At 38.3% G+C, this 72,089-nt stretch overlaps 1 protein-coding gene across 1 annotated transcript; it reads right to left on the reverse strand.

Moving 5' to 3' along the window:
* Window positions 1-33,166: 33,166 nt before the first annotated feature.
* Window positions 33,167-53,964, reverse strand: LOC107818247 (uncharacterized). The gene is given in 16 exon segments (XM_075248120.1): window positions 33,167-33,600; window positions 33,726-33,876; window positions 34,190-34,427; window positions 34,569-34,779; window positions 34,929-35,056; window positions 35,159-35,281; window positions 41,171-41,905; window positions 41,908-42,022; window positions 42,322-42,377; window positions 43,668-44,019; window positions 44,373-44,523; window positions 46,304-46,541; window positions 46,671-46,881; window positions 46,993-47,120; window positions 47,223-47,354; window positions 52,848-53,964. Coding segments are annotated over 16 exon segments (4,140 nt in total). The 5' UTR covers window positions 53,695-53,964; the 3' UTR covers window positions 33,167-33,276.
* Window positions 53,965-72,089: the final 18,125 nt, after the last annotated feature.

Consider the following 72,089-nt stretch of genomic DNA (forward strand, 5'->3'; position numbering starts at 1 on the left):
TTAACTAATTGTCATAGCCACAGGTATGGTTCCCGTGACGTGGTTGTGACACTTAATTTCTAAAAAAACCGGGGGTACATTTATGTGACCCGGCCACAATTTAATCTTGTTAATAAATAAACACGTTGTGGATCGTGGGTACGGTTCCCGTGACACGATTCGCAATGTGTAACCAAATAATTAGTTGTATAACAATCGGATTATTAAAAGCGGTTTAAAAGGGATAAAAATGCAAATAGGTTTTAAAGATATTTTAAAATAAAATAAATATGCCAATAATAACAGTTGAGCGACCGTGCTAAAACCATGGAACCCGGGAATGCCTAACACCTTCTCCCGGGTTAACAGAATTCCTTACCCAGATTTTTGTGCTTCGCGAACTGTAAAACAGAGTCAATCCTTCCTTAATTCGGGATTTAAACCGGTGACTTGGGACACCATAAATTATCCCAAGTGGCAACTCTGAATTTAATAAAATAATCTTGTTTCGATTGTCACTTAAATTGGAAAAAACTCCCTTATATCCCTTTCGGGGTAGGAAGAAGGAGGCATGACAACAACATCTGTAAGACCTCAAGCAAGGCATGAACTAAACTTGTACCAAGTGACAATATCTGTAAGACCTCAAGCAAGGCATGAACAATACTTGTACCAAGTATCCAAAACTGTAAGACCTCAAAGACATGTAAAACTTGTAAGGACTTACTAAACGCATAAACCCGATCTCAAAGTTTCAACTATATATCGAACTTGTAAGACCCCTAAAAAGGCTTACCCTCAATATAGATGCCGAAACTATCTCACTTGGGACTCAAAGTTTCCGGCCAAATACAAATAACTCCGGTCACAAGGTTGTACTAGCCAAACTAACGCGACTCCAGGACGCCCAACCGTCGCTACAAAATCGCATGCCTTCAATTACTTCGTACCTACTTCGGAAAGAACCGGTTAAACAGGATGCCCTCGATACAGGCAAAAGAGCTTCGACCACGTCAGCTCCTAAACATCGGTTTCGAGATACTCAGCCTCCGAGCCAAACCTCCCGAGGTGCCCGATCATCGCCATATAACAACATACAATCAGGGTTTTTTATTAAGTTGTCGAAGAGTCAGGAAAACACTATTTTAAAAATCCTTATCGAGGGAAAATAAAGCCCACAAGGTCGTATCGACCAAACGCGTAAGAGCCATCGTCGCTAGCCTAATGAGCCTTAGGGCCATACACATAAAAGGTCGCTTCAACCCAAAGCGTAAGAGACAATGTTGCTAGCTCACACAAAACTTGAGGGTCAAAATGAGCTCGAGTCGTAACCCCATTAGGAGACTGGACCCAAAACAGTTAACCAAATATGCCTAAGAGCAAGGCATAAGAGCCATCGTCGCCAGCCCATACTAAAAAGGCCGCATCGGCCCAAGGCATAAGAGCCATTTTCATCAGCCCACATAAAAGGTCACATTTTCCAAGCGCGTAAGAGCCTACGGGAAAGCCCAACTAGCCCCAGGGCCATATCACGACTCAAAGGATTCCTACCAACTCAAAGACCAGTCCACCTAGCCAAATTCAAAACAGGAAGGGATACAAAAGAAACAAATCTGCGAAGTTCTCTTTTATACACATATACGAAAGAACAATTTCCATCTACAAACATGCTGTGAAAATGCTACATACAGATGGAAGATTTTGTGCCCCCACCCCCCGAGGGCTATGGCCTGCAGGCCTCATCTTCACTTTCTCCAGCATCGGGCAAAAGTGACCGAGCATCACGCTCGTCCGCCCTCGCTCACACCGACTCCTCCGAAAGGGCGAAACCCCTAGCACGAATCTCTTCGAGGGTCTTTCTCCGAGATTTGCAGCGAGCGTATTCTTCAATCCGCTCTTCACGGTCGAGGATCCTTCTTATATCAGCTTGAGCATTGGAAACATCCTTTGAATAAATTGACATCTCTTGGTCAGCCTTAGTTCGGCTCATTGCAGCTTCTGCCCGGTATCAACGATCTCAACCCTGACTTTCGAAAGCTCGGACTCGAGCTTCACAATCATATCTGCTTGAACTGAAGCGTTATCATGAACTAAGTGAAGTTGAGCCTCAAAAGCGGTAATTTTAGCCAGAGCATTCTTCCCCTCTAAGGCCTAAGCCTCCGCCTGAGCCTTTAGCTGGTCATGCGCACGGCTGGCCCTATCAACTTCGCCCCGAAGATGCTCCAGGACCTCCGTCTTTTTCTACAACTAAAATAAACGAAGTGTTAGCCTCGAAAACTAGGAGGCGGAATGCACGCTCACTCGAAACAGAAAATTACCTGCTCATTCAAGTATCTCTCATAATTGAAGATCCGACCCACCTCATACCGCAAGTATACCAACTCGACCTCCTTTTCATCGCAAAGGAGCCTAAGGGACCTCTCCCAATCCAGAGCTTTCCATAGCCTATCTTTATAACGAAGCAGCCCGGACTTAAGCTTGTCGAAGGCCTGAAAAAGAAAACCCAATAAGGAAGGCAAGGCACGAAGCTCGAAAGGCCTGTGAGAAAACTCACCACAAAGTAAAGCCGCCGGGATTCCTCGAAGGTCAAGCGCACACCTGCCTATCCAATTCCTTCAGCCCTAAAAAAGTCAACTCCGGTCAAAGCAGTCACTCGGTTATGCGACCCCGAGTTTCTAGTATCTCCCGGAGTATTGTCGACGGAAAAGGAAGGCGACAGCAACGGAGAAACCCTCTTTGCAGAACTAGGAATCACGGACGCGGCAGGCTCGGACGATGTGTCCGCTCCGAAGCCCCGGTCCCATTTTGCCTTGCTTTGAGCAACATCGCCCTGCAAAAGCATCTCTCACTTATGGTTGTCGTTCTTTAGCCCCGGGGCTGGCAACCCTTCCCCCTCTTCAGAGGAGCGCGACATAGCCTCGGAAAGATGCCTATTGTCGCGCCCCCTTCCTCCCTTTTGATGGGGAAGTCTGGGTTTCGACATTCATGGGGGTAATAACTCATTTCCTTTTGGGAATTGGGTATTTGAAGAGTCGCCACCTAACAGATTACGATGCGTTAGGGCACCTAGAGTGATTAACTCTTGAGTTAGTCTGCATTATCAGAGATTAGGGTAAGGGCTCGAAGTAACCTTGAGGAGAAGGTGTTAGGCACCCCTGTTGGTCCACAACTGTGGGTCCCGGTCGAACTTATATTCACAAATTAGTCCATTACAAGTAAACAATTGAATCAAATTGGTTGCAAGTAAAGCATGTTGGATAACTCAAGTAATAAAGATTTGGACAAGTTGTAAAAGGTTTAAATAATAAAGGAATTTTAGTAAAGGAGGGGTCCTAGGTTGGTTATCCTATAGGATCAACCCACACAATATCCGGTAAACACTCCTCAATGAGGGTCTACACGTGACATTATTGCGTAGTCATCATATCCCATATCTACCCTTCCCACCCGTTAGTGGTCATGCAAAGCGAGTGTTTGGTCAACGATTTCTATTGTGTGCTTCTACCCGTCCCTTCTTAATGGTCCTGGAGGGAGTTAGGACCTCTACCTATAGGTGGTTATAGACGGACCCCTAAAGTTTAAAAGGTGAAAATTCTAAGGCGACAAACAAAACACTTAGGACTTTCAGCACATAAAAAAGGGAGCAAATAGAGGTTCAAGGTTTCCTCCTCAAACAAGCACACAAACAACACGACTCAAGCAAAATTAAGGGCTTATATTAGATAGTATCTTAAGGCACGATGTCTAGGTGAATATGCAGAAGACAGACAATTTCTTTTTAGACTCAGAAGTGATAACCCTAGCAGTTGCCTATCGATTTCAAAAAGCCTGTTAGGATCAGAAAACATTAAGCAATAGGAATAGTTTCAGAGATACAGTTTTGGAAACGCCCTAAAGTCTTGCCTATATGCGGAGTACTAATAACTACATTGTATAGTAAGACAGGGAAGATTTTAAAATAGACTTTTGAAAATCCTATGGGCGTGATGTCTAATAACAGATTTAGGCGGTTTTAAAAGACTTGTTTCAGAAATGTAAACTACTTAATTGAACCAATTCAAAAGTGAACTAGGCGTGGATCATGTTGAATCATTTAGACTAGTTTAGATTGACAGGCAGAATTTCGAATATGGTTCCCTATAGGCATGATATCTAACTTCGTTAATCTGATTTTAATACATGCAGACATGAAAACATACATAAACACTTGCCATAACGGAATCTAGTTTAGGTCCTATAGGCAACATCTATTAGTTAAGCCAATTTCAATACATTGAAGGCATACATGAACACTCATCATAACAGAATCTGGATTAAGTCCTATAGGCATGGCATCTATTAATTAATCTGATTTTAAGACATTGAAGGCATGATTATTTGGAACCTATAGGCATGGTTTCTAAAAATGTAAAGCCTTATAAGCATGATTTCTACTTGATAAAACAATCAGATTAAGTGTAAAGTCCTATGAACATGATTTCTACCCGTATTACCCCATAAAACATGTATACCCACCCATTTCACTAAATTCCCCAATATTTGTTTACAAGTTATTACAGACCAATGATTGAATTACATAAGTAAATAAGAAAATAAGAAGTTATTCTATAGGGAGCCTTCGATTAGGCCGAGATGTCCAAAGCCTCCAATGGCCTCAAATGCCTTAATTCCATAGACAATGTCAAAGTCTAGGTGCATCAAAGTTCCCTAAGGATCTCAAGGATCTCGGGCAGTGCTTACACCTAGACTTAGTAACCAAAGACTAAACAAGTGTAGTGTGGAAAGACCAGCCTCAGTATGCCAGAGTTCAGAGGGTTCTCAAGAGGATCCCAAGGCAGTACACACACTGGAGGGGGCAAAAATTATTGACTAAGAGTGGAGTGAAAGTGATTTTAGTGAAAAAACTGTATAAGAGGAAACCTGTTTATAAGTAATTTAGTGAAACATAGAGACTATTTGCAAAAGAGATTGGAGTAGTTAACAAAGTCCAAACACAACACCTTGAGACAGGTTCATACACAGCCAGTAGTCACAGAACCAAAGCAAGTTCAATAGCCACAAACAAGGGTCAAGGGGTTTGGGGATACATAGGACACATAATTAAGCAAATACCTAGGAATTGGTATAGTAATGCTCAGCGGCAGCTGACCAGACATAGTCACAAAATCAGACATAAAGAACAAATTCACATGCAAGGGTGATAGGGATTTGGGGATTCATGGTGGTAAACACGTAACAAGTAAGATATGATTGGTGTAGACATGCTCGTAAACAAAAAGAGGGGTAATATACTGATTTTTAAGGGAGGGGAGTACATAATATGCAAACATCAACTACAAATTTCACAACAAAACCATAAATAGAAGTAAACTAGAAACAGGATGAACTGAAACAATAAGAGAATCATATTGTTGTTGGAACTTGAATTGAAACTAGAACATACCAGTAACGAGGACAGTAAGCCAAATGAAAGAACATGAGAACACAATGGTTAGCCTTGGCTTACAGCCGGCTAACTTAGAGCAGTAGAAAATAGCACAAAAGAGAGCAGAAAGTTTTTAAGTGTGAGAGATAATTTTTGAACCAAGAGTTTTCGTGTGTTGTGCTAATGAAAGACTAGGGTATTTATAGTCTGAAAGCAAGTAGTAAATAAGGTAAAAATCAAAGTCCATTAGTAATTAAGGAACTCAGAATAAATCAGTCAGGATATCAAGGTAAGTACTCCCTTTAATTGGGGAGTTAGCTTCAAACGGTAATAGACATATAACAAATAAGGAAGGAAATCGTATAAGGCTAAACATGCCAATTAAGGAAATATTTTCTGCATAGTACAAGTACACAATATGTAATAGAGGCCAGGTTCAGCACACTTCAATCAAGGAAAGACTTGAGCAATCAATTAATAACATAATTGACCATAGAATAAGGTCAGAAAACATTCTTCAAGGTAAAAAATCAGCAGAAATAACACGCAGAATCAGTGAAAGATCAATCACAAAGATTCAAGGGTGCAACAATAGGAGATAGCATTGATATAGCACCACTCTATAAGATCCAGCACACGGTAAGCAAAAATCATAAACCTAAAAGGTCGAGTAGGAAAAGAATCACATATAAAATTAGGGATTCCTGTAGAGCATAGTCTGAATTAGTAGGCTAAGCATGATACATGTAAGAGAAGCGAATAATCAGAAACATTTGTGAACACAATAGGCAAGGATAACCATAATTAGGAACCCCAACAAGCAAACATAGGACGAAAATCACAGAATCATAGAAACATACAGATTAACTGAACATATTATCAAACGACACTAAGAAACCCAAGGTTGGGACTAAGAAATTAGGGTTTTCAACATAGTCGAGTTGAAAAAGGAGTAAAATCATAGAATCAGTTGAAATATGCAAGAGATAGAAGTTTTAAACATGAAGAATCAGTTTAATGAAGAGTAGAAGAAGTTCCGAAAACCCCAACTTTAAAAGAAAGTAAAAATAACTTGAAATTGATGATTCTTGCAAAAGAGGTTCGAGAACAGTGTAAAACATAAAAGGAACAGGCTCAAATCGTTTAAAAATAGCACAAATCTAAGTGATGCAAGCAAAATTAGGGTTTCAAAAGAAACCCAAATAGAAATGGAAGAACCCGTTTAGAACTTCAAAGATCGTAACAAATATAGTGTGATTTTGCTCGAAATCACACCGGAGTAGCCATAAAAAGCCAGAATAGCAAACCCTAGATACAAGTCGACGTGGCCCAGGACCCTTGAAGACCTCAGAGAAGATGAGCAAGGCAATGGAGGAGCCATTGGAGGCTTGGGGTTGAAAGGTGGTTACCGGAGAAGACCAGAGAAGGGAGGTGGTTGAAAGGAGGCTAGGGTTAGGTTGAGAGAAGAGAGGAGACGAGAGGATACAGAGGCGGTGCCCTTTTGGAAATGAGGCTAGGGTTAGGGCCTTAGGAATTAAAAAAGGAAAGAAGTAACACGGGTCGTTGATCTGGGAGATCAACGGCCGGGATTTAATGGATTCCGGGTAGGGTAAGTGTATATAGGGTCTAGGTAGGGTATTTTAATAAGAAATTGGGTTGGGGTTGGGTCCAATTTAGGTTGTAATTGAAATGCCAATCTGGCTATAATTTAAATGGCCATGTTTCCACTATTTAATTTATAATACATAATAAACAATTTATGGAAAATAAATTTATGTACCAAAATGATTTAAAATATATATTTACATTTTAAAATATAGGGACCAATTTTACGTATATAAACTATTATTATACCTTAAATGGGCTAATATTGCAATTATATGCAATTTAGCTTAAAAATACTAAATGCAATTATAAAAATGCATAAAAATATTTTAATCATATTTTGGCATAAATATAGAAATTGAATAACTAAATCATCACAACAATAATTTGATGAGATAATTACTGGGGATTTTATGAATAAAAGGGGAGGAAATAAATCAATTTAAATTCCTAAAATTATGGAAAAAATATAAAACCCTTGTGCATGCTTATATTTTCATATATATGCTATTTTAAAGTTATTTATACATATGTAAAAATATATAGGAAAAAATTGGGTATCAACAGCTGCCCCTCTTTACCCGGAAAGGATGAAAGAGTTTTCAGGTAAAGAAATGATGGTCAATTTTGACCGAATGGGATGTTTTGAAAGATAGAGGCCGGACTCCAGTCTTTGAGTTGCCTACATATCCCTGATTTTACAGGAATTAGGCCATAGTTCCGGATTCATTGGCGGAATATTTCGATGAAGCTATTACAAGAACATATACGAGATGCAAGAGCGGTTATGATAAAGGGTTAAGTTTGAGATAGTTGGAGTGAACCGGAGCAAGATTGCTCCCGCTAGGATAGTGGTTACTAGCTAGTTACCTACATATAAAAGATGCTACAAACATATTTGCGAAAATTTAAACATGATGCAAATTCCCTTCGGACCATGAGGGTTGTCTTTGGATGGTTAAAGATGTCGTCCTTAGACCATGATGTCCTGGGCCATGAGTTTTTAGTGAGGGATTCACAGGCCATGAAATGGTGTTCTTGGGCCATGGAAATGGTTCCTCCAAACCATGATGCCTTTTTGAATAGTGATATGCAAGTTCGATAAATCCCTAGGCCATGGCATGGTGTTTACCGGCTATGAGGATGATGCCTTTAGACTATGACGCCTTTGGATAGATCGGTGATATTTCAGCCCATGATATGCAATAATATGATATCAACAAGACAAGGCTTATTTTTATGAAATAGAAGGCAGAGCTTAGCCCAATTGAAAAGCAAATAGATAGTAAAATAGAGTAATATTTGTGCAAAGTGGGACAATGCCTAGTCTCATGCAAATGTGGAGGCAGGGATTAGCCTTATGCAGATAGGGAGGCAAGGATTAGCCTCATGCAAATAGGGAGGCAAGGATTAGCCTCATGCAAATATGGGGAGGCAAGGATTAGCCTTATGGAGTTAAGGATTAGACTCATGCAAATAGGGAGGCAGGGATTAACCTCATGCAAGTATGGAGTCAAGGATTAGCCTCATGCAGGTATGGAGCCAAGGATTAGACTCATGCAAATATGGAGGCAAGGATTAGCCTCATGCAAATATGGAGGCAAGGATTAGCCTCATGCAAGTGAGGAGGTAGGGATTAGCCTCATGCAAATATGGATTCAGGGATTAGACTCATGCAAATATGGAGGCAAGGATTAGCCTCATGGAGTCAAGGATTAGACTCATGCAAGTACGGGGACATGGATTAGTCCCATGCAAAGAGCAAATAGTAGGTAAGAGTAGTGTATTTCTTAGTTGGAGATGTATTCGATGTTTGATGGTCTGACAGATAGTGAAATATCTTTGTGTACACATGTTTTGCGAATGCTATCATTACGTCAAATGTGCCTGCATTCAAAGAAAAATTGTAAGTTTTGTGAGGGGAGGTTGGTTCTTGCTTCGTCTGTCGGCCTTGCTCTACTTCGTTCTGAAAGCCCCTTTGAGTCCCCCTAGGAAGCACCTGACTGTAACGGAAATGGAATTTTCGAAAAATATGCAATTATGATAAAAATAGAGTTATTTTAGAAACGTATTGATACATCAAGTATTTTTGATGAACTAGTGACTGTGACACATCTCAAAGACGTTGCAGCTCTCTTATGGAATTTTGAGGGTCCTCCTCAAAATTTTGCCCCAGTTTGGTAGATGATCTTTAACTGTTTGCGATGAAGGACCCTGCTGAATCTTCTTCAGAATTTTGAGAACCTTCTCAAAATTTTGCCCAGCTCTTGACTAATTACTGACTTCCTGGCATGTGATGGAGTTGGCTGGATTTGCTCCATAATTTTAAGGGCCCTCCTCAAAATTCTGCCCTAATTTCTGATTTTGGGGGAAATAAAAATTTATTATGATATGACCGAACCCATAAGGCTGCCTACGTATCCCCTCTTAAACGAGAATCAGGTAAAGCGTAGTTCAATTACATCAAAAATAAAATGTAAAGTATCTAAGCATAGTATCTCTTGACTGCGTCTAAATTGATCGATTTTGGCCAGACTTCTTTGTCCATTTCTGCAAGTATGAGTGCTCCTCCTGTTAGTACTCCGTGAACCATGTATGGACCTTGCCATTAGGAGAGAATTTCCCTTTGGCTTCATCTTGATGTAGGAAGATTTTCTTCAACACCAGTTGCCTTGGTGCGAACTGTCTTGGTTTGACCCTTTTGTTGAAAGCTTTGGACATTCTGTTCTGATAAAGTTGGCCGTGACATACTGCGTTCATCCTCTTTCCATCGACAAGGGCTAATTGTTCATATCGGCTCCTTATCCATTCTACATCGCTGAGTTCAGCTTCCTGTATAATTCTTAAAGAAGGGATTTCCACCTCAGCTGGGATGACAGCTTCGGTACCATAAACCAGCATATAGGGAGTTGCCCTGGTTGATGTGCGAACCGTGGTGTGGTACCCCAACAGAGAAAAGGGTAACTTCTCGTGCCACTGTTTGTCGTTTTCTACCATTTTCCTTAGTATTTTCTTAATTTTTCTGTTGGCAACTACTACAACTCCTTTCATCTCAGGTCTGTAGGCTGTGGAATTCTTGTGCTTGATTTTGAAAGCTTCACATATAGATTTCATTAGACCACTGTTGAGATTGGTGGCGTTGTCAGTAATAATGGACTCGGGAACTCCGAATCGGCAGACAATACTATCCTTGACAAAATCTGCGACAGTTTTCTGGGTTATAGCTTTGTAAGATGCAGCTTCTACCTATTTTATGAAGTAATCAATGGCTACAAAAATAAATCTGTGTCCGTTTGAAGCAGTGGGCTCAATCAGACCAATAACATCCATTCCCCAGGCGACGAATGGCTAAGGTAAGCTTGTTGCATGAGATCATTTGGCGGCACTTTTATCATATTGGCATGCACTTGACATTGAAAGCATTTGCGGACATACTGAATGCAATCCGTCTCCATGGTAATCCAAAAATAATCGGCTCTGAGTATCTTCTTAGCCAAGACGAAACCATTCATGTGTCGACCACGGGTCCCAGCATGCACATCCTCAAGTATGTTAGAAGCTTCCTTTGCGTCGATACATCTTAGTAAACCCAAATCAGGGGTTCTTCTATACAAGTTCCCTCCGCTGTGGAAGAAGTGGTTTGACAATCTCCGGAGTGTGCGTTTCTGGATATGATTTGCATGTTTCGGGTATTCTCCTTTCGATAAGTATTCCTTGATATCGTGGAACCAAGGCTTTCCATCCGCTTCTTCCTCGACATGAGCACAATATGCCGGCTGATTATGGATCCTCACCAGAATGGAATCAATGTAGTTCTTATCTGGATGTTGTATCATGGATGACAAAGTGGCCAATGCGTCAGCAAACTCATTCTGAATTCTAGGCACATATCGGGATTCTATCTTGGCGAACCTCTTTCTTAATTCCTGCACGTGGTGCAGATATAGAAATATCTTGGAATTCTTGGTGGCCAACTCTCCTTGTACCTGGTGCACAAGCAAATCTGAATCACCGATTACCAATAGCTCCTAAATGTTCATGTTGACTGCCATGTTGAGCCCTAGTATGCAGGCTTCATATTCTGCCATGTTTTTAGTGCAAGGAAATATGAGTTTGGCAGATATCGGATAATGTTGACCCATTTATAATACTAAAACTGCTCCGATGCCTATTCCTTTGAAATTTGCGGCCCCATCAAAAAACATCCTCCAACCGTCATATGCTTCAGTAATGTCTTCTCCTATGAATGGTACCTCTTCATCAGGAAAATACGTTTTCAAGGGTTCATATTCTCCTGCCATCGGGTTTTCAGCAAGGTGATCTGCCAATGATTGTCCTTTGACCGCCTTTTGAGTTACATAGATGATATCGAACTCACTTAGTAGTATTTGCCACTTAGCCAACTTCCCAGTCGGCATGGGTTTTTGGAATATATACTTCAGAGGATCCATCCTGGATATGAGGTATGTAGTATAGGCACAGAAGTAATGCCTCAATTTTTGGGTTGTCCAGGTCAAAGCATATCAAGTGCGTTCAAGCAGAGAATACCGTGCTTCATAAGGTGTGAACTTTTTACTCAAGTAGTATATGGCTGCTCCTTTCTTCCTATCTCATCATGTTGTCCCAGAACACATCCGAAGGCTCTATCCAATACAGATAGATAAAGCAGCAAGGGTCATCCTGGTCTGGAGGGACCAGAATTGGTGGTGTGGACAGGTATTCCTTGATCTTCTCAAAAGCTTTCTGACAATCCTCGGTCCAGCTTGTCTCGGCATCCTTTCTTAGCATCTTGAAGATGGGTTCACATATGACCGTAGACTGTGCTATGAAGCGACTGATATAGTTGAGACATCCTAAGAAACTCATCACATCATTTTTTCTCTTAGGTGGTGGTAACTCCTGAATAGCTTTGACTTTAGTCGGATCCAGTTTGATCCCTCGACGACTGACGATGAATCCCAATAACTTTCCTACGGGAACCCCGAATGCACACTTTGCGGGGTTCAATTTCAGATTGTGTCTCCTGATCCTGTCAAAGAACTTTCTCAAGTCTGCTATGTGATCTGCGGCCTTCTTGGATTTGATAATGACATCGTCCACATACACTATATTTCTTTGTGTATCATATCATTGAAGATGATTGTCATGGCTCTCATGTAAGTGGCTCCAGCATTCTTCAAACCGAATGGAATCATCTTGTAACAATATACACCCCATGGTGTAATAAAAGTTGTCTTCTCTGCATTTTCTTCTTCCATCCAAATCTAATGATAACCCGCGAAGCAATCTACAAAAGATTGGAGTTCATGCTTGGCGCAGTTATCGATCAGGATAAGTGGAAAACCATCCTTGGGACTTGCTCTATTTAAATCCCGATAATCAACACATACCCTGACCTTCCCGTCTTTCTTCGGAACTGGCACAATGTTACCTAACCAGGTTGGGTACTCAACCAACCTGAGAACTTTGGCTTTGATCTGCTTGGTAACTTCCTCCTTGATTTTCAAACTCATGTCTGGTTTGAATTTTCTGAGTTTCTGCTTGACTGGCGGACACATGGGATTGGTAGGCAACTTGTGAGCCACTATAGATGTGTTCAAACAGGTCATATCGTCATACAACCATGCAAAGATGTACTCATATTCCTTTAGAAAATGGATGTATTCTTCCTTCTCTGTTGGTGACAAATAAATGTTGATGCGAGTCTCCTTGACGGTCTTAGCGTCTCCCAAATTTACTGCTTCGGTTTTGTCCAGATTGGACTTAGGCTTGTTCTCAAAATTCTCAACCTCCCTGACAATTTCCTCGGGTATCTCATCTTCCTCCTCTGAATCACTATTCTCATGTTGTGTTGCCTCATTGCATGTCACAGTCACTAGTTCATCAGGAAAAGTAATAAAAGCACTGTAGAAAGGAAAAGTATAAAAAATAGTAATGAATAATGATAAAGGAAAATGCATTTGATTAAAACTGAGAAAATTGTTCAAACAAAGATTGGCTCGATGAATCGAGCATTTATTTTGAAACGAAGAAATCTTAAAACAAAAAATTGCCGAAAATTTTAAATGCCTAGGACGACTATAAATTCTTGCCAAGCCACCTAGGGACTCGACGGGCTCGGGATGGTGTGGCGGTCCAGTTTCTGAGAACAACTCCCTTTTCCATAGTCTGAATAGTGAGGCCTTCTTCCTTCTCCTCCTCCTCAATGATGGCACAACAATCCATGTCCTCGTCTTCCAAGAACAGATCCTTCAGCCAAGCTAGTGCTTTTTCTTATGCAGTTCCCCATATTGTGTTGGCCTAGTGAAAAGCTTGTTCCAAACATGGCAATGGCTTCTCAAGAGGGTAGTACGGCCTGCGCCATGGAGGAGACCAATCATTGTACTCTTACCATATATACTGGTATCTGATCCCAAAGGTGGTACCACGATTTTTCAACCGTATTGGTTTGGTGATACCTTGGAGGTTCTTTCCCAACCCTTTACCGGGTTCGTATCCAGACCATGCTAGTATGCTTTCTATTTTATTACTCTATCACTTATCCTTCTCGATGGCATTGACCCGTTCCATGTGATGATAGGTTTCCCCTTCTAGCCTTCTTCTATGTCCAATGGTAGGGATGGTTTGACTAGTGTATATGGGGTTACTCCCATCTCCATGGATGATGGTGGTTCCATTCTAACTTCACGGCTTGACGTGTGTGGAGGGCACGACTCCAGCAGCATTGATCCATGGGTGGCCCAACAAAAGATTATATGAGGCGGGTATGTGAAGCACTTGGAATTCAACGTCGAACCAAGTTGGCCCCATCTGCAAGCAAAAGTTGATTTCCCCGATCGTGGCCCTCTAGGACCCATCAAAAGCCTTCACATTCACGTTTCCTATCCGTATTTCATGGAAACCTTTGTCCAACCTTTTCAGGGTATCCAATGGACAAATATTTAAGCTCGAACCTCCATCAACCAGGACCCTGGCAATGAACTTGTCTTCAAATTGTACCGTAATATGCAATGCTCGATTGTGATTCAGACCTTCAGGCGGCAGCTCATTTTCGTGGAAGATAATCTTATCGCTCTCCAGCACTTGACCAACCATATTGGCCATTTCTCCACCAGTGATATTATTGGGTACATAAGCTTCGCTCAGTACTTTCATCAAGGCGTTATTGTGTGCCTCTGAATTCTGTAATAGTGACAGGATGGATATCTGAGCAGGGACTTTGTTTAGATGGTCAACAACATAGTATTCCTTTTCCTGCACCTTCCTCCACAGGTCATCTGGCCCAATCTCAATGAGAGGCTGCCTAGTAGTGGCCTCCTTACTCGAGCCTCTCAGGTGTTCAGGTGTATATACTCTTCCAGTTCTAGTCATCCCTTGTGCAGCGTCAGATTCCTTTATCTTAGTATTCCCTTTTCACTGAGCCTCGGCAATATAATCCAGGGTATTGCTTTTGAGTTGAATGGGGATGTGGTTGATACCATCACAGTAAAAGGTGTGACCACCTCTACTTCAAATAGAGCGGAGGTGGCTGCGAGTGGAGCCACTTCTAATTCGAATGGAACTGATGTAGTTACCTCAACATCGATTGGTGCCTGAGTTTGAACCACAATAGGAGTAAGTGTGACTGCAACCTTAAAGTCATCGCCTTCTCGAATAAGCCTGATCGACCCCTCAGGGTCCCATTCTTCATTTGTCTCTATCACATGTACACCATCACCTCTGTGATCAGGGAGGGGATTGTTGCGGACATTAGGTGCGGCTTCCTTTGCTTGTATGACCTTGTTGTCAATGAGTGTCTGGATCTTATCCTTCAATGTTTGGCACTCAACAGTGGCGTGCCCTTTCATACCGGAATGGTATGCACAAGTTTTATTCGGATTGACCCATTGGGATGGATTTTCTAGTGCCACAGTGGGAACAGGAGTGACGTAACCTGTGACTTTCAACCTTTCATACAGTTGGTAGATGGGATCAGCAATGGCGGTGTATTGTTTGGGTGGCTTGCGGTCGAAGTTGGGTCTTGTTTTTGGATAATTTTGGCAAGCTGGTGGTGATTGGAAGTAGGTTGGTTGGAAGTTATAGGTGTGATGGACAGTGGCTGGTTGGGAATATCTAGGAGATGAAGGTTGATATGTAGGAGGTGATGCTTGATATGTGGGTGGAGGTATTTGATAAGTGAGTGGAGATTTTGGGCCCTGGGCCACCATTACCGCCCCAACATCCTTCTTCTTTGATATGCCGCCTGACTGTAACACCTTATTTGTGGCATGCAGTGCCTCAAAATTTGTTGTCATCCCACTCTTCATTCCTTCTTCGGTTCTTTCTCCATGTTTAATGATGTTAGAGAATTTGTGATTTTCGATAACCATCAACCTTTCATAATATTGCGGATCCTATGCTCTGATGAAAAATTTGTTCATCTGTTCTTCGTCCAAAGATGGCCTGAACTTGGACACTTCCGACCTCCAACGAGTAGCGTATTCACGGAAAGTCTCAGTAGGTTTCTTCTTAAGATTCTGAATGTAGAAAACATCCGGTGCGTTCTCTGTTTTGAACCTGAACCGGTCCATGAAATCCGACGCCATGCTTACCCAATTGGACCATTTCTTGGGATTTTGGCTGATATACCAAGACAAAGCATCCCCATAAAGACTCCTCATAAAAAGTTTCATCTGGATGTTTTCATCTTTCCCGACCCCGACAAGCTTTGTCATAATATGTCCTTAGATGAACCCTAGGATCACCTGTGCCATCGAACATTTCGAACATGGGAGGTTTGTACCTCTCTGGCAGTTCGACATCCGGCTGTATGCATAGATCTTCATAGTTCAAACCTTCTATTCCTCTGTCGCCTTCAACACCTTGAACTTGTCTTGTTAACTTCTTGAGTTCTTCAGCCATGTTTTTAATGAGCAGGTCCTTATCGTAGGATTCCGGTGTATAGGAAATTTGTTGGGTAGAGTGAGGTACAGTTTCCACATATATAGGGTTGCTTTGATGGGTGCCAGGGACTTGAGTGTAATGATGGTCATTGGTGGAGTTTAGGTATCGGGAATGGGTTATGGTGTGTTTTGGGAGTCTGGTAAGTGGTGGTTGGTAGGTACTGAATTGGTTGATGATGATGATGATGATGATTTGGCAGAGTTGGTATCGGCACCGAATTGATATTTTGGGGTGGAGTTGCGTATTGATTTGGTGCGGTAGGATTTTGTGGCTGTTGGTTTTGTGTGTTCAGAGGAGGTGCTGGGTTCTTTGTGTTTTGTTGGTGGATATTAGGGACATTGAGAGTGAATGATAAGTTTGCCAAGTTGCGGACCTACTCAAGTTCTCCTTGCAATTCTAGTATCTTTTGTTCCAGTCTCAAGACTAGATCATTTGGGACCAGAGTACTACGGCCATCTGAAGTCTCTGCGTTCTCAACATTTTCCTTTAGGATTCCACTTAAGTCATCCATCTTTGTCTTTCCTTTTACCTTTGTGTTGCTTGGAGGAGGATGAGGTGGATGGCCTCTAGATCTGGTGTGATACGCTGATGAGGCCAGTATGAGTGAATTAACCTAAGGGGATGAGAATAATCAAAAAAATAAAGAAAAACAAAAGGTAACAAGTTAGTGAGGATTCTGAAATGTTTGTAATATTTAAACATATATTGCGCAAAGGTAAATTTGTGTCATAATTTGGGAGCCTCGTTGTGCCCGAGGTAGGCCTAGCGACAAATGAATTTGGAGAACTTTTAATGCCAATAAATACTTCATTTCATAATATAAAAAATAGACGAATCCCAAAACGATACTAATATAATAATAAGTCACTACTAGCACTTGGCCTTATTACTTTTTTAGAAAAAGCAAGTAAATCTAATCTATTTGGTCCCAGAAGAACCTTCCTCAGATTCGATCTTCCGAACTCCATTATACATATCTCCCAACTTGCGCTGTCCTAGTAGCAAGTAGGCTCTGGCCAGATGTCCTCCCTTAACTCCTTCAACATTCTTGCAATTTTCAATCCTCCTTATGACTTTTCCCGCCAGCTCCACTATTCCTCGCTCCAGATATTCCAGTTTCCTGTTGGAAGTGATTGTCATCTCTTTCCACTCCTTGATCAACCTCACATTCCTCGCATGTATTTTCCGGTGCTCATTCTCAGAGTCGTGGACCCTCTTGCGCAGCCTGTTGTACTTGATTTGTGCTTCAGCCTCCTCGTCTATGATTCTGTTCCCTCGACCAGTACCTGGTGTCACCATTCCTTTCAAATTGTCCTCCAACCATGCCGGGTAGAGAGGCTCGCACCCTGCGTGATACCTATCTGGCGCAATGGTGCTTTTCTCCATAATGATTTTGTAGTGCCACATGTGCTGAGCTTGGCACTTGTAAGGGACGTCGTTATCTTGGAAGTCTGCCCTAAAATGACTCATCTTGACAACCCTTGGTACGACTTGTTTCCTTCCTGATTGCCTCATAACTCGCATAGGGACATATGGATATATCCATCTCAACCCGATCAACACCAAGTGCAGAGCATCCCTGGACCTGATAATAAACTCGTCTGTTGGGAACCATTCAACCATCTACTGCACCTGTTCCTCGGTCAGATTGTCAAAGAACTCTACCCATTCTCTGGCACTTTCTGGCTGAGCAAATCTGTCTGGAATGTAAGTCATCTGCTTAGGGTAATGGAAGGCAATGTGGTCGTTCCAAGCCCTTCGCGGAAATTCTTGACGATAGTGACCCTTTTGGAGATGCTCCAGCAACCATAACTGTAGAAACAAATTACAACCTTCGAAATACTTGACCCCTCTTTGACAGCGCTTTAGGGCCCTGTAGATGTCGGCTATGATCATGGGGACTATGGTACATGTCTATTAATTAATGCATTCCATCAGAGTCTTAGCGACCATGGCCAACCTAGTGTGGATTCTTCCCTTTTTCATTGGGAACACTATCAGGTCTAGAAAGCACACAATGAAGACAAACACTCTGCGGTGGATGTGACCCAGTGAAGTGAGGGAGATCTCATCATGGTAAGTGCGGAAAGACTTTCTATGGCCATACCTCTCGTACAAATATTCAAAAGGTATGTAGGAATCCTTCAAGCACACTAGGTTGACATTCTTTTTCAGCCCCATCATCTTCAAAAATCCCCTGCCCGTACGGTTTTGTAGTACCAAAAGCCCGGGACTGTCCCAAGTCAACCCCGCAAGTCCTCCTATTTCCTCTAAAAGCGATGTCATCGCTATGTCACCAAAACGGAACACAACTCATTCATTATCCCAGAATAAGGTGGCAGCCTCGATCAATTTGTTGTTTGGTTCAATATCTAGCAATGAAGGTAAGTTACCCAGGTACTTTTTTAGATGCTTCTTGTCACTTGAGGAAAGGTCCTCCCACCAATCTAGCAGCAATGGTGGGATGTTTCTAACCATACCGAATCTGGGGACCTCATGCCTCATTTTCTGTAAAATAAAAGGGTTAGACCTTACCCCCACCATACTCGACTATTTTTACTTTTATGATCAACATATCAGCATTTAATTCTCCAAATTAATGCACAGAACGTGGTTGTGTCCATTGGGATTATGGAAAACCCGATGGACTTTGGATAAGGCTTATCTTAAAGGATCATTATGTGGACAACATAACTGATCCGACTAGGTCTGACCATGATGCATGCACAATTTTAAATAGAGTAAGGTTTCTATGAGGGTTTTAGACTGGTACCCTCAAGCGGACAACTCGAGGGGGAAGGCACGGAACCGTCGACAACACCGTTGATCGACTGGTTTTACCACAAAAACGTCTTTCCGAATTTAAGGGTAGTAAATAAGAAGAGCGCAACCAGTCATTAAAGTGTTGCTATGGGATTTGATACGCACGAGTGGAATATGATGCGGCGCATGATTTATGCAGCAATTAATAACATGTAGTCAAGTATTTTCACGTAGGAAAAATAAATACAGTATTTAAATAATTGAAAAACCATTACAGGAAAAGGAAAACAAAGAGACAAGTCAGTTTCGGGGGAATACAGAAATCATAAATGCTTGAAAAAATAGACAGTTAAATTCAAATAAGGGTACGGGATAAAGTATGCTTGTACTAATTTGTAAAAGATAAGTTCGTGATGGTAAGAGCCAAAAAATATCCCCAGCAGAGTCACCATGTTGGCACACCCCCTTTTTCCCTTTTGACGGGGAAGTCCGGGTTTCGACATTCATGGGGGTAATAACTCATTTCCTTTTGGGAATTGGGTATTTGAAGAGTCGCCACCTAATAGATTACGGTGCGTTAAGGCACCTAAAGTGATTAACTCTTGGGTTAGTCTGCATTATCAGAGATTAGGGTAAGGGATCGAAGTAACCTTGAGAGGAAGGTGTTAGGCACCCCTCTTGGTCCACAACTGTGGGTCTCGACCGAACTTATATTCACAAATTAGTCCATTACAAGTAAACAATTGAATCAAATTGGTTGCAAGTAAAGCACGTTGGATAACTAAAGTAATAAAGATTTGGACAAGTTGTAAAAGGTTTAAATAATAAAGGAATTTTAGTAAAGGAGGGGTCCTAGGTTGGTTATCCTATAGGATCAACCCACACAATGTCTGATAAACACTCCTCAATGAGGGGCTACACGTGACATTAGTGCGTAGTCATCATATCCCATATCTACCCTTCCCACCCCTTAGTGGTCATGCAAAGCGAGTGTTTGGTCAACGATTTCTATTGTGTGCTTCTACCCGTCCCTTATTAATGGTCCTGGAGGGAGTTAGGACCTCTACCTATAGGTGGTTATAGACGGACCCCTAAAGTTTAAAAGGTGAAAATTCTAAGGCGACAAACAAAACACTTAGGACTTTCAGCACATAAAAAAGGGAGCAAATAGAGGTTCAAGGTTTCCTCCTCAAACAAGCACACAAACAACACGACTCAAGCAAAATTAAGGGCTTATATTAGATAGTATCTTAAGGCACGATGTCTAGGTGAATATGCAGAAGACGAACAATTTCTTTTAGACTCAGAAGTGATAACCCTAGCAGTTGCCTATCGATTTCAAAAAGCCTGTTAGGATCAGAAAACATTAAGCAATAGGAATAGTTTCAGAGATACAGTTTTGGAAACGCCCTAAAGTCTTGCCTATATGCGGAGTACTAATAACTGCATTGTATAGTAAGACAGGGAAGATTTTAAAATAGACTTTTGAAAATCCTATGGGCGTGATGTCTAATAACAGATTTAGGCGGTTTTAAAAGACTTGTTTCATAAATGTAAACTACTTAATTGAACCAATTCAAAAGTGAACTAGGCGTGGATCATGTTGAATCATTTAGACTAGTTTAGATTGACAGGCAGAATTTCGAATATGGTTCCCTATAGGCATGATATCTAACTTTGTTAATCTGATTTTAATACATGCAGACATGAAAACATACATAAACACTTGCCATAACGGAATCTAGATTAGGTCCTATAGGCAAGACATTAGTTAAGCCGATTTTAAGACATTGAAGGCACACATGAACACCCATCATAACAGAATCTGGATTAAGTCCAATAGGCATGGCATCTATTAGTTAATCTAATTTTAAGACATTGAGGCATGATTATTTGGAACCTATAGGCATGGTTTCTAAAAATATAAAGCCCTATAAGCATGATTTCTACTTGATAAAGCAATCAGATTAAATGTAAAGTCCTATGAATATGATTTCTACTCGTATTACCCCATAAAACATGTATCTACCCACCCATTTCACTAAATACCCCAATATTTGTTTACACGTTATTACAAACCAATGATTGAATTACATAAGTAAATAAGAAAATAAGAAGTTTTTCTATAGGGAGCCTTCGATTAGGCCGAGATGTCCAATGGCCTCAAATGCCTGAATTCCATAGACAATGTCAGAGTCTAGGTACATCAAAGTTCCCTAAGGATCTCAAGGATCTCGAGTAGTGCTTACGCCTAGACTTAGTAACCAAAGACTGAACAAGTGTAGTGTGGAAAGACCAGCCTCAGTATGCCAGAGTTCAGAGGGTTCTCAAGAGGATCCCAAGGTTGTACACATACTGGAGGGGGCAGAAATTATTGACTAAGAGTGGAGTGAAAGTGATTTTAGTGAAAAAACTGTATAAGAGGAAATATGTTTAAAAGTAATTTAGTGAAACATAGAGACTATTTGCAAAAGAGATTGGAGTAGTTAACAAAGTCCAAACACAACACCTTGAGACAGGTTCATACATAGCCAGTAGTCACAGAACCAAAGCAAGTTCAATAGCCACAAACAAGGGTCAAGGGGTTTGGGGATACATAGGACACATAATTAAGCAAAGACCTAGGAATTGGTATAGTAATGCTCAGCAACAGCTGACCAGACATAGTCACAAAATCAGACATAAAGAACAAACTCACATGCAAGGGTGATAGGGATTTGGGGATTCATGGTGGTAAACACATAACAAGTAAGAGATGATTGGTGTAGACATGCTCAGAAACAAACAGAGGGGTAATACACTGATTTTTAAGGGAGGGGAGTACATAATATGTAAACATCAACTACAAATTTCATAACAAAATAATAAATAGAAGCAAACTAGAAACAGGATGAACTGAAATAATAAGAGAACCATATTGTTGATGGAACTTTGAATTGAAACTAGAACATACCAGTAAAGAGGACAGTAAGCAAAATGAAAGAACAGGAGAATACAATGGTTAGCCTTGGCTTGCAGCCGGTTAACTTAGAGCAGTAGCAAGTAGCACAAATGAAAGCAGAAAGTTTTTAAGTATGAGAGATAGTTTTTGAACCAAGAGTGTTCATGTGTTGTGCTAATGAAAGACTAGGGTATTTATAGTCTGAAAGCAGGTAGTAAATAAGGTAAAAATCAAAGTCTATTAGTAATTAAGGAACTCATAATCAATTAGTCAGGAAATCAAGGTAAGTACTCCATTTAATTGAGGAGTTAGCTTCAAACGGTAATAGACATTGTCACACCTCCTTTTTCGCCCGCACTGCCTCAAAGGGGCGCGGAAGGGAGTTTTTTCCAATTAAAGGACAATCGAAACAGGATTTATTTATTTATTTCAGAGTCGCCACTTGGGAGATTTATGGTGTCCCAAGTCACCAGTTGAATCCCGAATCGAGGAAAAGAATGACTCTGTTTAACAGTCTGCACACCAGAAATTCGGATAAGGAATTCTGTTAACCCGGGAGAAGGTATTAGGCATTCCCGAGTTCCATGGTTCTAGCACGGTCGCTCAACTGTCATATTCGGCTTGATTATCTAATTTTATACAATTATGAACTTATGTGCAAACTTTAAACTCTTTACTGCTTTTATTATTATTATTATTTTAACAAAGAATTACAACATTGTGAAAAACGTATCTCGAACCACGTCACATCAATGTACCCGTGGTTATTGACACATTTCAACTCCGTTGAGATTTGGATTCGGGTCACATAAATGTTCACCCAAATTTAAGAGTATAACATTATTAAATACGCGCCTAAAGCGACTAGCGTATCATTATTTTGGGTAGGGCCATGAAATTGGCTAAACGGCCCGTCCCTAAGTCTAAGTATTTTAACACAAATAATTATTGAGGGCCCCGCAATTTTGTATTTATTTTGGCGAAGCACGCATCATTTATTTTAAGGATATCCTAAAGTGACTACATTTCTATTAAATTCGTCTCTAAAATAGAAGAGAAAAAAATCCTAATTAATTACATGCTTAAAAAAAGCGTAACATATTAAATGCTAGATTAAGACAAATGTTAATGAAAAGGAATATTACTAAAATTGAAATTATAAATAAAATACGGAATCGACAAATAATATATTCGAAAAAAACTAATTATCCTATAGCTAGATTAAACTCGCATTGTTAGATGACTTGAACCGTTGAAATTAACTATTTACAACTATTTGAAACTAGAATCAATCTTAATTGCTAACGCATATTCGAAAGTTTATTAAACTTAAACGTTAACTCGTCTTGTTTGAACTCAAATCATGCCATAATGCCTAATTACGAAATTAATTTAAATTCATGCTTTAACTAAATTTAGCTACATGTTCACGTTTAACCTACTGTTGACAATATTAAAACCTCCATAGCTAGTGAACTAATTAGTTTTGCCAAGCCGATTCACTAAAGACCAACTTATGTTATTTTCCTCTTATTCCAATTATTGAACAGTTTGACAGTAATGAGCATGCTTAAATATATACTACCTAATAATCAAACTAAAGTAGAGTATTATTTAATACATCACTACAAGATGCCTAGTTATGCAAAGCGACAGAAATTTACAGAATAATAATACATGAAATAGCCTAAATAAAATCAGTAAAAGAAACAAAGAAAAAGCTAAATTAAAACTTCAAAGTTCCATTCTTCATATGCATTCATGCTTTCACATTTCAACTTACAATATCGACAGGGTTACAACCATGTACCTGGTATTGGAAGTAAAAGAAGAGGAAGACCAGCAGAAATGCAGTAGCATATAACAACAACAACACCCCGCAACCAGCAACGAGAAACCAGTGACAGATTTTAAAATCAAAAATAAAAATCCAGCAATAACCAGTGAAGTAGTAGCAAATAACCAACCAAACTCAAGGAACAAACCACATGAAAATCCAGAAACACCAACAATAATCAACGGGCAAAAACAAAATGAACCCTTTGTTAGATTGAAAGACCAGTTAATGTTTAACCCTTAATTCTCTCTTAATGTTCAGAAAATTCTTTCTTTCAAACTCTCTTCAAATTCGAATCCCCCCTTTCAATATTTCCGAAATTCTTTTTTTAATATTCAGAAAACCTTTTTCTTATTCCCCCATCCCCTTATTTGTGTCCATCTCCCCTTTATTTATAGCCAAACTTCAAACACTTAAATTAAATCCCACCATCTTCTACCCATCTCCCTTTAACTTCCCACTACTTAATGTTTTGTCCCCCACTATATTAAACAAATATATTAGTCCCACTAACACATATCTTTTCTTTATTTAATTCCATTATTCCTCACTACCGCATGCTTTGTCCCCCACTATATTAAACAAATATATTAATTCCCACCATTATGTCTTGTCTCCCGCTACGTATTAAAAAAATATATTAATTTAATATTATTGGTACCTAGTGGACGGAGCACTCAAATTAATCATTTTTAAGACTCATTTAAAATACCGAAAATGCCCCTGAAACTATTGAAATTACCATTCTACCCCTGAAAATACTGCAATTTACCATTCTACCCCCATCAGCTATAACCAATTCACCTAATCATTTTGACCAAAATACAGCAGCTATAACCAATTCCTAATCAAATTTAATCAACAAATTTAAGCTAGAAACTCAGATTATGTCAAATATCATCACAACAAAGACTAAGGATTCAGGGAACCAAACCATATGATGAACAATAAAGAAACAACTGCAATCATTTTGACTGAACAACATTTTTAACAACAAACATACTTTCAGATTCAATAACAGTAACAAATTGAACATAACAAACAAGTAGATTCACATTACTAAACTCAAAAATCAATTGAACTTTAAATTAAATCTAACAACATTATAACCAACACATTTCTATATTAACTAAACAAGAACAAATGAATAAAAACAAACTGAAGAAATAATCAAGAAATGAATCAAACATATACTGATTTCAAATCCGAGAATATCAAACAAGATACGGACAGAAATAAAACTTAAACCAACTAACCGGAAATGAACAAAGACGAACTCGAACGGAAACAAATCTGCCCGGAAACTTTGAAACCAAAATAACTCGAATATGCCCGGAAATTTTTTGTATGTTTTCCAGTTGATTTCAGGCGATGAAGCTGGACGACGAAGACGAAGAAGGAGCAATAGCGTTTGGTGTTATGGTTGTTTGGACGTGAGGCTGTGTGTATGTGTGTGTGTGTGTGTTGAGGTGAAGCAGCAGCAGTGGCTGCTGGAGCTCGACGGGAGGGCAGCAGCGATGGTGGTTTGGGTGGTGTTCATGGATGTTGGACGAAGAAGAAGAAGCAGCAAGGATGGTCGACGAGTGTTAGACTGTTAGTCGTCATGGTGGTTCGTCGACTTGGGTGGTCGACTGAAGGAGCTGCTGGTCGTCAATGGAGGCGACGTTCATGGATGAAGCAGCAGCAGTGGCTGACGAAGAAGAAGAAGCAGCAGCATGTGGACTGGCTTTGACGAAAAAGACGAAGACGAAGAAACAACAGGTGAAGTTGGGGGTCGACACAACTCGTCAATGGCGGACGGAGGGGGGGTCGACTGGTTTTTTTCCGGTGATTGGAGGCGACGGACTGTTTGGTTGATGGTGGAGCAGCTGGTCGTGAGGATGGAGGTGACGGGGCATCCATTGGAGGTGGAGCTTGGGGAAGGGGGGTGGTTTGGGGAAAAAGACGATTGAGCATGGGGGGGTGTTTTTTCTTTTTAGGGTTTTGGGGTTGGGAAAAATGAAAAATGAAGATGGGGGGTTGGGATTAGTTTGGGTTATGTGGCGGACTGAGTCGGGTCGACCCGGTGGGGTTATTTGGTTTGGGCCATGGTTGATTTAAATTAAAATGTGGCCCAATCCGATTTTCTTCTTCTTTTATTGCTTCTTTTTTTCTTCTTTTTTTTTCTTAAACTAAACTAAATTCTAAAAATCCTAAATTATCCTATAGAACTAAATTAATTTATAAAAGTGCAAATTAACTCTCAATAACAATTAACACACAATTAAATAGCAATTACGCTAAAATCACACAATTTGGATATTAAATGCTAAAAATGCAACGTACATTATTTTTATAATTTTTTGTTCTTGTAAAAACAAACTTAATTGCTCCTAATTGTAGAATTAAAGCCTAAATGCAAATGCGACATATTTTTGTATTTTTTATTAATTTAACAAATAAACATGCATGGACAAATATAAATAATTATTGAAAATGCCACGAAAATTCTCAAAATTGCACACAAAGGAAAATTGTTTTATTTTGAATTTTTTTTGGGAGTAATTCTCTCATAGGGCAAAAATCACGTGCTTACAGACATATAACAAATAAGGAAGGAAATCGTATAAGGCTGAACATGCCAATTAAGAAAATATTTTCTGCATAGTACAAGTACAAAATATGTAATAGAGGCTAGGTCCAGCACACTTCAATCAAGGAAAGACTTGAGCAATCGATTAAGCATAATTGACCATAGAATAAGGTTAGAAAACATTCTTCAAGGTAAAAAAATCAGCAGAAATAACACACGGAATTAGTGAAAGATCAATCACAAAGATTCAATGGTGCAAGAATAGGAGATAGCATTGATTTAGCACCACTCTATAAGAACCAGCACATGGTAAGCAAAAATCAGAACCCTAAGAGGTCAAGTAGGACAAGAATCACATATAAAATTAGGGATTCATGTAGAGCATAGTCTGAATTAGTAGGCTAAGCATGATACAGGTAGGAGAAGCGAAGAATCAGAAATATTTGTGAACACAATAGGCAAGGATAACCATAATTAGGAACCCTAACAAGCAAACATAGGACAAAAATCACAGAATCATAGAAATATACAGATTAACTGAACATATTATCAAACGACACTAAGAAACCCAAGGTTGGGACTAAGAAATTAGGGTTTTCAACATAATCGAGTTGAAAAAGGAGTAAAATCATAGAATCAGTTGAAATATGCAAGAGACAGAAGTTTTAAACATGAAGAATCGGTTTAACGAAGTGTAGAAGAAGTTCTAAAAACCCCAACTTTAAAGGAAAGTAAAAATAACTTGAAATTGATTATTCTTGCAAAAGAGGTTCGAGAACAATATAAAACATAAAAGGAACAGGCTCGAACCGTTTAAAAATAGCACAGATCTAAGTGATGCAAACAAAAATTAGGGTTTCAAAAGAAACCCAAATAGAAATGGAAGAACCTGTTTAGAACTTCAAAGATCGTAACAAATACAGTGTGATTTTGCTCGAGATCACACCGGCGTAGCCATGAACAGCCAAAACAGCAAATCCTAGATACAAGTCGGCGTGGCCCAGGGCCCTTGAAGGCCTCAGAGAAGATGAGCAAGGCAAAGGAGGAGTCATTGGAGGCTTGGGGTTGAAAGGTGGTCACCGGAGAAGACCGGAAAAAGGAGGCGATTGAAAGTAGGCTAGGGTTAGGTTGAGATAAGAGAGGAGACGAGAGGATATAGAGGCATCGCCCTTTTGGAAATGAGGCTAGGGTTAGGGTCTTAGGAATTAAAAAAGGAAAGAAGTAACACGGGTCATTGATCTAGGAGATCAACGGTCGGTCAGGTAGATGGGTTCCGGGTTTGGGTAAGTGTATATAGGGTCTGGGTCGGGTATTTTAATAAGAAATTGGGTTGGGGTTGGGTCCAATTTAGGCTGTAATTGAAATGCCAATCTGGCTATAATTTAAATAGCCACTTTTTCCCTATTTAATTTATAATACATAATAAACAGTTTCTGGAAAACAAATTTATGTACCAAAATGATTTAAAATATATATCTACCATTTTAAAAATATAGGGAACAATTTTATGCATATAAAATGTAATTATACATTATATGCAATTTAGCTTAAAAATACCAAATGCAATTATAAAAATGCATAAAAAATATACTATCCATATTTTGGCATAAATATAGAAATTGAATGACTAAATCATTACAACAATAATTTGGGAGATACTTATTGGGGATTTTATGAATAAAAGGGGAGGAAATAAATCAATTTAAATTCCTAAAATTATGGAAAAAAATGTAAAACCCTTGTGCATGCTTATATATACATATATATGTTATTTTGAAGTTATTTATGCACATATAAAAATATATCTGGAAAAATTGGGTATCAACACCTACAACAACGAGTTTAATGCGCATAAAGGGAAGATGTTTCTCCAAATAAAGGAAGGGAGAGGAAAGAATAGTATAGTACTCACCATGATGTTTTGCTTCCCATCTGCCCCAGGACAAAGTTCGCCACTTGCACTCATCACATGTCGAGTGGGTCGCCAATGTTCGGTCCCAATCCGGTAAATCAGGAACGTCGCCTGGCGCCCATAAAACCGCTGCAGAAAAAGAAAAGAGGGTACGATTACGAAACTAGTTTTCACCATAGGTAAAATTGAGAAGGCACGAAATGCACCACTTACGTGTATAGATCCATTCCTCAGGGAACGGCATAAGCTCAACGGGGATAATGTCAGCGGTTCGCACTCAGATGGAGCGACTCATCCACTACTGGTCTCCATCTTCCTCATCATCAACAACGAAGGACGTGGTCGATCGGCATCGCAAGTTTAGCATACCTAGATGGTGAAAGGGCCGATACAGCCTGATAAGATGACTAAGAGTAAATTCAAGCCCCGCCTTCTCCGCGAAAAATCTCATCATCAACATTGTTCGCCAAAATGACAGATGGATCTGCGCCAAGGTAACCCGATACTTTAAGTAGAAGTCGAGCACGACCTTATCAAGGGGCCCCAATGTGAAAGGATATGTGTACACATTTAGGAATCCATCGGTACTATCTGTGATGCCCTTGCTCGGGGAAGTATCTGTAACACTACCTTTCCCCCCATCCACAGTCTTTTCTCACTAACCCAAGATGTTCTCCTCTTATCAAAGAGGTAATATTCAAAGTATACTCTCGTTAGTCCTTAATGTCGGAGGCGGAACCCTCCCCTTTCTGCCGAACAGATCCCGATGTAGCGGTCATGGCTATGGCGAGATTGGAGAACTAAAGCAGGAATCTGTGCAAGTACGTTGGTACTGAAGTAATGAAAGACTTGACGCAAAAAAAAGAAGGGTAACTACTTAAAATGGTGGGATATCCAAAAGAGCAGAAACAATCCTATTTATACATGAAAAAAAATGGCAACAATCCGTCTACCTCGAAGCCGATTAGAAACACTGATCGATGGAATCATCGCCAGTCCCGAGGTGGTACCCGACCTCGAGGACCTCCATCAAAAGAAAGGATAGGCTCCAGGAAGCCAATAACGCCTTTGCTAGTCCCGAGGTGGTACCCGACCTCGAGGACCTCCGTCGAAAAGAAGTTAGGCTCTGAAAGGCCAACAACATTATCGCCAATCCCGAGGTGGTACCCGACCTCAAGGACCTCCATCAAAGGGAAGGTTAGGCTCCAGGAAGCCAATGAATTCATTATGAGACTCGAGGTGGTATCCAACCTCGGGGGCTTTTGTCAAAAAGGAATCAGGCTCTAAGGAAATAAGCATTTAAACTCCACCCGTATGGGTTTGGCCCCGGGCACCATCTGAGCTCGGATAAACACTCTTCCCGGATCTATATACAGCGCCCTAAGGCTATCTGTACTAAGTTCAAAGCAAGTTTCCAGGTGGTCCGGATTTGAACGAACCTCCACTCAGGGACTGCCCTCGAAAGTTCAAAGGCAGTCCCTGTCCGCGGGCCTCCGAGCAAATTTCTCCTCAAAGGTTACCACGGAGACTAAGTGACAAATCACGATTTCAAGGCTCGAAGCGTTACTTTCATTCGACTCGAAGTAAGGGGCCTGATGACCCGAGTTATCAGTCTAATCCAGGCTTGATCCAAGGGACGACGAAGGGTTCCGTGGAAGGTCGTATTAGTCAATCAAAAATCAGGAAGAAACACTCACATCTGGGTTCGATATTGGCACCAACCGGTAGAGTCATGTGTTCAGAGTCTCCACAAATGTAAAAGAATATAGCAAGCATCAAATACAAAAGTTGAGGAAACATCTTTGTATTCGTAAACATCCAATTACAAAAGCCCACGAGTACACAAACAAAGAAACGAAAGGGTACACATGTAGTAAAAGCCTAGAACCTAGTCTACTCTCGAAGGTTCATCTCCGGTAGCAGCATCTCCGAGCACTACCTCCTCGAACTTGCATCCTCAACGTTGATAACTTCGACCGCCACCTCCTCTAGGTTCCCATCTCGATCCCACGGAATAATATCTCCAAGGGAGAAGATGAAAAAGAGGAAACGGGGAAGACAAAGAAGATGAAGGTGATGCAGAAGAGGCAGAAAAAAGAAACATAGCCCACTGAAGCCAAAGGTTGAAGATTCGGCGGGAATCAACCCTACTTGCACGGCCGCTCCGAGTCCACATTCCAGGACATCGTGCCATGCAAGTTCAGCGACCGGTTGTACCATTTTATCCCTTGGAAAAAAAACCCAAGGGATGAAGTGCCACACCAGGCCAGGGTAGGAGAGTGAGCCGCAGTGTATAGTCCGAACACTCTCCCGAGCAGCAGTGTAGAGTCCAAACGTCCTTCTAAATCAGAAGAAGTCGCCCCACCCCCTGTATCATCACCTCGAGCCAATAACGACAACAGTAGTAGTCGTAACAACAACAACAACAACAACAACAACAACAACAACAACAACAGCGACAAGACAGTATAATCTCATTCGGCAAGGGAAAGCTCAGGCAAAAGGCCATCACGCAGCCGATGAAAATGCTTCCATGCAACCCTAAGGCCATGAACCCCGATCATGGTGGTTAACAGTGAGGAGAAAAGGATGGATAGATGTTAAAAGGCACTTGGGTAAGAAGATAGCATCGGAAGGCCCCCATTTATAGGGGAGATAGTATGGCTAGCAATGCCATCAATACCTTTGAAAGACGGATCGGCAAGCGCAATCAATGCGTTATTAAAAACCGAATCGACGGCGGTACTGTCGCTCTGAAGAATGGGAATCGGCAGCGCATTGAATGACGCTGAAAAGACAAGTCAATGAGACACCTCGGTTATCGCAAAGGCTTACGTCACAAGTTGATACCATCGGTATGACGCCATCATAGGAATCCCGAAGAGTCAGATGTCAAAATCGTTTCTTGTCGCTCCTCTCTAAGAAACCTGAGGACTATCTGTATATGGCGAAATCGGAGAGGCCAATTTCTCGTTGTTAAGGCATCTCGAAAAATCACCTCGAAGGCTCGAGACCACGGACCGAATACCATCTCTCGAGGGTTGTCGACACTCGAACTAAGGATAACGACGACCTCGGCGGTGATAGGAATGGGAAGCTCCCTAGGCGTACGACTAGGACTGACAAAGCTTAGTGGACTAGTCTAAGACCCGAACCAGGGTATCATCTAGTTCTCACATCTCCGTATCTTTGTAATTAATGCTTATTGTACTATGATGGGATTCCCTTCCTATATAAAGGGGATCCTTGTCACCTTGTAAGGGGTTGTTGTTGCTCCAGTTGCTCCACACGAAATATACAAGAACATTCTCTTTCACTCTCTAACATATTCTCTTGACATTATTGCTCTCATTTATTATCTTCATTATTGTTCATCATTTATTGCTTATCATTGGCAATAAAGAGCCTCCGTTAATTCTATTATAACTGTTAGTTGTATTCTAACCTCCCTCGATAGCTCCCTGCCAAGCTCCGGAATCGACCTCGAGGCCCCGAATCGACAGGCTCGAGGCCCCGATAATTGGCCCAACGGTTTAATTATCGTCCTATCCTTAACTCTTATTTCATTTCTAAGTCTCACATACGTAGCATCAACTGCTTAACAACTAACATAAAAATAGATCACGTATTTTTAGAGTTCCATAAACAAATTTAATTGTTATTGTCATTTTTACGGTAAACAGTTATGTCGAAAATTGGAGTGCGATCGTCAAGAATATGATATTCTTGCTGCCAAACTGCGTTTTTGAGGTTCACCATCCAACGCCAATCCAAACAACTCATATCACAACAAACAATATTCCCACATTGATCCCATAACCAATTACACAAAAACCATACACAGAAACAAATGAATTGAGATAAAAACCATACCTAGAAACAGTGCTAATAGTAACATGTTTACTTAATCCATGAGGATACTACGTCAAATAGACAAGTTATTTCTCATTTTGAGGAGATAATTCTATCCATGGTCATTGAATTTTTGGGTTTGTTATTCAAAAGTTATTTTTCTTTTTTTTGTTACGTAAAAATCATTCAACTTTGTATTCATTACACAAAAGTCACTTTTCTTTCTTTTGTTACAGAAAATCATTTTACTTTGCTCTAGTTATCACAAAAGTCACATCTTTACTTAAAAAGTCTATTATGCCCTTAATATTATATAAACTTTCATATTTATGTAATAACTTCTATATTATATACTATATAATATATTTTTAACTATTTATTTTACTTATAAATAAAATGACTTAATATTATTTTCTTCATTAATTTTATAATATATTCATATATTTAATTTTTTCTTAACTTTAATTTTCAAGATATATTAGTAGCGTTATAAAACAACTTTTTTTAGTAATTCTTTTTTTTTTTTAAATTTAATTGACCGACCAACTTTGGTCGGTATACCCTTCCGACCTTCAAAATAACAATCACACGTTAATGGTCATGTTTTGGACAGTTATTGGCCAGTACCGGCCAACTTTGATTGATTTTTTTGGACGATTTTTTTCGAATTTCTAGTATGTAATTTCCCAAACAACCAATTGTCCAGGTAAATTCCCAAGAAAATATCCTCAGCTAAATTCACATGTAGTACCTAGGGATTTTCCTTCAGATTAACATATGAATTTTTCCTCATTTTCTTTGTTTGTTTATCTGCGAATTTTCTCACGGAAATGTACTTGCCGATTTATTTTTCTACATATATATATATTAAAGTTACTGATAAATTTAATAACACTACTAATATATTTTGAAAATTAACTTTAAAAAAATTAAATATACGAATATATTATAAAAATAATAAATAAAATAATATTAAGTTAGTTTATTTATAAATAAAATACATCGTTAAAAATATATTATATAGTATATAATATAGAAGGTATTGCATAATTAATATGAAGGTTTAAACAATGTCAAGGGCATAAAAGACTTTTCAAGTAAAAATATGACTTTTGTGATAACTAGAGCAAAGTAAAATGATTTGAGTGTAACAAAAGAAAGAAAAGTGACTTTTGTGTAATGAACACAAAGTTAAATAATTTTTATGTAACAAAAAAAAATGACTTTTGGGTAACAAACACAAAAGTTCAATGACCATGCATAAAATTATCTCCATTTTCAGCGTAGGCACTAGCGCTAGACTAGGAGGGGGAAAGGGGGCAAATCACAAGAGCATGTAGGTTTGGATCTCTGAGGCTTCAATTCAAGTTTCTCGTTTATCGTTGACAGCTGCCTCCACACATAATGCATCTCATAATTAAACGAAAGGCAATTGAATACAAGACTATTATCTTGGATATAACTCAGTTATCGACACCTCATTTTGTGATGAACGGGACATTCTTGAATTGTATTCTTGAATAAGTGAATTCTCCGGGTTACCAACATTGTGCATAGAGTATGCAGGCCCTGAAGGCACTGGAAGGCTCAGAGAGAGGCTACTGAGCATGAGAACTACTGCAGCCATAGTTGGTCTATCTGCAGCATTTTCTTGAACACACAATAAAGCTATGTGGATGCATCTCGTTATATCACGAACTATTCCTGAGCTTCCCCTCAATATGGGGTCTATCAAATTTGAAGATGTTCCTTCACGCCAGTTTGTCCAAGCCTGTGACATTACGATTCAAGAGTTTAACTTCCATATACTAGCAGTGTAAAAGAGCTTTATGCATGAAGATGGTCTAAACTAGTTTGGCATTGAGGTTTAGTTGATTAATTAACTTGGTTACGTACATAGCTCAGAAGGTCTTCCACAGATTCTCCATTTCTGAAACGAGTGTTTCTTTGGCCACTTAAAATTTCTAGGACTAGTACTCCAAAGCTAAAAACATCTGATTTGACTGAAAATTGTCCGTGCATTGCGTACTCTGGTGCCATATATCCACTGCAAAAGAGAAACATCGATTAAAAGACTTTTCTAGCATACGGCACCATAATTGTAGGGACGATTAAAATTCTAGTTGGACGAATTGAGGTGCGGAAAAGAAAAAACAAAATTGAGGGGAACCATTTAGAAAGCAATTATAATGACAAATTAAAGTTCATCTTAAAATTCTATTAACATTTCGACGAATGATTTTTTTTTTTTTTTTTGCGAAGTCTCGAGGTTTTTGTTCTTGCTAGCTAAATGGTTAAAGAATCCTTCCCAGTGATGTGAAAAACAACAGTCTATGTCTAATGAGAGATGTAACACTTACTAGGTCCCAACGATTCTGCTTGTGTTGCCTTGAGTTTCATCCAATGTGAATAGCCTTGCCATGCCAAAGTCTGAGATTTTAGGATTCATATCTGCATCTAGTAGAACGTTACTAGCTTTGAGATCACGATGAATGATACGAAGTCTAGAATCCTCATGAAGATAAAGAATTCCCTTAGCAATGCCTCCTATGATTTTGTATCGCTTTTCCCAATCCAGTTGCCTACGTTTAACCGAATCTGCTTTCTCATTGGACGAACATTAAACGAAGAACATAAATTATTGATGCTCAAGCTCCATATTTTATGAAAAGTATAACTTCCATATATTGACAGAGTAGAAGAATTAGACTATCAGGAAAACTAAAACTTAATTCATACCAAATAAAAAATGGTCAAGGCTTGCATTAGGAACAAATTCATAGACAAGAAGTCTCTCTGTTCCATCTAGACAAAATCCTCGCAGCCTAACCAAATTCCTGTGTTGAAGCCTGGCAACCAGCAGCACCTCGTTTTTGAATTCTAGATCACCTTGGCCTGAACCTACTGACAATCTTTTTACCGCTACTTCTTGTCCATTTGGAAGCTTACCCTGAAACATATCAGAACAAATTAAAAAACAGTATTCTTGCTCCAACTAGGTTGTTATGCAAAAAGGACTTAACTTATTTACATTGAGAGTGTAAAAAAATTTTACACAATAAAAGTTAAACTCTTGCAACAATAAGCAAGCTAAACAACCTTGTACACAGGACCAAATCCGCCTTGTCCCAACTTATTTGCATTTGAGAAGTTATCTGTTGCTGCTTGAATTGCAGAAAAATCATATTGCAAGGATTCTGCAGTAGTAGTATCATCCCCATGTATGCCTTCACCAATGTAGTAGTAGTAGGCATACAACAAATTAGTGAAACATGGTCTTAGAAATTTCAATTTTCCTTAATCATTGTCAGTTAATAAACTACGCTTACTCTCAATTGGGTTCAGCAGGTGCTTCCTCTTTTGCCTCTTCCTCAAGATGACAAAAGTACAAACAATAAGAATAACAACCGTGACAGTGGGCACAACAGTAATGATGACAGTTCGAGCAGTTACTACAAAAACACGCCTCAAATTAGTGTGCCGGTAGCCGTTAATTACCATAACTCCCTCGTTTAATAGAGAATAACACCTTTTTAAATTTGAAAACAATTTAAATTGAACTTCCCATTTTAACAAACTTTTATTGTCACACAAATATTACGGTATATTTAATATTACAACTTGTGGCTTCTTTAAGCTTACAAGTTGCAAAAGTCTTTCTTTCGTGCCCGGAACGTAGGGACTTTTTTTGTCTTTCATCAAAATTCCCAAAACCCAGATTAGTTTGATAGCCCCCAGCCCGAGTCCCTGGCCGGCTCACCCGACAATCCCTCCCTCCCTCTGATTCTCTCCGCCATCCTTCTCTCCCGTCCCCCACTTTCTCTCTTCTCCTTCTCTCAATACACAGATTTGAGAAGCTGTACAAAGTTAAGGAACATTTCTTCACAGATCGCCTTCTACCCAAATGCCCCAACATTTTTCTACATTTCGCTCCTAGAGATATATACCATTTCTTCATTCTCCAATTCAAAAAGCAATTTGGGTTCTACAGCTTCTGTCACAGCTTTAAAAAGTCAAGTCTCTTTCGACAAGGAAATGGATAGACTGAGATAATGAGGGAACAATGATGGACAGATGGCTTCAGTCACAGCTTCAAAAAAGAAAAGAAAAAATGAAGAAATGTTATTTGGCTCTTCCCCATTTTCTTATTGTCTTCATTTCCTAAAGTTCTTACTTTGATAGGTGACACATTGTCTCATTTTGATATTCATGGTCTCTATTCAATTATAATTAATGCCGGATCGAGAATCATCCATATATTTGCTCCCAATAGATTTAGCAATCCCATAATTCTAGGAGGAATTCCAATGACTTTTTTGGGGGGTTCACTTTTCTTCGATTTAGTAAAGAAATAATGTGAGGTAATATGCTAGTATAACTGTTTGACCTAAAAGATATTGAACCATTTTTTGGTTAAATCAATTAAAGAAGATAAAGAGGTAAATCTCAGTCAAGTATAATAAACTCTACAATGAGAAACCTGAGGGATGAACAAGGTAAATAGTACTTATTGATCTTGTGGAACAGAAGGATTAAGCGTCTCAAAATGATCACCAAGAATGTAGAATAAATATTACAATAGAAGCTCTTAGTCGAATAATCCCCCTTACAAGGTTTTTTCCTCACTATATATAAGGGACAGCCTCCTTCTGAACCCTAAAAGACATATCATAGGGAATATTTGAAAATATATTCCTAATGCCCCCTGTTAGGCCTACACTATTGCAAAAGTCATACGTCATTTGTCCGTTGTCGGTCGTCGTCGTCTTTCACCGGACGTCGTGCTATGAAGATCTCATCTTTTGTCGTATTTGTCAGTAGCCTTGGTCGTCCAAATTTGGACCCATACAGTTAGTCTCTCCGCTTGTCGAGGTTGCGACTTGGTGCATCCTTGATAAGCGGACACCGCCCACTCCTGTGGAGAAATTTGGTTTCACGAAGCGTCATGGCTTGACCAACAATGAAAGGTTAGCGTGCTCAACAATACCCTGGGTGGTGTATCTTATCAGGAAATGATGTCACTTCCACGTGCGTCATCATTATGTGTGTTTTCGAGACATGGGCTGAGGGCTTGTCGCTTCGATTTCAGTGCCATTCTGCAGCCTTCCGCTTCGATTCTGGCGCCACCCAATCCTATAAATAGGTGGAGGGTTTGTTTTTTCAGAAACTCTTTGCCATTTCGTCTCTGGTTATTCTTTCGCATCCCTCCCGTGTTTGCTCCAACGATTTATCTGCTTCCTCTTCTTCCATTCTTCGTTCTTAGCTTTTTCTGTTATTTTAACACATTTTCCGCCATAGAGATGCCTAGAACACATCACATCAATCTCGTGAGGGGGTTTCTAACACCATCCCGTTGTCCATGGCGCTCCCCTGGTGGTGAGGACATGACGGTGGAGGAAGGGGACAACTTTCCCACCGTGGAAGAGTTATTGCCAAGACACCCTATGTCTCGAAGAGACTTTCTTAAGGATCCTCCTCCTACTCCTGCCCCCGTACTCTCTGAAACTGAGCAAGTCCATATCGATGCTCTCCGTGCAAAATACAACATTCCCGCTCATATTGAGATGGTTCCAGTGGGAAGGGACTTCGTGGAAGTCCATAGGCCTGTGTACTGTGCTTTTTATGAGTACCCATTCGTGATTGGTCATTCCTTCCCCCTTCTCCCGTTAGCGGAAGAATTCTGTCGATTCTATCAGGTTTACCTGACACAACTTTCCCCATATATGCTCAAAATACTCCTGTTGTTGACAAAATATGCGTAGTTGGAGGGGTGCGAGGTTACCGTTCACCACCTTCTACACTTGTTTTCTCCCAGCTTTCATAGGGGTACTATGGTACATCTGAGGTACCGTGGGACAAAAGGGCTGGTGGTCGGAACCGATGACTGGGAAAGTCACAAATTTTGGCATAAGTACTTCTTCGTTAGAACTGAGCATATCGTGTCTGACCCCGCTAGATTCCTAGAGCGGTGGAACGAGAATCGTAAGTGTCGCCACTTGTTAACTATTTCTTTTCTTCTTCATTCACCTTAGTGTTTATTTATTTCTCGTTTGCACCTATGGGGTGCCCACCTCACCCTATTGCGGGTATAATGGATTGGGTAGCCCGTCTGCTTTCCCATGCAGTGGAGACTAGAGACTGGCCCGCTTTCGTGAAGCGCTATGGGCTGAAAGTTTCATTTGGTAAGTATCTTCCTCTGTATCTCTCTTCGACTATATATCGTCGTCTATTGATACGACTCTTTATGATGGCAGGTCGCAGAGCTTCTAGGCGGAGGGCCCCAGACCCTGCATTTCGTCAAGTTGTCGCCTTCGCACGAATGCAATTCACTTTGGATAAGTCCGCTCGAGAGGGTCGTGCTCAGTTGGTACAGGCGAGGGAAACCTCTTGGGATATGGTCGTGAGGGAAGAGACCTCTTACTTACCGATCCATCACCTTGGATGAGTCCTCTAATGGGGACAAATCGTTACTGAGAAAAAGGGAAAGGGTGGAGCTTGGGAAGGGCGTGGCCATTGAAACTGGTAAGAGTAGGATAGGTGTGTCGCAGACGGCACCTGTGCTCACGTTTATGGCCGACGCCATCTTGGCAGAGAGGTCTCCCTAAACAAAAGGGGTTTACCAACGAGGTGGTTCTGTGCGCTCCGCTGAGGGTGGCGCATCGTCTAACGTCGGAGGGGGCCTACGCGTCGAGGGCGAAGGCTAGGGCTTAGATGTCGACCCGGGGGATGTTCATGAGTTTTTGGAGCGTCACACTCACGTAGAGGTCAGAGTGGAGGGTTCTGATCGACATAATAGTTGTCCTTGGGGACTATAACTTGTTGTCGGACTGTGATAAGGTGGTGTCTGCTTTAGCTCCTTTATGTGCTACCCATGAGAATGAGGCGCTTAGAGCGATGAGCGATATGGAGTTGTCTAGGAGCGTCTCTGGCATGGCCTTGCGGGTAGATATCTTTCTTTTCATTTCGTCATTGGGTTTGTGTTATTGATTTTAGCCTGTCCCTTTTTTTTAACTTTACTTTTTGTGCCAGACCTTTACCATGGAGATCAAGCGCGAGCGCCGGGAAAGGAAGAGGACGTCCATTTAAGGAAAAATGTCTTCTAAATATCAAGAATATCACACCAAGCATCATGCGATGGCCAACATCTACAATCAGGATCCTGACTTCCAACTGTTCCGCGAAGAGCTCAAGTAGAGGGAGGATCAATTGGCGCATAAGGTCTAGGAGTTTGAGGGAACGAGACGAGGACTTTATGAAGGCAATCACCTATAACAATGAGCTCGAGGCATCCCTTAAAATGAAGGAAGATGAGCTTGAGCTGAGTAAGACGGTAACGGGTGAGAATGCTGACCTCCAAGCAAAGGTGGCCAATTTAACTGCCGAACTGGATACGAAGACAGCGAAGATCAATGAGCTTAGAGGTGAGCTGGGCATCGGTGCCGATAGATTGGCGACTGTTGTCTCTGAGGCAGCGGTTTTGGATGATGCCCTTTGTGTTTGTAGGTCAGAGCCGACCAAGGAGTAGGAGGTATCCGCACTTAAGATAGCGGGGGAGGGGAGCATATTCAAGGGTTGGAGGCGAAACTATCCGCATTGAACAAGCAAATGGATTCTTTAAAAGCAGAGGACGTAAGATGACAGTCGCAACCTTATACATCTTATGCTCCAACTGATCCCGTCGTGCCTCGATGTCTATATGAGTTGTGGGTTCACGCCGAGGCTCAACTCGATGTGTACAAGGCTCTTCATGTTGATGGGAGGGCGTCTGAAGCGGAGCTTCGGATGTACATGCCAAGGCTCGTGCAGCTCGTGAGGCATGCGGGTATGATCCTCTTATGCCTGACGGAGATGATATCAATTCTGATGATGCAAACAAACTCGCCTCCGAATCTTGGTATGAAGACGTGTATGCCACCGGGAATGATGTGTAGTATTTGTTTTGTACTTACTTTTTGCTTTGCGATTTTTGTAAGAGCGTCTTTGAGCCCTTTGTAAAGACAAATATTTATAACATATTTGTTGTGGATGGAGGTCGTTTTGGTCGTACATTTCTGAGTCGTTTTTCTTTCTTTGATTGATATTTTTTATGACTTCTGCTGTAGTTACGTCGCTTCGACGCTTTGTTGAATTGCTAAACTTATTGTATTGAGTTTAGTTGAACCCTTTTCGTTGGCAACGACCTTAGCCGTAGGGATATTGCTTTCGAGTTGGCGCCGAAGTAGTATAGCGTCGTAGTTCGAGTGATGTCGAACTTGTTTTTTATCGATGGCCTTAGCCATTGGGATGTTACTTTCGAGCTGGTGCCGAAGTAAGATCTCGTCATGGTTCGAATGATGTCGAACTCGTTTTTTGTCGATGGCCTTAACCATTGGGATATTACTTTCGAGCTGGCACCAAAGTAATATCCCGTCGTAGTTCGAGTGATGTCTAACTCGTTTTTTGTCAATGACATTGGCCATTGGGATGTTACTTTTGAGCTGGCATCGAAGTAATATCTCGTCGTAGTTCGAGTGATGTCGAACTCATTTTACGTCGATGGCCTTAGCCATTAGGATATTACTTTCAAGCTGGCGCCGAAGGAATATCTCGTCGTAGTTTGAATTATGTCGAACTCGTTTTATGTCGATGGCCTTAGCCATTGGGATGTTACTTTCGAGCTGGCGCCGAAGTAATATACCATCGTAGTTCGAGTGATGTCGAACTCATTTTACGTAGATGGCCTTAGCCATTGGGATGTTACTTTCGAGCTAGCGTTGAAGTAATATCCCGTCGTAGTTCGAGTGATGTCAAACTCGTTTTACGTCGATGGCCTTGGCCATTGGGATGTTACTTTCGAGCTGGCGCTGAAGTAAGATCCCATCGTGAGGGTGGCGTTCTATTTTATTTGTTGGAGTGTCGTGGATGCCAGTTTCATTCATACATTGGAGATGTGTGTTGCTTTCGTATACATAATGGAGTGATTTTATTCATATGTCGGATATACATGTCGACTTCGTACATATAATGGAGATTATACCTAGTCCCTTCATTGTTCGGCCTAGAGATGTAATTGGTAGGCGGGGCAATGAACAATACTTCGAACCTCAGAGATGTCCCCCTCGTCGCCTCATTAAAAACCTCCCCGAGAAAACCCGATTGGGACAAAACCCGGGAGAGGGAAAAAGAGTACGACTCGAGCGGTGTCTTCTTTCAGAAGTGGAAGTACTTGAGATGGGCCGTGGTCGTCCAGATTTGAACCCATACAATAACCTTATTGTTCGACCAACATGGAATTTAAAATCTGAAAGACAGGAGAGGTTAGAAATAGAAGTGACTAACAATTCCGTAAAGATCTCACTTACCTGTTGGTGGTGGAGATGGTGGCAGTGGCGGTGGCGATTGCCATAAGGGTGACGGTGGCGGTGGCCATAAGGGTGGTGGAGCTTCAGTTGGTAGCTTGTTGGAAAAAGGGTTTACTTGAAATATAAAATTGCAGCTGGGCATCAAAACGGTAGCAGCCCGCTTTCCATAACATGGACAGCTAGGTAAACTTTCATAACCAGTTCTTAAACAGTTGAAGCATTCTTCGGCTGATAAATCCGCAGTACACTGTACAAGTGCATGTATAGTCTGAAAATCAGGTCCACGAGTACTATTTCTAGCAAACTTGCGTTTACCTCCTGCTGAAGCTTTACTTTGTAAACTTTCCAACAAGGTTCTTAGATCTTCTTGCATAAACACGTCGGGGCTCGAGACATTTGCCGTGTTAAATATAAAAACCAAAGGGTTATTTGACACGGTGCCTATGATGGACTCATTTGAATATCGTAGCGTACAGTCATCATAATAACCAAAGCCCGCTTTCTTGTAAGGACATACCTCTAAAATCTTAAGAGTAGCATTAGTTATACAATTTCGGCATGTTTGTGATTCCACATCTCCTCTGCATTGCGCGACGACACTAACCTTGTCAGGGTTTTGGCCTATGGAAGTGTTATAGAACCCATAACTATCCATATTCCGTGAAAGAGTGGACAGGAGTGTGTTAAGGTTAGTGTCGTATGCACCATTTGGGGAGAACTCAGTCTTATTATCTAATCTGCACATGCATAAGATCTGAAACTAGGCTGTGCTATGCTGAGCTCGAAAAAGAAGTAAAACTGGAATATTAGAATAACCAGCCATTCCAAGAAACTCATAGCTGTCTGCCCAATCTACGCAAAGCTTAATTAGCGTTTCAGAGACAGTATGAGGATTATATTGAATCTGATATTTCAGTTTTTGAAGTCTTCACAACTTTTTGTTATTGAAAGATTGACTCTGACTTTTCAGCTTATGAGTCAGTGGACAATATGAAAGGATTAAAAGCATTGAAAAGGATGGGAGTGGATACTAATTAAGGAGAAGATATATTATTGGCAGTTGCTTTATAGGCTTTGAAACTTTCAAAAAGTAATTCAATATAACGTGTTTTTGTGGAAGCTCTTCTCCCATTTCCAAAAAATGTGGGGACCTTTCCGTTCTTTCGTTGAATGACTGAATCTATTACCACATCGAACTCTCTTTTATCTGTGACAGGATTTCAAACTTACAAACTTTTCTAAAGTTTGAAATTTTATTTCCTTATATTACAGGAGTGTTTATTATTTACTACTTCCTCCGTTCCATTTTAATCCTCACTTCAGATAATAAAAAAACAATTGTCTCAAAATTATAGTAACTTCAGGAATTCAATACTAAATATGTTATTCATTTCCAACTATATGCTTAATATTAAAGAAATAGTAGTCCCTTTTTATTTTATTTTATCATGTAGCAATTTGGAATCACAGTGAGCTCAAGAATGTGGAAAGAAAATGGGGCACAAGAAGTAACATTGGGGTAAGAGTTTGCTTGGTAAGTGCTAGACCTAACTGTCAGTTGAGAATTATGCAGAGTTGATGCCTGGGCTAGGGGTCTCAAGTCGAGAGCTTAGCGAGAGAAGTAAAATATAGAGGCTTTGAAGCTTATGCGTTCAAGATTTTAATCTTTTTAATTTACTTGGTTCTAAATTAATAGTTTTTATATATAATAAATTTCTTAAGACAAATATAAGATTTGAAACCAAATTTGTGGTTAAATCTATGAACCGAATGCCCGTTTCGCCCCTGTTTAGAGGCCTTAAAGTAAGAAGTGAACCACCAGGTAAGTGACACATTAAAACTCCCTGATTTTTTTTGCTCTGCATCTGCAATCTGCTCCCACTCCTATCTTTTGCTTTCCCTGTTTTTTAAAGGGCACATCTTTCTCCAATTCTCACATACAAGCACACTGAAAGAATGCACACCACTTGTTCGACATAACGCTTGAGTAACGTATCTGTCTTTCCGGAGTTGCACCGACTTTTGGCATGCTAAGGAGAAAGCGTAGGGGTGATGTGGTTAGATTTCCAAGTGTTGTGACGTAGCACAAGTATTTTTTAGAGGAAAAAAAAAAGATTACCTGCAACTGGGATAAGCAGTCTTTTGGGTTTGAATCATTTGCTATGCTTGAGAAGGATCATCTCATGGCTGAACTGAATACACTGTTGAATACACTTGTTAAATTGAATTGTCTATGTACCACTCTTACTCTGAATTTCGTCCACCAGAGGGAGTACTATATACTAACTAAGGGGTCATTTAGTTCAATTTTATATTAGTATAATTATCTTTCAAACCAAAATAAAAGTAATATTACTTATGAATCAAGTTAAATCCTTGTGCGAAACACAAAATCATCAATTGTTCAATCTCAATTCTAAACTAATAGGAGTTGGAACAAATAAAAAAGTAAATAAGAAAACTTAGAGAAAAGGCTATTATGTCCAAGGATGTTAACGAGGATATAACTCAGTTATCGACGCCTCATTCCGTGATGAAGAAATGGATTTACTTTTGGCTGGTTCTCTAGAATCTGACATTCTTGAATTGTATTCTTGAACAAGGGAAGTCTCTGGGCTAATATCGTTGTGCATATAATATGCAGGCCCTGAAGGAACTGGAAGACTCAAAGAGAGGCTACTGAGCATGAGAACTACTGCAGCCATAGTTGGTCTATTTGCCACATTTTCTTGAACGCACAATAAAGCAATGTGGATACATCTCACTATGTCACGAACTAGTCCTGTGCTTCCCCTCAGCATTGGGTCTATAAAATTTGTAGTTGTTCCTTCGCGCCAGTTCGACCAAGCCTGCAGTTATAATTCAATTCTCAGAATAAGACGAATCATATATCATACTGCCTCCGGTCATAAGAGTATTCACAACCCTTAAGAAAAACACTAAACAGCCCTACTCATAAGAGTATTTGTATTGAAAAAAATATAAGAGTCTTTGTCTAAATTAAATCTTTATGTTTCTCTTAAACGTCTCACTTAATTAGCGTTCAACTTCTTTGAAAAAGAAAAAGTACTTTGGAATAAATTTACTTTACCAAAAGACTATATTTGGGAGGTAGAGAGAGTAACATATATTTCATATAACGCATGTAGCAGGTCCTGACTAGTTTAGGGTTGATGAAAACTTATTGGACCTGGTTACTTACATAGCTCAAAAGGTCTTCCACGGATTCTCCATTTCTAAAAGAAGTGTTTCTTTGGCCACTTAAAATTTCTAGGACTAGTACTCCAAAGCTGAAAACATCTGATTTGACTGAGAATTGTCCGTGCATCGCATATTCTGGTGCCATATATCCACTGGAAAACAAAAACAAGAGTTACATGACATTCGGCAACTTAGATATGATTCAGCTGTTAAAGTTTTTTTTTTTTTTTTGGGTACAAATATATGTTTCACTTCACATGAACAGACTGAGGTAAAAAGGCCAAAAAATCAATTCTGAAGTTTATTGTCTAGAAACAGTGCGATCAGCCACTCAATAAGATGTCAAAACTGGGAACTCCTTGATGTTAAAATTCAGACCACATGTAAAGGCTAATAAAGAACTGAAACATTTTTTAATGAACTTAGGAAGACGCAGTAAAACGTTGTGCTGCAATTTACTGCAACAACAACAACAACAACTCAGTAAAATTCCACTACTGGGGTATGAGAGGGTAGTGTGTATGCAGACCTTACTCCTACCCCGAAGGAGTAGAGAGGCTGTTTCCGAAAGACCCTCAGCTCAAGAGAATAAAAAGACAAAAGGAGACAATATTAGTTTCACCACAGAAATCATAGAAAAAATAGAAACAACATGAAATATGCAAAGCAAAAGCGATGGCTAGTAAATTGGTCCCGCACTGAAAAGCGAAATAGTAAGACACAACATTGTCACTAGCTATCTTAGACAAAAACGCTACCAGACTAGGCTCACAAAGGTAGAAAGTAAGGCAAGACTCAACTACCTCCTAACTTGTAATCCTAATACTCGATCGCCACATCTTCCTATCAAGTGTCATGTCCTCGAATATCTGAAGCCTCGTCATATCCTGCCTGATCACCTCTTCCCAATACTTCTTAGGTCACCCTCTACCTCTTCTCGTGCCCTCCACAACCAGCCGCTCACACCTCCTTACCGGAGCATCTGGGCTTCTCCTCTGAACATGACCGAACCATTTGAGCCTCACTTCCCGCATCTTGTCATTAATGGGAGTCACGTGCACCTTTTCCCTATCATCATTCCTAATCTTATTCATCTTAGTGTGCCCGCACATCCACCTCAACATCCTCATTTCTTCTACTTTCATCTTTTGGATATGTGAGTTCTTAACAGGCCAACATTCAGCCGCATACATCATGGCCGATCTAACCACTGCTTTATAGAACTTACCTTTGAGTATCGGTGGCACTCTCTTGTCACACATGGCTCTAGATGTTAACCTTCACTTCATCCGTCCTACCCCAATACGGTGTGCAGATTGGGTATTTATGGTCTCCTGATGTCTGCTTTCTTTTTTCTGCCTTTCCTTAGTGAAAATGTATTTCACTGCAATGTGAAAACTCTTAGACCATTGATCTATTCTTGGCTGAACAAACTACAAGTTTGATAAGTTAAGACCTACACCTTATATTTTGCTGCCAAGAGATCATATGTAATTAACCTCTCTGAACAAGGAGAATTCATATGCTGATAAGAAAAAGGAAAAAGTTTGTTCTGGATAAGAAAAAATTTGTTCAAGACAAGATCAAGATTGTGCCTATTCATTCCCAGAACTGACTCTGGAAATAAATTTCATTTTCATCATCAGACAGTGCACCTTTGTTAATGACCAAATTGACAATAACTTTAGGTATATGACCATTCACCTCGAATAATTCAAATTCTAGACACAAACAAAGTCCTATTTCAACAAAATTGAGGTAACCAGTCCTGAAGAGATTACAATGACATGTTGAAAATTCAAGTCACATTTCAAGGGAAGATTTGCTTATGTCTCGATGCAGCTTTTATTCTTGTTAAATGTTTAAGAATTCTTCCCAGGCCCCGGCGATATGAAAAATAACAGTCGATCTAGTGAGAGTTATAAAACTTACTAGGTCCCAACAATTCTGCTTGTGCTGCCTTGAGTTTCATCCAGTGTAAATAGCCTTGCCATGCCAAAGTCTGAGATTTTAGGATTCATTTCAGCATCTAGTAGAACATTACTAGCTTTGAGATCACGATGAATGATTCGAAGTCTGGAATCCTCATGAAGATAAAGAATTCCCCTAGCAATGCCTCCTATGATTCTGGATCGCCTTTCCCGATCCAATTGCCTACGTTTAACCGAATCTGCTTTCTCATTGGACAAACAAAATAAATACTAATAAGCTTCATAATCTATAAAAAGTTTTAACTTCTATATACTGGCAGTGTAAAAGATTAGGGCAACTAAAGGATTTAAAGTTAAGCAGTACAAACCAAATAAAAAGTGGTCAAGGCTTGCATTGGGAACAAATTCGTAGACAAGAAGTCTCTCTATTCCATCAAGGCAAAATCCCAACAACCTAACCAAATTCCTGTGTTGAAGCCTGGCGACCAACAAGACCTCGTTTTTGAATTCTAGATCACCTTGGCCTGAGTCTGCAGACAATCTTTTCACTGCTACTTCTTGTCCATTTGGAAGCTTACCCTGAAGCAGACGAGCACAAATTGAAAGAATGATTTAATTATATACACTTAAAGAATTTTTACGCTATAAAACTTAAACTCATGCAACAATAAGTAAATTTAATATAATCACCTTGTACACAGGACCAAATCCGCCTTGTCCCAACTTATTAACATCTGAGAAGTTATTTGTTGCTGCTCTAATTGTAGAAAAATCATATTGCAGGGATTCTGCAGTACTAATATCATCCACATGTATACCTTCACCAACGTAGTAGTAATAGCACAGAACAAATTAGCGAAACATGGTCTTAATTAAATTCAACATTCCAAAATCATTGAAGGTTAATAAGCCACGCTTACTCTCTCTTTTGTTCACCAGCTTCCTCTTTCGTCTCTTCATCAAGATGACAGGAATACAAACAACAAAAATAACAACTGTGACAGTGGGCACAACAATAATGATGACAGTTCGTGCGGTTTTATCATCCTTCCCTAAAAAAATGCTTCAAGTTAGTCTTAGGTTAGCAAATACTTTTTCATGTAAAAGCATGATCAAATGCATTTGTTTAGCAATATCCAAAGTTCGAGATCACAAAATCCAATATGTAAAAATGTTAAAAGTGTAAGGAGAAAATTATAGCTGTCGACTTAACTTATAAACACAAAATTTCCTTTTTAAAACAAAAGATCTTATAATTTCAAAACCTCAATAAAGATAAAAAGATAATACCTCTTATTCTTAGATTTTTTTTCTCTTGTATATTCAAGAAAATTTGCAACACTGATTATTCTTATTTTCTACTGTTCTTTTCAATTCTCCGTAATGTTAACAAGAATAGCAATTTGAATTGAAGTATATATAGATATGTTATTTAGACAAAATATTTTATAATGACCTAATTACAAGCACCATAGGGTATATGAGTAAAATTATGGTCAACAATTCAGTTAATCCGGTTAATTATGTTATAAATATATTATATTATGGATGTTCATTTAGTAATCCGTTGTAAATGAGCTTCCTGAAGAAGCTTATCCATATGGGAATCCGCCGTAAATATGTTTATCTATTTAGTACTCTATTGAAAATAAGCTTCCTGAAGAAGCTTATCACTTCGGTACCCGGTTATGAATAAACATTACTCCCGGTAGAAGATTATCCATACCGGGTACAACGAGTTTATCCTTTCAGTACTCCGTTATGGATAATCGTTACCCATAGTAGAAGATTACCCATATTTGGTATAGTAGCAGCTTACACAACAGCTTGTAGTAGCAGCTTACACAGCAGTTTGCAGTAGCAGCTTGCAGTAGCAACTTACACAACAGCTTGCATTAGCAGCTTACACAACAGCTTCCTTTTTTCTATAAATAGAAGAGATTTCAGTTCATTATGTACATCAGTTTGAATTCGAATAATATATCAGTTTCTCTCTATACTTGTCTTTACTTGACAGTCTTTATTTTATAACACGTTATCAGCACGAGACTCTGCCATCTCGAGCAAATACTTTGAAAGTATTAGAGAATATGGATAATCCTCATATTATGTTTGGATCAAAGACAAATCATGAAGATATTTGTGTTATTGATAGTGGAACAACTTATGCCATATTCAAGGATCAGAAATACTTTTCTTATTTGCATAAGGAAAAAGCAAATTTATTAACAATTTCTGGTAATATAAGTTTGATTGAAAGCTCTGGAAGAGCCATTATATTTCTGTCTAAGGGAACAAAACTTATTATAGACAATGTATCGTTCTCCTCCACGTCCCGAAGAAACTTGTTGAGTTTTATAGATATCCGCCGAAATGGGTATCATGTTGAGACAATAGATGAAATGAACAGGGAATATCTTTGTATTACAAAGAATATTTCTGACCAGAAATGCATTGTAGAAAAGTTACCAACTTTATTTTCTGGCTTATACTATTCAAAGATTAGTACAGTTGAAGCACACTCTATCGTAAACCAGAAGTTTACTGATTCAAATACTTTTATGCTTTGGCATGGCCGTTTGGGCCATCCTGGATCAATAATGATGAGACGAATTACTGAAAATTCGAGTGGGCATCCATTAAAGAACCTGAAGATTCCTACAAATGACGAATTTTCTTGTGATGCTTGTTATCAAGACAAAATGATCACTAGACCATCACCAATGAAGGTTGTCATTGAATCCTCTGCCTTTTTAGAGCGTATACGTGGGGATATGTGTGGACCTATTCACCCACCAAGTGGGTTGTTTAGATATTTTATGGTCCTAATAGATGCATTTTCAAGATGGTCTCATGTGTGCCTACTATCATCTCACAACCTGGCGTTTGCAAAGCTATTAGCCCAAATAATTCGATTAAGGGCACAATTCCCAAATTATCCTATAAAGGCTATTCGCCTTGATAATGCTGGAGAATTCTCATCTCAAGCTTTTGATGATTATTGTCTATCAGTTGGGATAAAAATTGAACATCCTGTAGCTTTTGTTCATACTCAAAATGGCCTTGCAGAGTCATTTATTAAACGCCTGCAATTGATAGCAAGACCACTACTTATGAAAATAACATTGCCTACTACTGTTTGGGGCCATGCTATCTTGCATGCAGCATCACTTATCCGTCTCAGACCGATACATTATAATAAATATTCTCCGTCACAATTAGTTTTTGGTCATGAACCAAATATTGCCTATCTACGAATTTTCGGATGTGCTGTATATGTACCAGTAGCACCACCACATCGCAAGATGGGACCACAGAGAAGGATAGGAATATATGTTGGGTTTGAATCACCCTCTATTATTCGCTATAGAGGAACCATTGACAGGAGATTTATTTACTGCTCGATTTGCAGATTGTCGGTTTGATGAAACAAATTTTCTACAATTAGGGAGAGAGAAAAAGGAAATCAAAAGAGAAATTGTGTGGAAAGTTTCATCATTATCTCACTTTGATCCCCGTACCCCTATATGTAATCAGGAGGTCCAGAAGATCATCCATTTACAAAATATAGCAAATCAAATGGCATACGCATTTACTGATTTGAAAAGAATAACTAAATCACATATCCAGCAGAGAATATGCCTATCCGAATTGATGTCCCAATAGGACCATCTACTAGCATGAGAGCTAATGAACCTAAAGCACGCCTGAAGCGTGGTAGGCCTTTGGGTTCTAAGGATCGAAATCCTCGAAAAAGAAAATCGACAAATGATCAAAACGAAACTATGAAGGGATTCCCTGAAGAGACCCAAAATCTGATTAGTTCTGAGATTCCTGAAGAAATCAATGAACCCGAAGCTCATGTGAGTGAAGAACTTTTAATAAGTTCAACCGGTGATGTGATTAATTTAAATCGATCTGAAAGTGGTGGATAATATTTTTGTATATAATGTTGCACTTAATATTATGCAAGATAGTGAGGATCTTGAACCTCGATCTGTCGAAGAATATCGACAAAGATCTGATTGGCCAAAATGCAAGAGGCAATTCAATCGGAATTAAAGTCACTTGCTAAAAGAGAGGTCTTTGGACCAGTAGTCCAAACACCTGCTAGTATAAAACCAGTTGGTCATAAATGGGTTTTTGTGCCAAAAAGGAATGATAAAAGTGAAGTTGAAAGATACAAAGCTCGCCTTGTTGCACAAGGATTCTCACAACGACTTGGAGTCGATTTTGATGAAACATATTCACCTGTTATGGATGCCATAACATTTCGATATCTCATCAGTTTAGCACTGCATGAAAAGCTTGAAATACATTATGTAGTTTCAGCTTATCTGTACGGTTCACTTGATAGTGAAATTTATATGAAAATCCCTGAAGGATTTAAAATGCCTGAAGCGAATTTAAAATCTCAGGAAATTTATTCAATTAGATTACAAAGATCTTTATACGGTTTAAAGCAATCTGGGCGCATATGGTATAATCGCCTTAGTGAATATTTATTGAAAGAAGGTTACATAAATGATGTTATTTGTCCATGTATTTTTATAAAGAAAATGGCATCATAATTTGTTATACTTGTTGTTTATGTTGATGACATAAATCTTGTTGGAACTCTAGAAGAGCTCCAAAAGGCAATTGAATATCTTAAGAAAGAATTTGAGATGAAAGATCTTGGAAAGACAAAACTTTGTTTTGGTCTGCAAATTGAACATTTAGTAGACGGGATCTTTATCCATCAATCTGCCTATACAGAAAGGATCTTAAAACGCTTTTACATGGACAAAGCGCACCCATTGAGTACACCAATGGTTATTCGATCACTTGAAGTAAATAAGGATTTGTTTCGACCTCCAAAAGAGGACGAGGAACTCCTTGGTCCCGAAGTACCCTATCTCAGTGCAATTGGTGCACTAATGTATCTTGCTAATGCTACAAGGCCTGACATAGCATTTTCTGTTAATTTACTAGCAAGATATAGTTCTTCTCCTACACGGAGACATTGGAACGGGATTAAGCATATATTGCGATATTTAAAGGGAACTCTTGATATGAGTTTGTTTTATGCTAACAAAGATAGTGCAGACCTTGTTGGTTATGCAGATGCAGGTTATTTATCTGATCCCCATAAAGCTCGATCTCAAACCGGCTACGTATTTACATATGGAGGTACTATCATATCATGGCGCTCCACAAAGCAATCTATTGTTGCTACTTCTTCAAATCACGCTGAGATAATAGCTATTCATGAAGCAAGTAGGGAATGCGTATGGTTGAGATCAATAATTCATTTTATTCGAGAAAAATGTGGTTTGGAATGTGAGAAAAGATCCACAATTTTATACGAAGACAATGTTGCATACATAGCCCAATTGAATGGAGGATTTATAAAAGGAGATAGAACAAAGCGCATTTCACCAAAATTATTCTACACACACGATCTTCAGAAAAGTGGTGACATTAATGTGCAACAAATCCGTTCAAATGATAATCCAGCAGATTTATTCACTAAATCTTTGCCAACTTCAACTTTTGAGAAGATGGTATACAAGATTGGAGTGCGGAGACTCAAATATTTAAAACAAGGTTTTCATCAAGGGGAGTAAAATACGCGATGCACTCTTTTTTCCTTACTAAGGTTTTTTTTCCCATGAGGTTTTCCTTATAAGGTTTTTAATGAGGCACATAGCAATGCGTATTACTAAATATGTGTACTCTTTTTCCTTCCCTAGGATTTTTTCCCACGTGGTTTTTCCTAGTAAGGTTTTAATGAGGCACATTATATTTTAATGAACATCCAAGGGGGAGTGTTATAAATATATTATATTATGGATATTCATTTAGTACTCCGTTGTAAATAAGCTTCCTGAAGAAGCTTATCCATATGGGAATCCGCCGTAAATATATTTATCTATTTAGTATTCTATTGAAAATAAGTACCTAGTTATGAATAAACATTACTCCCGGTAGAAGATTATCCATACCAGGTACAATGAGTTTATCCTTTCAATACTCCGTTATGGATAATCATTACCCATAGTAGAAGATTATCCATATCTGGTATAGTAGCAGCTTACACAGCAGCTTCCTTTCTTCTGTAAATAGAAGAGATTTCAGTTCATTATGTACATCAATTTGAATTCGAATAATATATCAGTTTCTCTCTATACTTGTCTTTACTTTACCGTCTTTATTTTATAACAAATTATAGATAGATATGCACCTTACATCTGAACTTTTGTCGACTTGCAGTATTCTAGAACAATTTTTACGCTCTCAAATCACAGATAATTGGGATCAATATCTTGGAAAAACAAGTCACTTAAACTACTAGAACGTGTTAAAATACACTTATGGTATAAACGTTCTTTACACAGTTAAATTGAATCTCAGCCACTCCTCTTGGAGAACAGCTATGGGGGATCTGGATCTTCTTTGCAATTGAGGCCGCTCAGGCCAAAATAAGAGGCTAGACTTAGCGTATCCCCAGAAGCTGAATACAAAGATGAAGTGGCTAACAATTCCATAAAGATTTCAAATACCTGGTTGTGGCAGTGGCGGTGAAGCTGGTGGTGGCAGTGGCAACGAGGCAGGTGGTGGCGATGGCGGAGCTTCAGCAAATGACTCGTTGAAGAAAGAGTAAGGTTCATACCGAATAATGCAGCTGGGCATCAAATAGTAGTTTCCCCGCTTTGCATAACACTCACAACTAGGTAGAGTTTGATAGCCAGTGGTCAAACAATTGAAGCAATCGTCAGCGGATAAATCGGCTGTGCACTGTACAAGTACATATATCCTCGCAAAATCAGGGGCATTAGTAATATTAGCAGCAAACTTACGCTTCCCACCCTCTGAAGCTCGACTTCGTAAATTTTCCAACACGGGTGTCAAATATCGGTTAAAGAACAATTGCGGGTTCGAGAAATTTTGGTTGTAATAATAAATTTTCTGTGGGTCTGTTGAGACTGTGCCTATGAAGGACTCATTCGAATATCTTATCAGACACTTATCATAAATACCAAAGGCGGATTTCTTTTGAGGACATAGCTCTAAAATCAAGCGAGTTGCATTTTTTATACAGTCACGGCATGTTTGTAAATCGACATCTCCTCTACACTGCGCGATGACACTAACCTTGTCTGGATCTTGGCCTATGGAAGTATTATAAAACCCATCACTATCTATGTTACGTGAAAGAGAGGAGAGGACTGTGTTAAGGTTTGTGCCATATGCACCATTCGGAGAGTACTCTGTCTCATTACCTTCACATGGCGATTGAAAAGCGAAATTAGGCTGTGCTATGCTGAGGTAGAAAAGGTAGTAAAAGTGGAATATTAGAATGATCCCCAGCCATGTCAAGAAACTCATATCTGTCTTTCCCATCCACATCTACTCAAAAGCTAGCTAAACGTGGTATAAATAGAATGGCTGTGCTCATTTTGTTAGGAAGATTCAATCTGATTTTTCAGTCTTTGAAGTCTTCACAACTTTTTGGTATTGGATTCTGACTTTTCTGCATTTGAAGTCGATGGAAAATAAAGGAGAGTTATTGAGAGGTGCTTTCTAGGCTTTGAAACTTTTGAATAATCGAAAATTTTCAAAAAGGAATTTAAAATTACGCGTTTTTGTGGAGGCTCTTACTTCAGTTCCACAAAATGTAGGGACCTTTCACTTCTTTCACTACATTTATTACACATCCAACTTTCTTTCATCTATCGCCATGAAGGACCATGTCCTCCAACGGGTCAAATGATTTTGTGGGTTTAGTTTTATGACCCTGTCACTTTTCTTACATAGAAAATTTACTTTTACATACATAAGATATGTATCTCTTTTACACATAAGCTAAATATGTGTTCCCTATATTACAGGGGTGCATAGATCTTTCAAATCTCTTAAATAGGATAGCGTGTTTAAAATGCAAGAAACTTTATGTTAATAACTGGTAGTATATCTTATTAACCGATATGTAATCATTTCCGATTTAAGAGGTTTTAGGACTGAATTGTCCTGCCATTGGAGTGTCCAGTTCAAGTATTACACTGTAACCAACTGATCAGCGCATAGAATCCCTTTTTGGCCCAATGGTTCGAAGCCTTAGTTAATTTCGGAAAAAGGCCAAAAATGTCCGTGAACGATTAGAAATAGAATAATTTTATCTTCCATTTATACCCCTCCAAACTAATGGAGTACCATGTCAACAAAAGTCAGATTTAAAGTATTATATTCGTGCTGAGATGGAACTCCAGCTGGAAAAACCCTCCCCACTAATCTACTTTTATTTTAATACTAGAACTAGAAGGGCTATATTTTTATTGACCCAATTGCAAAACTAATAAGTATCCTAATAGTACCATTTCTCGCAGAAGGAAATTCAATTAATAAAAACTATCCAACAGCAAACTTGTTAGTTTGATGCTTATTTAGACACCTGTATAAGAACTTATTCTAATATCTGCTCCTTTGTTAAATAACTGAAATAGTTTCAAAGTGCGGAATTTTATATTTCTATATTGTAGAAGAGCAAGACTTTCCACGTCTGTTTGGAATCTTTTTAAAGAAGACTTCAGTCATTTCTCATCAACTATATACATGCCCTTTTATGCTCTTTCCAGATATACGTATATGTTTTTTGCTACTTCCACATGTATGCTTTTCTTTCTCTTTCAACATATTCCTTAGCAAAGCACACACAAGAAAAGGCATCAGGGAAACGATCCATCACAAGACCAATTCGAAATCAGGTAAAAAATCCTTTTTGAAGTTCAGATTTGAGTTTAATTCAAAGTTATTTTGCTCGATTATTGCTCTGTATCAGCTTTGCTCCTTAGTTTCTAGCTTTTAATCCATGCTTTTTGGTTTTGACATTTGTTGGCCTGTGATTGTGTTTGTACCTGTGATTTGTGTTGAATTTTCCCGGTTTCTCTCTCAAATCTCTTGAACTTTCAGGTAAATTTCTTAGTCTTTAATATCAATTTTGGAAATTTCTGAGTTAGGGTTTTGATAGATGAAATTGGGGAAATATTTTTTTTAACAGACACTGCTGTGTGAATAAAACATGGGGTTTTGATATTTGATAAAAATTTGCTTTTCCTTTGTGTGTGTGTGTTTGGGAGTGGAATACAACATGAGTTTTTGATATTGAAGTTTTTTGTTTGTTATGTGGGTTTGTCATTGAAGTGTTTATACATTTCAGTCTGTAAATTTTTTTTTTGTTCTTGTGCTATTTTTTCGTGTTTACTTTTTGTGTGAAATGGTTTGGTAGTTCGGTTTGGAAAAAGGAGGTGAAGAACCACTATCGAATTTCTGAAATTTAGAGGTTTGGAACATGAAGGTTAATGCCTCTCCTGATTCAGATTTTTGATATAACCAAAATATTAAAGTACTACATCAACAACATAGCCAATATAGTCCCACAAGGATAGACATGATGTTTTCGAATCATATGAAAAGAATATGATAAGAATGTTATTTGCTTTCAAAAGAACTCGAGTCACCCAACTATAGGAGTACACAGAAGATAAATCTTTAGTACAAAGCAAGTTACATCTGTAATTGGCAGTCTTCTACTTCCTCCTCCCGTCCGTCCCTCTGATTTGCACTCGCAAATGTATATTTCCTTTTGACCTCCTATGAAATGCCCTTCTCTTGATAAACGCTAAAAGAATATAACCACATGAGAGGACAAACAAAGGAATTATATACTCCCTCTGTTCCAGTTTATGTGAACCTATTTCCTTTTTGGTCCGTTCCAAAAAGAATGAACTCTTTCTAAATTTGGTAACAATTTAGCTTAAAGTTACAACTTTACCCTTAATGAGAAGCTTTTATAACCACACAAATACTCTGGGCCCCATTTGAACTTGTTTAGGACCACAAATTCCAAAAGTCTTCATTTTTTACTTAAACTCCGTGCCCAGTCAAACAGGTTCACACAAATTGGAACGGAGGGAGTAACTAGAAGCTGACCTGTGAAGGTCCTTGATGTTTATCAGGGTGTCACTTCAAAGCTGATAAACGGAATTGCAAAGGAAGGTCATAGTGTCTCTAATTTTCAAGTTAGGGTTTTGATGGATGAAATTGGAATTTTTCTTTTTTCTCGGAGATGAATTGAAATCAAGAAAACAAATTCAGTTTGTTAAATTACAGAAATCAGTTGATTTTTTATGTCTGCAAAGAACAAGAATGGATACAATTCTCTGTGATAAACTTCTTCAAGAAATATTCCACCGCCTTCCTCCGCCGTCCTCCGCCTCCGTTTCTTTCTTTGCTCTCTCGGTTTACTGTCTCTGTTACAATCTCAGACACCATAGATTCCTCCGACCATTTACTGTTTTCAATCTCTTCATCTTGTCTTAATCTCAAGTACCTTTGATTCTTGTGATTCTAAGTTGAATTTGGAAAGTTTTTTGTTGTCTGGAATTAAAGCATGAGATAAGGGTGTTAGTTTTTTATGGAGAAATTGCAAAAAGATGAGAACTTTAAAGTTGAAAAGCTGTGAAAGTGTTGGTGATCAAAGTTCTTTTTTAGCATTTCTTTTCTTGAATATTTGGAGGGTTTGAAACAATGGAATTAAGAACTTGTAGAGCAATTGTTGATGGGGTTTTGTTAAAATTGGCTGAAAACTGTGGTATGTTGAATTCTTTGTTGATATATGATGGTAGCAGTAAAGACGAGTTGCTTCATTTCTTGAGTCAAGGCAAATGTTGTACTAATTTACAGAAGCTTGATTTAAGATTGCCTCTTATCTTGATAATAGTCATTTGATAACTGCTGCTGAAAATTTAAGGAGTTTGAGGTTATAATTAGAGTGGAATTACTTAAGCATGAATGATTTTGTTTCTATTTTTTTCTTTTTCTTTTTGTGAATGGGATGAAAATGGGTTCCTGATATAAGCCTTAATGCCTCAATCAATGTGTGATGGCTGAAATTAATTACTTAGAAGACAGTGTGGAAATTACTGGTATTGGAAGTATTCGATTTCGAGATCATTAGTCTCAAATATTAATAACAGGCAAGATCATTAGTCTCAAGTCGTTATTACTTTTCAGTGTTCCTGAGAATTTTTGGAGTCCAATGGGTTATGCCAGGAAGAATAAAACATGCTCTATGCAGCTGGTATGCATTACCATTTGCTAGCAAGCATACTATTGGAATGCAGTTCCTACTTGTATTCTCTGGAATACTTGGCTAGAGAGAAACAAATAAGTATTTTAATGAGACGACTGAAATCTAGATGCTGTAAGACAGTAAGAGTTTTTATTTGTGGTGTAGGAAGAATTTTAAATCTGACATAACCTCATTGTTGGATCTTTTGAATTCCTTCGATATATATAGGCAAGACCTCTCTTCTGATATTCTCTTATAAGTACCTTCTTAGTACTCATTAACACAATCTTTACTGTTTCATCATCAAAAGAAAAAAGAAGAGAAAACGGATAATTGACTTAAGATAAGAATAAGATAGTGTCTAATTAATAGTCTGCACAGTTTGATTGGGTTGTACATGCTGACTAGCACTTTCTTTATGTTGTTTCCTATTATTTATTAAAAAAGAGGATTAAAGCAATGTAGCGATTCAAAGCGAGGGTTTATTGCTTTGTAGGTCAAGCCATGCACTTCAGTTAAATGACTTAAGTGAATTAAACAAAAAACTGTCGGTTCTTTAAAGCTCAACTTTGAAGAGTTGGAATAAAATCGGTAATCATATATTGGTGAATTCATTTATTTATTGCGTTTTGATTATTATATTACTAATGCATCTATGTTTGGTTTTAATTTTCTGTAATTGTGCACTTCACTTGAAAAAAGCATGTGCTTCGCTTCCTGTTTTCGCTTCAAGCTCCACGGGACCTTGTCGCTTTTATGTGCTTTTCGCTCTTTAAAATACTTATCTGTAGGAATTGTTTTCTTGGGTGTGCATGTTGATTAAGTGAAAGTTTAAGTTTTCTGTTTATCAACTTAAAAGAACGAACATAAGACTTCCACAATTTGTGAGTGTTTTTGGTATAGAGTAGTCCAGAGTCTTTTCTTTCATGGATTAATATGGAGTATTTCAGATTGTTGATTGTCGCCGCATTATGCGTGACTTAAGCTCGTGGACAGTGTATTATGTGTTAAAATTGAATAGAGTGTAAATGTCCTATATCTAAGCACACGGACTATGTAAAAACAAAATTACTTCGTGTTCTGCGCTGTTATATCTCGAGCACATGTTTAGCCTACAATTGCCCTAATTGGATCGTGTAATTTGCTTATTCTATATTGGTGCTCAGTGGCGGAGTCAGAAATTCTAACAATGGGCCACATATGCCATTTAATCATGTATTTCTCTAATGCTAAGAGGATTGAAATTCTATATTTGTATAAACAAATTGTTTTTACCCTATTTATGCAGTGTAGTTTTCTGGCAAGGGAGAATTTAATTGAATCCCCTTGGTTGTGCTCGAAAATGATTGTTTTGAAATGTAATCTTTTTCTGAAACCAAAACACAATTCAAACACTCAGGCACATTATCTCGTGTGTTCATCGTTAGAATCATAAAATTTGTATTGCATTTGGAGCCACAAAACAACAGTAAACACACATAGTTAAAAGACTTAAATTATACATACAACTCTATTCTTCTTTGCAAAAATAAGCAAAATTAAAGATAGGTGGGGATGAAGTGGAGTACTAGACGTAAAACTAAAAGAATGGACATTACCAATGTTAAGAGAAGAAATTGCAAAAAGATCAGGCCTTGAAACGATCAACCTTATATGTGCTGGTAAATTCTTGATAGGGTGGCCGCTTGCTTACTTCTAAAGCAAACCAGACTGAAGACAGTAGAGAAAGACTTTTTCTTACGTTATCCAGAATGCGATGCCCCAAGGCAAGAAAGTAGCAATCGGCTTTCAATCCTATGAACATGGTTGTTCTATTTTACTCCTTACAGTCTAAAGTTCTTTGTTTTCCCAATAAATGAGAAACCTCCTAGGTAGTGGTGCACACTTCAAAAAATGATGGGTATTGAGCTCGTCCCTTTATCCTTCTCTACTTAAATACTAGGGTGTGATAGTTTTCAAATTCACGTGTGCCTAATCCACTCATGACAAGCTGACACTTACCACTAGACCTAAGCTCTCGGGCTAAAGTTCTTTTTTCAGCCTCTTGTTCTGTCTTTGTTAGTAATATCATTCCCAGTTCTGTACTTCTTATTTTTTGTGTGTTTTGCTTCAATTGCTTGCAATTTTACAACCAATCAATTGCTTAACAGAGATTTCACTAATTAAAAGTGGCAAAATAATTCATCTTTAACTTTGAGCAACCACTTGAGCAGTAAGTACTCAGTGACTGCTCTATGATGCCAAAAACCATACATAAATCAGAAGAAAGCAAATACTTTGGGGTGGTTTTAATATCCAGAGAGAATGTTGCAGTGAGCTTTAAACAATCATGAGTTAACTAAGAGAAATCAAAAGCTTTCTTTCATCGATCGACTATTGCAACTCTGAATCATATTGCAAATTATATGTATAATAAACTCATGTGTGGTGCAGCTTTTTGTGAAAGAACTGCATGAACTGGAGTTGCACAGTTGCTGATCAAACCGACTGTAAGAAGTGATTGCATATATTCTTATGATCTTTCAATTAAGGGGTGGAAAAATAACAATTCCATATTCCGAAAATGAATTGGTTCTACAATTAAGGGGTGGAAAAATTAGTATATTTAAACTAGAACATCACCTCAACTCATAACAATTCCATATTCCGAAATGCAACAGAAAGATTTACTTCTTGCTGAATGTAATTTAGTATGAAGTTCAGTGGTCATATGAACATGTTAACATAACAAGTGAGCAAATGCTAGCTAGAAGAATTTAGTAGGTAACTTTTGTTTTACCCAAACCTTGGGTGTCAGGTTTTTAGTATAAATTTGGGCAAAGCTGTCATAGTGCCATGTATGATTTGAATTGGATATGGGTAATTGCCAAAACTTTGCTTCTAGATTTTATGATGTCTGAGAATTTTGCAAGCTAAAGAAGCCCACCTTTATGATTGAATCACTGCTTAGTTGATGATACGAAAGGTAATTCATATTTAGCCCATTAACCTTCCTTTATCATTCAATTCTTACATAATTCAGTTTTAAGAACATGATGACTGATATTTAAGTAGTTGACAAAGGTACCACTGAGGTACCATGCCCACTTATGTCAAATGAAGTCCTGCTTTCTTGCAAAATATTCTGTTCTTGACCCCATGAAGCTTTTCAACTTATTTCTGTTATCATCTTTACTGGCAAAACTATATGTACTAACTTTGGCTTGCTGGCAAATGAAGTGCTGAGTTTATATATTGTAATTTTTGTTCGTTTCAAATCTCAATCTTTTAAAGGTACATAGTTGATGTTCATCCGAATTGGAAAGTTAGATGCTGCAATGCTAAGAAAATTATCCTCTATTTGAAAAAACACTATAACATCGTTTGGTGTCTTTAATTGTGCTTTTCTCTTATGCTAAATATTTCTTGGGATATTGGTGTTTCATAAAGATTTGCTTTGCATGACTTAGTTTAATCCTAGGTAAAATATTGACTCGAATAACTAACGAAAACAATTGCAAGATTTTTTTCAAATTTCAAAGGACACATAGTGACCAACTGCTAAGTTAATTGTTGATCAAATCGCTTGCGCCAACTAGGGCTTCTACCTCTCAAGGGTGCTAACTGTGTCAAGGTATCAATTAGACCGGCTACAGTTGACAATGATGATGATCGCTCCACATATAATGTAGTTTATGACGTAGGGCTTCTTGCTTCATATTCAATTGATATCATTGGAGAAACTACTCCTGCATCAATACTCAATTTTGGTATCATTAATATTTTTTTTTTAATTGTAGAAATTATTTTATAACAGAAATTGGGGAAGAATGTCCAGCGAGTATTGCGAATCTTTACCTTAAATGTGTTGGATTTTTTTTTCATTTTTGTAGTGATTACTGTTTCCTCCTCTACTATTTGTTCTGTCTAATTTTCATATTCATTCCTTTATATTCCTAAATTTCTTAATTTAGATCTATGTTATTTCTGGTGTGTGCTTTATTTTGTTAAATTATGGTAAATTTTCTTTTATCTTGCTTTTTTCTTCCTTCTAGATGTACCCTGTTAGTAAGTGTGACGTACAACTTGTTCACTTTTTGGATTCTTTGATTTTGTATTATAATCATTCTGACAATCTTATGTTTGCTCATTATTATATTATAATGTGTTATAATTGCAGATTACGTCTAGATGGTTTCTTTTTGCTCATCTACTTCTTTATTTGTTGTATGTCTCCGCTGAGTTTGACTTGGGGATTCTATTCGCTATGGCTGAGTAAGTAGTGTCTGGAAAATTGTCACATCACAAATATCGATCTACTTACCATTAGCATATACACCTAATCATCGAATAATTATAAATAGCAGGTAAACTCAATGCCTTCCCATTTAAGGTTAGAAAGATCATTAAAGTTCTTGTATTGATGAAGTGAACATCAAAGCCTTCGTATGGATGAAATTCACAAATATATGTGTTAGAGTAATCTAAGATGTATCTATATTTAAGCTCCTTTCCCCTTTGACTAAACTTTTATGCTTTTCATGTATTGTCCTTTTCCTTTGAATATAAAATTTCTCTTCTCCGTCTCTTTTATCGCTTGAATATGTGTGTTGTTGTTGTGACGAGCCAAAGAGTCATCACCTGTTTTCTTATCCATTATGTGCTTCCGAGGCCTTGAAAACCTCATTTAGAGTAGCCTGTCTTTGGACCATTCCAAAAATTTTCTTGTCTCAAATCAACAACCAAACATCCTAATATCATACCAAACAATTGACAACTTGTCAGGTAACCAATACAAGTCTCCACCATAACTAAACCACCACCTAACCACTAGAAATACTAATTTATCTCCAACTTTAATAAATGAGAACGATACTCAACATAAGACTATAATAACAAAAGAATACTCATGACACTAAAATAATGACTATGGAGCGACTCTAAGAGTTCAAAGAAAAGAGTATAACAATAAATAAAGTCTCCGCCCACGCGAACAAATGCGAGGCTCACTAAGAACTATCAACCTGTGCGTTCTAATTAACAAAATCCTCCGCGTCAAATGTTGTCTCTGTAAAAAAAATTAGCGGGGAATTAGTTGCTAGCTCAGTGAGTAATAACAATTAACCACAACCGTTTTTATTTGGGGACAAGTCAGAAAAGATGCTATTATATTAAACAGAAATTATCATAAAAATGCCCCTTTTAGAAACAATAAACAATGTTCAGTCTCAATCATGTTTTTCTTGTAGTATAATACGATTGACAATTCCGTAATAAACTTGGTAACCACTATATAATATCAATATTCATATTTTGGGAGGTTTCAATGAACAAATCATGTAATCGGTATAACTGTGGATTTCTTCACAAGAAGTCAAATATAACGGTAGTCCCTACTCGAGGGAAATCGGTAACGGTATGCTAGTTCTACCTTCCCACTAGTGAGGGCTATAACGGTAATCTGTAATTACAAGGTGCACCAGGTCTAACGAACCTTCGTTAGCTACAGGATCCTTCAATGTCTACTCTCATTTATACTTGTCTCTGTAATCCGTATATATACTCGTAGAAAATATTTTAAAACAATACAGGGCATTTCGGTTCTTATCAAATCATATAATTTCATTTCGATAACAGTAAATTCAAGTAACAGTAAAACATATCTAGTGACAACGGAAATATTTAAAACCACAATAACCATCTCAAATAACTATTTCGGTTTCTATCTAATAAAAGACTTGTCCCACATGCAACTCAGAATAATCGGTAACATATTCATCTTAAAAATCATGTGTAAATCATGCAAGTTATGAAAACACAAATTGCGGTAAGATTACTACTCACAATATTTGTGCCGAAATACCAAACGCGTCTGCACGAGCAATCCGTACAACTTCTTCAACTACCTATACTATCATAAAACCAATCTATATATCAACTTTATGAACTACCAATACAATCGGTTAATTTCTGTTAAGTTTAATTAATTCACTAACCTTATTATCTTTTTTTTTTCTTGGAATACAACTATTGACTCTCTGTCAATTCATATAGGCGTATTTCATTGAAATGAAAGATGATTCATATTTTTATATCTTGCTTTACATTGTTACTACAATCTCTAAATGAATAAGAATTCAATTTGTTTGGAGGGCAAGAATGGTACTTGCTACAAAGTTCTTTATAAGCATTCATGACTCCTCCACGGATTGCTAAAGATTAACAAAAGTTTTACATATCCTTCCTTGTTTTCACTCACTTTTAGCCAATCTCATTATTTAATTCCAATCATTAAGATATATTCTCAAATTGGTGAAACAAAGTACCTTGAAATTTGAAACAAAAAATTAGCTGGAAAAAGCTTCCTTTTTGCGGAACCAAAGCTTTTTCCCCAACTCTCCTTGTGTACTTTGGCTGTTGGCTTTCCTCCTCCTTATCTTCTATTTTCTTTTCTTCTAGACCTTGTTAGCAGCAATTGCTGCGTCTCCCTATCCCTAACCCCCTTGCTGCGTCTCCCTATCCCTAACCCCCTTGCTGCTTTTTGTTCCGGTGGGCTTTTGTCCCTCTTTTACTTGATTAGTTTTTTTTTTTAAAGTTATGATAAAAGACTAATATGCTCTAAATAAACATTGGGTATTACAGGAGTCCAAATTAAAAAGAAAATAAATAATAAGAGAGCTATATCATAAAAAAACTTACCATATATGACCACGTAATTTTCTTATTTGTTTCTTACACCAATTTTAATTCTATTCCATCAAGAAAAACTATTTTATTCCCATAAATTTCGTGCATAATATATCCTTCAAAAGATCTGCTAACCTTGAGAATAAGGAAATATATTTGTTTCCTTAGAAAGACTCTAATTATAATTCTACTTTCTCACAAGCTTGATACCTAAGTCAACAATAAAGGTTTACCAAGATTCTCTACTGTTTGCGCAATTGCTAATATCTGGCGCTAAAGTGAAGTCCCAGCACTTTGCAAGAACAAACCAACATGTCAAGGTCCTTCAACTAATTAACCCAATACAACTGCCATATTTGTTAATTATCAAAATTAATATTCACCGATTTTCAACAAAAACAAGAGAGAAATAAGGCGGGTTACCAATCAACAGAGAGAAAATGAGGGGTATCGTATGAAGCAGAGATACGAGGAGGGGTTTAATTAAGGCTTAAAAGATCTAAAAGGTTTAGCAAAGATAGACTGTGGAGATGAAACAATAGAGACGAATCACATCATATGCAAGCTCTCTAGATGATCGATTGTAGGAAGAGCTTGACTTGTATGTTATTCTTGGAAATAAGCCATAATTTTTTATTGCATCTAAAATAATATGGACTTTAATTAATGTCGAACCGTTGGATTTGGAATTGTCCAAAAATAGTATCGATTGTGATCTCAGCAAAAAACCATTTAATGCAAGCAGTGGGGAGCAGGGGCGCCTTAACTTTTTTTTATTTGAATTATTTAATGCGCCTATAGTCAATGTTGCGGAAGCCAAATGTATATAGTGTGAATAAGTCACAACTACTATACCAAAAATTATGACAGCCACCAAATAATAAATAAGACAATAAAACAACAATAAAGGGAACACCAGAATTTACGAGGTTCGGCTAATTTTGCCTACTCCTCGGACACAACCAATATTTTATTTCACTCCAAAAATACAAGTGAAATAATACTAAAGAGAGAAGATACAAATGCCTTAAACAGATGAGAAGGCAAATGAGAGGTGTGTTTCAATCCTAAACATTAGGCCTTCTTTTATAGGGGAAAAATCCCCCCCAAACTTAACTCCCAACCAATGTGGGACTTTGGCATTTTGCCAAACTTCAACAAATATCCACCTTGGCAAAATTCCACATTTTCAATTCTCTCTCAATAACAAATTTTGGTTGCGTCTTCATCTTCAATCTTCAGTGTTCAACAATGTTGATCAAATCCAAACAATGTTGAAACTTGACCGCAGTCACCACCTTTGTCAGCATATCAGCAGGATTCTCTGTAGTATGAATTTTCTTCACCGTGACTCCACCTTCTTCTATGATTTCTCGTACGAAATGATACCGAACATCAATGTGCTTCGTCCTTGCATGATAAACTTGGTTCTTCGCTAATTGAATAGCACTTTGACTATCACAAAAAATTGTGATACCTTTTTGTTCAACACCAAGCTCCTTTAGCAATCCTTGAAGCCAAATTGCCTCTTTCACAGCATCTGTAATAGCCATGTACTCTGCCTCTGTTGTAGACAAAGCAACTGTTGACTGCAAAGTAGACTTCCAACTAACTGGTGCCTTTGCAAAAGTAAACACATAACCAGTAGTTGATCTTCGTTTGTCCATATCACCCGCAAAATCTGAGTCACAATATCCAACTACAAACTGATTGTCTTCCTGCTCAAAAACTAACCCGACATCTACAGTATTATGAATATACCGTAGAATCCACTTCACAGCTTGCCAATGCTCCTTCCCTGGATTGTGCATATATCTGCTAATAACTCCAACAGCTTGTGAAATGTCAGGCCTTGTGCAAACCATTGCATACATCAAGCTACCAACAGCATTTGCGTATGGTACCTTTGACATATACTCTCGTTCAGCTTCATCCATTGGCGACATAGTAGTACTTAGCTTAAAATGGGAAGCAAGTGGAGTACTAACTGGCTTAGTCTTGTCATCTATGCCAAAACGTTGAAGTACTCTCTTCAAATATTCCTTTTGAGATAAACAGAGTTTCTTTGAACGTCTATCTCTAATTATCTCCATGCCAAGAATTTTCTTTGCCTCACCCAAATCCTTCATCTCGAACTCCTTCTTCAGTTGAATCTTCAACTTATCAATTTCTTCCAAATTCTTGGAAGCTATCAACATATCATCAACATATAGGAGAAGATATACAAAGGAACCATCTTTAAGCTTGTGCAAATACACACAATGATCGTATTTGCTTCTCTTGTACCCTTGCCGCAACATAAACTCGTCAAATCGCTTGTACCATTGTCTAGAAGATTGTTTCAATCCGTACAACGATTTTTCAAGTTTGCACACCATATTTTCTTTTCCAGCAACTTTGAATCCTTCTGGCTGAGTCATGTAGATTTTCTCCTCCAAGTTTCCATGTAAAAACGCAGTTTTTACATCCATCTGAACTAGTTCCAAATCCAATTGTGCTACCAAAGCCAACATAATTCTAATGGAGGAATGTTTTACAACTGGAGAAAACACTTCATTGTAATCAATTCCCTCCTTTTGAGCATATCCTTTGGTCACCAATCTTGCTTTGTAGCGAACATCTACTTGGTTAGGAAATCCTTCCTTCTTTGCAAATACCCATTTGCACCCAATGGCTTTCTTTCCCTTCGGGAGATTGGCCAATCTCCATGTATGATTCTGATGAAGGGTATTTCATCATTCATGGCAATCCTCCACTTATCTTCTTCTGAACTTTGGACAGCGTCTTTATAAGTAGTAGGAACATCATCAGCTACAATTGAGGTTGCACAAGCAACCGTCTCTATGAGACGAACAAGTTTCGTTATTGTTCTTTTTGGCCTGCTGGTTGCTATTGATTCAAGTTGTTGTTGAGATTCCTGAGTTGGAATCTCCTCTACTGGCTCTCCTTCCAGAGGGTAATCTTCATTTGTTTCCTCCTCTGCTTCTTGTGTAGGAAAAATAAATTTTCCCTCAAACTCCACCTGCTTAGAAGCACCTTCATTTTGTTTGGTATCTTCTGTTACCTTATTTACCATAGCAAATTCATCAAAGGTAACATCTCTGCTGAATATTACTTTCTTTGTCATAGGACACCATAAGCGATATCCTTTGACTCCAGAAGTAATTCCCATAAAAATAGCTTTCTTTGCCCTTGGATCCAATTTTGACTCTGTCACATGATAATATGCAGTTGAGCCAAACACGTGCAAAGAGTTATAATCTACAACAGGTTTTCCGTACCATTTTTCAAATGGTGTTTTGCCATCAATAGCAGCAGATGGTAGACGATTAATGAGGTGGCATGCATATGTAATTGCCTCAGCCCAAAATTCTTTGCCCAAGCCAGCATTGGACAACATACACCGTACCTTCTCCAGCAAGGTCCGGTTCATACGTTCTGCCACTCCATTCTGTTGTGGCGTATGTCTAACAGTGAAGTGTCGGATGATGCCATCATTTTCACAGACCTTATTGAAATGATCATTTTTGTATTCACCTCCATTGTCTGTGCGAATACACTTGATTCTCCTGCCTGTCTGATTCTCCACCATCGTCTTCCATTTGAGAAAAATTCCCAACACTTCATCTTTGCTCTTCATTGTATACACCCATACTCTTCGGGAAATCATCAACAAAGGTTACAAAATAGTGCTTCCCACCCAATGAAGGTGTTTTGGAAGGACCCCAAACATCAGAGTGTACATAATCCAAAATGCCTTTAGTATTATGGATCGCTGTACCAAATTTAACCCTTGTCTGTTTCCCTTTAACACAATGCTCACAAAACTCCAAGTTGCAAGCCTTTACTCCTTTTAACAATCCTTGATCTGATAGAGTTTTCAAGGATTTTCCTCCAGCATGTCCCAAGCGCATGTGCCATAGCTTGGTTGCTTCTGCCTCTTTGTCGTCACTGGATGTTACTGTCGTTGTCCCAATAACTGTACTGCCACGATAGCGGTACATATTATTATTCTTCCGATTAGCCTTCATTACCACTAGTGCACCGGAGCATACTCTCATCACTCCATTTTCTGCAATGATTTTGAACCCTTTTGATTCTAGGGCTCCCACAGAGATGAGATTCTTCTTCAAATCCGGTACATATCGAACATCTATCAATGTTCTGATCATTCCATCATGGTTCCTTAATCGTATTGAACCAATGCCATATGAGGTAAGAGGGCTGTTATCCGCTGTGTGGATGACTCCATATTCTCCTTCTTGAAATTCCATGAACCAGTCCCTGTTGGGACACATATGATAGCTACAAGCCGAGTCCATCAACCATATGTCTGATGATGTTGATGACTCTGTTGTAACTAATGAGAAGTCTGAATCATCACAATCAGCTACATTTGAATCCATAATGGCCTTTCCATTGTTATGTTTGGCCTTATTCTTCAACTTCGGACAGTCTTTCTTCCAGTGCCCTTTTTCTCGACAAAAGGCACATTCATCTTTGCTGGGTCTGGATCTTGACTTGGATCTTCCCTTCTTTGTCCTCGTTTGATTTTGAGGACGACCCCTCACAAATAGTGCTTCTCCTTCTCCGCCCTTCTGTTTTTCTCGCTTTCTTTGTTCATAGCTGTACAAAGCCGAACAAACTTCTCTGAGAGAAACTTCGTCATTTCCATGGAGTAGAGTAGTTTCAAGGTGCTCGTACTCATCAGGAAGTGACGCCAACAACATCAAGGCCAAGTCACCATCATCATAAGTTGTATCCATATTTTGCAAATCTGTAACCAACTTATTGAAACTGGTGATATGTTCATTCATCGTGGTACCAGGAACATAGGTGAAGTGAAACAGTCTCTTCTTCATGTACAATTTATTTTGACTGTTTTTCTTCAAAAATTTATCCTCCAGTGCTTTCCATAATTTACTTGCAGAAGTTTCCTTTGTGTATGGATATTTCTGCTCTCTAGCAAGGTAGGATCGAATGGTACCGCAAGCAACACGGTTGATAATTCTCCAATCTTCTTCTCCAATAACATCTGGTTTCTTTTCTTCAATGGCCAGATCTAGCCCTTGTTGAAAAAGGACATCTAGAACCTCGCCTTGCCACATCCCAAAATGTCCGGACCCGTCAAATATTTCGACCGCAAATTTCGCATTTGACACAATTCTTGTCATAAGCGAAGATGCCAATGATGACGTATTGTTGACACTTGATGTAGATTCTTCTTGTTTATTGTCCCCCATATTTGACACAAATATTATTTAATAGCTGACGACACAAATCAAGATTATTTCCTTTCTGATGTAGAAGATCAGACTAAGCTGCAACTACAGAGCATACTCAGACAGAACCTTGACTCAGTTACCAAGATAAATCTTTTCTGATGTGGAAGATCAGACTATGCTGCAACCACAGAGCATACTTAGACAGTACCTTGGCTCTGATACCAATTGTTGCGGAAGCCAAATGTATATAGTGTGAATAAGTCACAACTACTATACCAAAAATTATGACAGCCACCAAATAATAAATAAGACAATAAAACAACAATAAAGGGAACACCAGAATTTACGAGGTTCGGCTAATTTTGCCTACTCCTCGGACACAACCAATATTTTATTTCACTCCAAAAATACAAGTGAAATAATACTAAAGAGAGAAGATACAAATGCCTTAAACAGATGAGAAGGCAAATGAGAGGTGTGTTTCAATCCTAAACATTAGGCCTTCTTTTATAGGGGAAAAATCCCCCCCAAACTTAACTCCCAACCAATGTGGGACTTTGGCATTTTGCCAAACTTCAACAGTCAAACTTTATAAAGGGCCTTAACTTTCATTTAGGGGCGATCCGACAAATTTTCTGGTCTTAACTTTTTGATTAAAAAATATTTTATTTTTATTTGAAGTCTATTTTAATTTTCTTTTTCTTTTTTTAGATGCAAAGTTATTAATAATTTTTTATAATCAATTTCTCCTAATAAATCTTCCTTAATTGACAATATAGCTAATCCATTTAATCGTTCTTGAGACATTGTTGATCTTAAGATTTTATCAATTTTAATTTTGAAACAGCTCTTTCCGCTTAAGCAACGGTAACATGAGTTATTAATATTATTCGATAAGTAATATAGACATTTGAAAAATAATCAAATCTTTTTATTTGATTGAGTATATCAATTAAATTGTTATCCTCTAATTGTATATTTTAACACTGTTAATTCAGAATATAAATCTAAACAATTAACATCGAGTTGCTTATTATACTTTAAGGAACATTAAAGATTAAAGCAATATTTTTAAATTTCCATCTCTAGTGATCTCAATTTTTTACCGCTAAATAGAAAATCAAAAATATTTTCATATGCTTCTAATTGTTCAAATCTATTTTGAAGTGAAAAAATAATCTTGTCTACTACTCCCTCCGGTCTATAATAAATGATTTTTGTGGCTTTTATTTTGGTCCAAAATAAGTGTCCTTTTATATAATTGAGAAGGAATTATCTTTGTTTTTCCAAAATTTGCCCTTATTTATATATCTCAATGTGTCAAGTTAACAATATATAAATTTTAATTAAGGATAATTTAGCCAAATACCTTTTTTTCTCTAGAAGTTAGTATTTTCTTAAGAGTGTGACGAAGGTCAAAAAGTCATTTATTATGTACCCGAGGAATATGTAAAAAAAGCAATCGACTCTAAAGGACACTTCGAAATTTTTTGAGATTTCATTATCAAAATTCTCCTCAAATTGTTTCTTCCTATATATCACATGTTTCTTACAAAATTTGGGTTCGATATTCATTTCAAATGCAATTTCCTTGGCAGAAATCATAACAGTTGCAAATCATTCTTCTCCATATTTGTTAAAGAAATAAATCAAACATTTTTACTTCACAAAACTTTTTATTTTTAATTTATATATATAGGCTATTAGGTGTAACAAAAAATGAGGGTCACCCCTAATGGGGAGGGTTTTTGTCCGTCTGGACATAATCTCAGAAAATTCATAAGTAACAGACCAAAATGCAAAGCAAATTTAAGTAGGTGTTTCGACATAAAAATTGCAATTTTCGAAAAAAGTATTTTTTGGAGTAAAGTTAAAAAATGATATTTGAAATTATATTTAGATATGCATTTCACATGAAAAAATATTGTAGTATTGCTAGTGAGGAAAATAGTCTTTATGAAAATTTAGTTTTTGAAAAATTCATTTCGGAGATTCCCCAAAAACTTGTAAAATTTCGTGGATAAACTTGTTTTTTGAAAAAGATTCAGAAAAAGGGAAAAAAAGTCGATGGACAAAAGGGGATCTAACAAAAATTTATATCTTTAGTTTCTTAACTCAAAAACGTATGTAAAACACAGCTCGTATCTCTTTGGAAATTGGATTACATAAATGCCAAACTAAATTTCGATGATTAAATATTCAAACTTTAATTTTTTTTCTTCGGTACATTTCACAATTTTAAATGAGAAGAAACATAAAAAGAAAAGGGATAAAAGAAAGTACATAATTTAAAATTCCAAACTTCTAGGTGTCTTCTTCGTCCGTCGTTTCCTCGTAAAATCCCCGGAAGAAGAAGAAGAATCTATTTCAGAAACGATCCTTTGAACATTAGCCAAAATACCATTCTTGAAATTAGGGGCGTTCATGGTTCGATTTGGATCGGTTTTTCCCTAAAAAGAAATCAAATCAAGTAAGTCGATTTTTCAAATATTAGAACCAAACCAAACCAATTAAGTCGGTTTTTTCTCGATTCGGTTTATGTTGGTTTTCGGTTTTTCCGGTTATTTGTCGGTTTTTTTCTTAAATATAAGACATACACTACCAAACATATATTTCGGCGACCACATTTTTAACGTAACACTATCAAATCAATTACCCTTTGAGAGATCTATTATTTATCAAGATATATTGATGATAATTGAATCAAATAGTGATGAATAATTTAGGGACTCAATTAAAAATATATTATTTTTAACGTGAAATAGATTCTTACACTTAACAAA

Source organism: Nicotiana tabacum, chromosome 3 (genome assembly GCF_000715075.1).
Source record: "Nicotiana tabacum cultivar K326 chromosome 3, ASM71507v2, whole genome shotgun sequence".
Classification (NCBI taxonomy): domain Eukaryota; kingdom Viridiplantae; phylum Streptophyta; class Magnoliopsida; order Solanales; family Solanaceae; genus Nicotiana; species Nicotiana tabacum.